The sequence below is a fragment of the Scyliorhinus torazame genome, chromosome 24 (assembly GCF_047496885.1).
Source record: "Scyliorhinus torazame isolate Kashiwa2021f chromosome 24, sScyTor2.1, whole genome shotgun sequence".
Taxonomy (NCBI): Eukaryota; Metazoa; Chordata; class Chondrichthyes; order Carcharhiniformes; family Scyliorhinidae; genus Scyliorhinus; species Scyliorhinus torazame.
The window spans coordinates 25,885,330-25,957,418 of record NC_092730.1 but is presented as its reverse complement, the minus strand read 5'-3'; the positions used below and the strand labels follow the sequence as shown (position 1 = coordinate 25,957,418).

General features: G+C 51.1%; 2 protein-coding genes across 2 annotated transcripts; one reads left to right on the top strand and one right to left on the bottom strand.

Moving 5' to 3' along the window:
* Window positions 1-14,449: 14,449 nt before the first annotated feature.
* LOC140399979 (RNA-binding protein 4) lies at window positions 14,450-17,980 on the bottom strand. The gene has a single exon (XM_072489479.1). The coding sequence runs from the start codon at window positions 17,808-17,810 to the stop codon at window positions 16,917-16,919; it is 894 nt and encodes a 297-aa protein (XP_072345580.1). The 5' UTR covers window positions 17,811-17,980; the 3' UTR covers window positions 14,450-16,916.
* A 35,195-nt stretch (window positions 17,981-53,175) lies between these two features.
* LOC140399978 (RNA-binding protein 4-like) lies at window positions 53,176-55,855 on the top strand. Its single transcript, XM_072489478.1, has one exon. It carries the CDS (start codon window positions 53,531-53,533, stop codon window positions 54,305-54,307), a length of 777 nt encoding a protein of 258 aa, XP_072345579.1. The 5' UTR covers window positions 53,176-53,530; the 3' UTR covers window positions 54,308-55,855.
* Window positions 55,856-72,089: the final 16,234 nt, after the last annotated feature.

Genomic DNA, 72,089 nt, shown 5'->3' with positions numbered 1-72,089 from the left:
AGATGTCTCTTGGGTACAATTATCTGCAGGCTCCCCTGTTGGCGAACTACGGCCCAGGCCTACGTTGAGCGACATAATAGAATTTCATAGAATTTTCAGTGCAGAAAGGAGGCCATTCGGCCCCTCGAGTCTGCACGGGCTCTTGGAAAAAGCACCCTACCCAAGGTCCACATCGCCACCCTATCCCCATAACCCAGTAACCCCACCCAACACTAAGGGCAATTCTGGACACTAAGGGCAATTTATCACGGCCAACCCACCTAACCCGCACATCTTTGGACTGTGGGAGGAAACCGGAGCACCCGGAGGAAACCCACGCAGACACGGGGAGGACGTGCAGACTCCGCACAGACAGTGACCCAAGCCGGAATCGAACCTGGGACCCTGGAGCTGTGAAGCAATTGTGCTATCCACAATGCTACCGTGCTGCCTGTCCTGGGAATCATTTACTGCTTCTGACATCAAGATGTTTGCACAAGCGGGGGTCGTCAACGTACAGGTTGGGAACAGGAATAAGGCCACTCGGCCCCTCAAGCCTACCCCCGCCGTTCAATAAGATCACGCCTGATCTGATTGTAGTCTCCACCCCATATTCCTGCCGCCCCCACCCCCCCCTTTGTTAATCAAGAATCTATCCACTTCTGTCTGAAAAATATTCAGAGTTTGTGCCTCCACCTGCCTTTTGAGGAGTTCCAGAGATTCAAAAACTAGGATAACTGGAGCAAAATGACAAAACGTTATGTTAAATTAGAAGGGGGTGTAATAATAATCTTTGTTAGTGTCACAAGTAGGCTTACATCAACGCTGCAATGAAGTCACTGTGAAAATCCCCTCGTCGCCACATTCCGGCGCCTGTTCGGGGTCATGGAGGGAGAATTCAGAATGTCCAAATCATCCAAGGTCTTTTGGGACTTCAGGGAGGAAACCGGAGCACCGGAGGAAACCCACGCAGACACGGGGAGAACGTGCAGACTCCGCACAGACAGTGATCCAAGGCCGGGAATCGAACCCGGGTCCCTGGAGCTGTGGAGAAATGGTGCACACCACTGTGCTAAACGTGCGCATCAATTGTGCATTTTCTAACAACCTGAGGAGGTGAAGGGGACAAGAGGAGGTGGAATAAGATTGGGTCCCCACAGGCAAGGATCTCTCTGTAGGTACTGGACGTAAGGGTGGGGGGAGGATTCAGAGTGAAAGAGATCTCGAACTCTGATGGCTGCCCCCGAGAATGCCAAAATCCGGAACTTCCTCCGATACTGATTGAGGCAGTCTTCTCGTCTGAAAACCCCTCACCATGAAGGGTGATCAACCCATTGACGACACAGGAAGCCAGTCCAGCATCAGTCTGCGTAAACACTCTGGAGAACGGAACAGGGTAAAACAGAGGCGCACGGCTGATTGCGAGCTTGCCAATTGAAACATCCAACATCAAAGGTACCGACAGGAATCCATACTTCCTGGCACCAGCCATCACTTCGAGCACGACTGATGGTGTCTGGACTTCCGCACGGAGGGACAATGGTGACCGTTTTAGGCTGAATTGGGTCCGAGGCGAACAAAGTGGCTTCAGGTCACGGCGGCTAATGAGCTGGTTCACAAGGGCTGGATGAAACTTAACACTCTCTCAGGACAGGTTAGATACAGAGGAAAGCTCCCTCTACACTGTCCCCATCAAACACTCCCAGGACAGGTACAGCACGGGGTTAGATACAGAGTAAAGCTCCCTCTACACTGTCCCCATTTAATACTCCCCGGACAGGTACAGCACGGGGTTAGATACAGAGTAAAGCTCCCTCTACACTGTCCTAATCAAACACTCCCAGAACAGGTACAGCACGGGGTTAGATACAGAGTAATGCTCCCCTACACTGTCCCCATCAAACACTCCGAGGACAGGTGCAGCACGGGGTTAGATACGGAGTAAAGCTCATCTACACTGTCCCCATCAAAACACTCCGACAGGTACAGCACAGGGTTAGATACAGAGTAAAGCTCCCTCTACACTGATCCCATTAAACACTCCCAGGACAGGTATAGCACGGGGTTAGATACAGATTAAAGCTCCCTCTACACTGTCCCCATCAAACACTCCCAGGACAGGTATAGCACGGGGTTAGACACAGATTAAAGCTCCCTCTACACTGTCCCCATCAAACACTCCCAGGACAGGTACAGCACGGGGCTAGATACAGAGTAAAGCTCCCTCTACCCTGTCCTAATCAAACACTCCCAGGAAAGGTACAGCACGGGGTTAGATACAGAGTAAAGCTCCCTCTACACTGTCCCCATCAACACTCCCAGGACAGGTACAGCACGGGGTTAGATACAGAGTAAAGCTCCCTCTCCACTGTCCCCGTGAAACACGCCCAGGACAGGTACAGCACGGGGTTAGACACAGAGTAAAGCTCCCTCTACAGTGTCCCCATCAAACACTCCCAGGACAGGAACAGCACGGGTTAGATACAGAGTAAAGCTCCCTCTGCACTGTCCCCATCAAACACTCCCAGGACAGGTACAGCACGGGGTTAGATACAGAGTAAAGCTCCCTCTACACTGTCCCATCAAACACTCCAGGTCAGCTACAACACGGGGTTAGGTACAGAGTAAAGCTCCCTCTACACTGTCCTAATCAAACACTCCCAGGACAGGTACAGCACAGGGTTAGATACAGAGTAAAGCTCCTCTACACTGTCCCCATCAAACACTCCTAGGACAGGTATAGCACAGGGTTAGATACAGATTAAAGCTCCCTCTACACTGTCCCCATCAAACACTCCCAGGACAGGTACAGCACGGGGTTAGGTACAGAGTAAAGCTCCCTCTACACTGTCCCCATCAAACACTCCCAAGACAGCTACAACACGGGGTTAGATACAGAGTAAAGCTCCCTCTACACTGTCCTAATCAAACACTCCCAGGACAGGTACAGCACGGGGTTAGATACAACGTAAAGCTCCCTCTACACTGTCCTCATCAAACACTCCCAGGACAGGTACAGCACGGGGTTAGATACAACGTAAAGCTCCCTCCACACTGTCCCCATCGAACACTCCCAGGACAGGTACAGCACGGGGTTAGATACAGAGTAAAGCTCCCTCTATACTGTCCCCATCAAACACTCCCGGGACAGGTACAGCACGGGGTTAGATACGGAGTAAAGCTGCCTCTACACTGTCCCCATCAAACACTCCCAGGACAGGTACAGCACAGGGTTAGATACAGAGTAACGCTCCCTCTACACAGGCGGCAGGGTGATTAGCACTGCTCCCTGACTGCAGCAGGGGCCCAGGTTCAGTCCCAGCCTCGGGTGACTGTCTGTGTGGAGTCTGCACGTTCTCCCCGTGTGTGCGTGGGTTTCCTCCGGGTGCTCCGCTTTCCTCCCACAGTCCAAAGATGTGCAGGTTAGGTGGATTGGACGTGCAAAATTGCCTCTTAGTTTCCAGGGGTTTGCAGGTTAGTTGGGGGTTACGGGAAGTGGGGGTCTGGGGGGAGACGGGACCTAGGTAGGATGCTCTTTCAGAGGGTCAGTGCAGACTTGCAGGGAAGATGGCCTCCTTCTGCACTGTAGGGATTCTATGGATGTGAAAAATATACGTCAGGCCTGTAAAAAGAGCCAAGTCAAGCTCAGAACTTTAAAGCTGGCAGCACGAAGGTGTAAAGCTGCATGGAGATTAAATTAGATTCGCCCGCTGTGAGCTAATGTCCACTCCCAGGCAGCAAGGGACAAAGAGACCGAGTTAAAGGAGGAACATTGGATCTGAATAACAGCAGAGGCGGTCCGATTATCAAACCTGGGCCACCAATATTGAGCAGCTTGATGAAAGGCCCAAAACCTCCCTGGGCCGGCGAATTGGGCGGTATAGAGCGCCGAGCTAGCCCCATCAGGAATGTTGAGGCAAACAAAACGCACAATCACATTTAAAACGGGCGTTGGAACAAGAATAATAAGGTCGAGGACGGGCGTTGGGATAATAGAGCTCGAGCACCAATCAAACCATCTCAATCCTGTCCCCTGCCCCAATGTGTTTCTGCGATTTACTTTAACAGACCCTGTATGCTCTTTAATCGCAATTCTATTCGCTGGCGGAGGCCCTTCTGTTATTTGTAATGGGTCGCTCTCAAATACTTTGCCGGCTTTACGAATCACAATTGGGTTGGCTGTCGTGTCACGCTCTCGTGATTCCCAATCTCCCTCTTTGCATCCTTAAAGGTAATGGCTGACGAAATGTGAAGGGTTCTTTTTCAAGGGAGTGAAATCTTCAACGCCCACGGCATCACAGCAGAGAGAGAGTGGCAGGCCGTGAACCGCTGATCAAATCTCACGAGTGAGCCTCCACCCCGACCACTGCAGCTGTTCGGGGGGGGGGGGGGGGGGGGGGGGCAAACGTAGAATGATGGATCGTGAGGAAATCGCACTCAATTTCCCCCCCCCCCCCCCCCCGAGGCAAAGTACCTTGCACCCTCAAACATCAATCGAAAAGGTGGTCAGCACTGGAGCCTCACCGCGCCGAGGACCTGGGTTTGATCCCGTGTGGAGTTTGCACATTCTCCCCGTCTCCTTTTCTTCAAAATAAATTCAGAGCATCCAATTCTTTTCTTTTTTTTCCCCCCCCAATTGAGGGGCAATTCAGTGTGGCCAATTCACCTACCCCGAACCTCTTTTGGGTTTGTCGGGGCGAGACTCTCACAGACACGGGATGTGCGAACTCCGCACAGGCAGTGAGGCGGGCCAGCACCGGGTCCTCGGTGCCGTGAGGCAGCAGTGCTAACCACTGCACCACCGTGCTGCCCAGTCTCCCAGTGTCTGCGTGGGTCTCGCCCCCCACAGCCCAAGGATGTGGTTAGGTGGATTGGCCACACTAAATTGCCCCTTAATTGGGGGAAAAAAGAATTGGGTACTGTAAATTTTAAAAATAAATAAATAAACATCAATCGAACACGAAGACGAGGGGCTCCGTCACCTTTTTAAAAATAAATTTAGTGTACCCAATTCATGTTTCCCAATTAAGGGGCAATTTAGCGCAGCCAATCCACCTACCCTGCAGAACTTTGTGTTGTGGGGGCGAGACCCACGCAGACACGGGGAGAATGTGTAAACTCCACACGGACAGTGACCCAGGGCCGGGATCGAACCTGGGACCTTGGCGCCGTGAGGCAGCAGTGCTAACCCACTGCGCCACCGTGCCGCCCGAGCTCCATTATCTTCGATTCGCAAGTTTTCAACGGCGGTCACCCCTCAAGATTTGATCTATGCAACGGGACTGGAATGCCGGACCCCGCGCAGGTTCGTTGGCCGAGGCCCCCCCTCCCGTGGGGAGGGAGTTGGAAAGGCCAAAGGGCAGGTGGGAATACCGCACTAGTTCTGAACAGAGGCAGAGAAAATGGGTTTTCATTAACATTTAAAACAACATTTGCCCCATCTTATGCCCAAAATAAAAATCTTTATCAGTGTCACAGGTAGGTTTACATTAACACCGCAATGAAGTTACTGTGAAAATCCCCTCGTCGCCACATTCCGGCGCCTGTTTGGGTACACTGAGGGAGAATTCAGAATGTCCAATTCACCCAACAAGCACGTCTTTCGGGACTTGTGGGAGGAAACCCACGCAGACACGGGGGAGAACGTGCAGACTCCGCACAGAGTCACCCAATTCAGGAATCGAACAAGGGACCCTGACGCTGTGAAGCAACGGCGCTAACCACTGTGCTACCTGACGATTGCGGGTAGAGGGGGGGGAAGGGAGGGGATATCAATGCTGGAGGGCTCGAAAATGAAGTCATTGGAAAATGAAAAAAACGGACAAAGGACAGTCATGGTGAAGACTACGAGCGAAGGACTTGCCGTTGGGCAAAGCGGACCATGCTGGCAAAATATTATTTTCAATATTCCTTCACACATCTTCAAGCACTAATCCTAAATATTTGCCCATGTTACTAAAGCAGCATTTACACTCCATTTAAATCAGAACCTATTAAATCCCCCCACTGCATTTACTCGAGTAAATAGAGCCTTCGTCCTAATCTGGGGGCCTGGGTTCGAATCTAGCCACAGCTGATGGTGAAATTGGAATTTGCTAAATTCCCGGGTCTGCATGGGGTTTCCTCCCAGTCCACAGATGTGCAGGATGGGTGAACTGTCCGTGCTAAATTGCCCCTTAAGTGTACAAAAGGGGAGGTGGGGTTCCCGGGATCGGGTGGAGGCGTGGGCTTAAGTCGGGTGCTCTTTCCAAGGGGCGGTGCAGACTCGGTGGGCCGAAGGGCCTCCTTCTGCACCGTAGGGACTTCTCGTTAAAAATGGGCCGAGCGAGACACTCGGTTCGAGGGCAATTAGTGATGGGCAAAAGAAGCTGGGTCTGGCCCAGTGGCGCTCCACATCCCATTAAGGAATTTTTTTTAAAAACGAGCCATTGCCCGAAAGTACAAATATCATGTTGCTCCTGATTCGACTCTTGGATATTTTGTTTAAAACCCTATCTCCTTTAACGTGCTTCGAGAGAGAGTGTGTTTCTTTGCCATCAGGCAAGATACACTTTCACTCATTTTTTTCAGCTGTATTTGCCACCTGCCTGCCACTCTCTCATCTGTCAGGTTCCTTCCCATTGGGTTTATCACCTAGCTTGGCAGTCCCTCTCTACCCTTGTGCAAAATTGAGTTATGAAGTGAGCCCAGATTCCTGGGGGACACCAACACAGGACGTACCTTGGCACCGCGAGACCAGAGGCACCAACTACCACCGAAGCCAGCTCCATGCCTTCAAACATCAAGGACAAGAGCAGGGGGAGCGGTCGGAGGCATTTAGCAGTTCCCTGCGAGTAGGGATGGGAGCGGCTGAAACGTCCGCACAGTCGGTCACCTGGGGGGCCCCCTGAGCGCTTCAGATCATGGGAACTGCAACACGGTAGGAAACCGGAGCACCCGGAGGAAACCCACGCAGACACTGGGGGAACGTGCAGACTCCACACAGACAGTAACCCAAGACCGGAATCGAACACTGGTCCCTGGCACTGCGAGGCAGCGGTGCTAACCACTATACCACACTGTCCGCCCCTCCCTCTTGACAATCTCTCTTCCAATTGGTTCTCCCTTCCACCAGGCTGGAGCTCAAATAGTTTGGAAGTTGTTCAAATGGATTTAAAGTTTTTTTTTTAAAAAGGCAGACACATTCCCTTGCCAGCATCAATGATTCCCCCAAAAAGCGGCGGAACAGCATTCGCTTCCCACAAGTGTTCCCGCATTGGGGGGCCAAGGCTACCCAGGAGTCGTTCCTGCCACTGTACGGCAGACAACAACCAGCCTCCCTCTCTCTCTCTGTCCTGTCACGAGGGAGGAGTCTGCCGTGGTGGTGGGACTGTGCACAGAAGCACAAGGCAGACTCACGGGTGTCTGGGTAATCGCCAGTGACTGGCACAACTTCAAACGAGTAGCATCCCGATTTGAATTCTTGCACCCAGCACACAAACCCCCTCCCCACTCCCCCCCCCCCCCCCCCCCACCCCCCGAGGACGGGCAAGTTTAAAACCTCCAGCGCTTTGCCAAATGTCCTGCAGTGCTCTGATCTGCGACTACACTCATGACACGGGTGGTTTGGAATCTTTGAGGCAAGAGAACGGGGGCCAGGTAGTCGTGACACGCTTGGCGCAAGAGGTTTCTTCTATCCTCTCATTGGGGGGGTGGGGGGCCCACTGGGCAAGGCCAGAGTTTGCCCATCCCCAATTGCCCTTGAACCGGGTGTCTCGCTCAGCCATTTCAGAGGGGCGCAGTTAAGAGTCGACCACATTGCTGTGTGTGTTGGGGGGGGGGGGGGGGGGGGGGGTTCTGGAGTCACATGTAGGCCAGACCGGGGTAAGGACGGCAGATTTCCTCCTTTCCCTAAAGGGGACATTAGTGAACCAGATGTTTTTTTTAAATTGACAATCGATAATCGCTGCCACGGTCACCGTTACGGAGACGAGCTTTAGAATGACAGATTTTGTTAATTTAATTTAAATTCCATCAGTTGCCGTGGTGGGATCTGAACCCGTCCCCAGACCTTGGGCCTCGATTATTAGCCCAGTGACATTAACATTGCTCCATTGGGTTACCAAGAAACTGAAGACTTTCCACCTTCAATTATTTGGCTGTTTAGCACAGGGCTAAATCGCTGGCTTTGAAAGCAGACCAAGGCAGGCCAGCAGCACGGTTCGATTCCCGTACCAGCCTCCCCGAACAGGCGCCGGAATGTGGCGACTAGGGGCTTTCCACAGTAACTTCATTTGAAGCCTACTTGTGACAATAAGCGATTTAATTTCATTTTCATTAAGGTGGCGCCCTTCTTGGCTTCGACACCCCCCCCCGCCCTCCTGTCCACATCTTTTGTCAATCGCCACCTATCGCTAGCCCTCTATCCAGCCCCACTGCTCCACTCACCCCACCCTCTACAACTGTACAAATCTGACCATTTCCAGTTCTCTCTAGCTTTGACAGTCACCCAGACATGAAACGTCAGCTCCCCTCTCTCTCTCCACAGATGCGGTCAGACCTGTCGATAGTCCAGTATTTTACTGTATCTGTTGGAAATTATTTCCCTCCCGTTTCCCTTTTAACTAACATCTAAGCGGACTTGTCCCTCACTATCAAGGCTTTTACTTGGAGTTCCAAGAGTGGGGTGATCATAAACGGCAGGTAGGTTAAAAGTGGCTTAATTTGGTGGATTGAGCATTGAGCCAACTGGACACGTATCTGGGGATGGGTGGGAATTAGAATCCAGCGACAGTAGTCAGCCGGCCCAAGATAGTTCGGGCAGGAAGCTACCAGCTCAGGATTCATAATTCCCAGTTGTAGCTACTCAGCCCCCTTCTGCTGTTTCAATAGCTCATTTGTACCAGATTGACCAACGTGGGCCCCTGAACAGGCGGGCTCTTAATTTTAAGGGCCTTTGTTCGGGATCCTCCCGATCAGCGGGAACCCGAGGATAAACTTGTGGGAGTCGGAACGGATATCAAGGTCATCCAGCAGAGAAAATTGCATCCATTGGTAACAACGCGGGCGCCCCCAGCACGCATGGGGCATCTGGACACTCGCCCGTGTTATGGAAAGCAATATTACTGGCCAACCAGCTTGTTAATCTTCCGTCTCCCTCCCAGTACACAAGGGCAGGTTTAGCTGCAATACTCAAGGGTGGCCAATTAAAAGGTGTGCCGCCTGCTGGGGAGATCCAGCATTGACACCCCCCCCCCCCCCCCCCCCCCCCCACATTCTTCAAAACACCCAGAAAACAAAAGAACACACTATTGCAGTCTTGTGGCGCAGTGAGGGTTAGCTTCCCTATCCCTGAATCAGCTCAGAGTTTGGGTGTGGTCAGGTCACCTGTACCCGATTTGCGGGCCCCTTCCACGTTCTCGCGCTGCCAGGAGAGCGCGCGGCGACATGGTACGCGCCATGCTCGACGGTACACCCATGGGCCTAGAGGGCAGGTTCGGCTCACATGGTGGCGCGATGGATAGGGGTCGAGCGGTTACCATTCTGTCAAATCAAGCACTGGTCCTTCTTCACCAGTCACGGCCTAGTAACTTGAAATACCCCATCTTCGCTTCCCCTCCGTTAATCGGTCCCCCAGCCATGCTCATATATAACCCCCAACTCCTTTGAAGTGGAGGGTGGAGCCACTCGAGTGCCATTTTGGAAATTCTGGATGGATGAAGGCTTTATACCTGCTGGTTCCTTTATCTACCCTCACAGAATTAAACTGGCCAAACAGGATTGCTTTTTCGTAAAACCATGTTTCCTCCGACTAAATCACGGTCTGTGCGGAGTCTGCACATTCTCCCTGTGTCGGCGCGGGTTTCCTCCAGGTGCTCCGGTTTCCTACCGCGGCTGCCCTTTTCAAGGATCGGTGCAGGTTCAACGGGCCGAATGGCCTCCGAGCACTATTGCTCGGTGACAGGAAAAAAGACAGGGCGGAGAAAGATAAACCGTTTCCATTAGAACTGACAGTGCAGAAGGAGGCCATACAGCCCATCGAGTCTGCACCGACCCACTTAAGCCTTCACTTCCACCCTATCCCCGTAGCCAAATAACCGCTCCTGACTCTTTTGGACGCTATGGGGTAATTTCGCGCGGCCAATCCACCTAACCTGCACGTCTTTGGACTGTGGGAGGAAACCGGAGTACCCGGAGGAAACCCACACACACACACACGGGGAGAACGTACAGACTCCGCACAGACAGTGACCCAAGCCGGGAATCGAACCTGGGACCCTGGAACTGTGAAGCCACAGTGCTGACCACTGTGCTACCCTGCTGTCCATTGGTCAGAGCTTCTAGAACTAGGGGGCATCGTGTAAAGATTTGGGCCAGACCATTCAGGAGACACGTTAGGACGGACTGCTACCCATAAAGGGTGGTAGGGGTTTGGGACTCTCTCCCCCAACTCATCATAGATTATCATAGAATTTACAGTGCAGAAGGAGGCCATTCGGCCGATCGAGTCTGCACCGGCTCTTGGAACGAGCACCCTACCCAAGTTCAACACTGCCACCCTATCCCCATAACCCAGTAACCCCACCCAACACTAGGGCAATTTTGGACACTCAGGGCAATTTAGCACGGCCAATCTACCTAACTTGCACAACTTTGGACTGTGGGAGGAAACCGGAGCACCCGGAGGAAACCCACGCACACACGGGGGTTTCTGATGCCAGATTTGGTGTTAATTTAAATCGGAGATAGATAAAGCAAAGATATTAAGGGATATGGGCGGAGTTAGGCCATGACGGCACAGGCTCGAGGGGCTGAATGGCCTACGACTGGCCCTACAAGACCCGCTGCCGAAATCCAACAGCTTGTTCCGTTTGTCTTGCAGCCGTATTCAAAGAAATGTACAGCACAGGAACAGGCCCTTCGGCCCTCCAAGCCCGTGCCAACCATACTGCCCGACTAAACTACAATCTTCTACACTTCCTGGGTCCGTATCCTTCTATTCCCATCCTATTCATATATTTGTCAAGATGCCCCTTAAATGTCCCTATCGTCCCTGCCTCCACTACCTCCTCCGGTAGTGAGTTCCAGGCACCCACTACCCTCTGCGTAAAAAACTTGCCTCGTACATCTACTCTAAACTTTGCCCCTCTCACCTTAAACCTATGCCCCCTAGTAATTGACCCCTCTACCCTGGGGAAAAGCCTCTGACTATCCACTCTGTCTATGCCCCTCATAATTTTGTATACCTCTATCAGGTCGCCCCTCAACCTCCTTCGTTCCAGTGAGAACAAACCGAGTTTATTCAATCGCTCCTCATAGCTTATGCCCTCCATACCAGGCAACATTCTGGTAAATCTCTTCTGCACCCTCTCTAAAGCCTCCACATCCTTCTGGTAGCGTGGCGACCAGAATTGAACACTATACTCCAAGTGTGGCCTAACTAAGGTTCTATACAGCTGCAACATGACTTGCCAATTCTTATACTCAATGCCCCGGCCAATGAAGGCAAGCATGCCGTATGCCTTCTTGACTACCTTCTCCACCTGTGTAGCCCCTTTCAGTGATCTGTGGACCTGTACTCCTAGATCTCTTTGACTTTCAATACTCTTGAGGGTTCTACCATTCACTGTATATTCCCTACCTGCGTTAGCCCTTCCAAAATGCATTACCTCACATTTGTCCAGGTTAAACTCCATCTGCCATCTCTCCGCCCAAGTCTCCAGACAATCTAAATCCTGCTGTATCCTCAGACAGTCCTCATCGCTATCCGCAATTCCACCAACCTTTGTGTCGTCTGCAAACTTACTAATCAGACCAGTTACATTTTCCTCCAAATCATTTATATATACTACAAAGAGCAAAGGTCCCAGCACTGATCCCTGTGGAACACCACTGGTCACAGCCCTCCAATTAGAAAAGCATCCTTCCATTGCTACCCTCTGCCTTCTATGGCCTAGCCAGTTCTGTATCCACCTTGCCAGTTCACCCCTGATCCCGTGTGACTTCACCTTTTGTACTAGTCTACCATGAGGGACCTTGTCAAAGGCCTTACTGAAGTCCATATAGACAACATCTACTGCCCTCCCTGCATCAATCATCTTAGTGACCTCCTCGAAAAACTCTATCAAGTTAGTGAGACACGACCTCCCCTTCACAAAACCGTGCTGCCTCTCACTAATACGTCCATTTGCTTCCAAATGGGAGTAGATCCTGTCTCGAAGAATTCTCTCCAGTAATTTCCCTACCACTGAAGTAAGGCTCACCGGCCTGTAGTTCCCGGGATTATCCCTGCCACCCTTCTTAAACAGAGGAACAACATTGGCTATTCTCCAGTCCTCCGGGACATCCCCTGAAGACAGCGAGGATCCAAAGATTTCTGTCAAGGCCTCAGCAATTTCCTCTCCAGCCTCCTTCAGTATTCTGGGGTAGATCCCATCCGGCCCTGGGGACTTATCTACCTTAATATTTTTTAAGACACCCAACACCTCGTCTTTTTGGATCACAATGTGACCCAGGCTATCTACACCCCCTTCTCCAGACTCAACATCTACCAATTCCTTCTCTTTGGTGAATACTGATGCAAAGTATTCATTTAGTACCTCGCCCATTTCCTCTGGCTCCACACATAGATTCCCTTGCCTATCCTTCAGTGGGCCAACCCTTTCCCTGGCTACCCTCTTGCTTTTTATGTAAGTGTAAAAAGCCTTGGGATTTTCCTTAACCCTATTTGCCAATGACTTTTCATGACCCCTTCTAGCCCTCCTGACTCCTTGCTTAAGTTCCTTCCTACTTTCCTTATATGCCACACAGGCTTCGTCTGTTCCCAGCCTTTTAGCCCTGACAAATGCCTCCTTTTTCTTTTTGACGAGGCCTACAATATCACTCGTCATCCAAGGTTCCCGAAAATTGCCGTATTTATCTTTCTTCCTCACAGGAACATGCCTGTCCTGTATTCCTTTCAACTGACACTTGAAAGCCTCCCACATGTCAGATGTTGATTTGCCCTCAAACATCCGCCCCCAATCTCTGTTCTTCAGTTCCCGCCTAATATTGTTATAATTAGCCTTCCCCCAATTTAGCACATTCATCCTCGGACCACTCTTATCCTTGTCCACCAGTACTTTAAAACTTACTGAATTGTGGTCACTGTTACCGAAATGCTCCCCTACTGAAACATCTACCACCTGGCCGGGCTCATTCCCCAATACCAGGTCCAGTACCGCCCCTTCCCTAGTTGGACTGTTTACATATTGTTTTAAGAAGCCCTCCTGGATGCTCCTTACAAACTCTGCCCCGTCTAAGCCCCTGGCACTAAGTGAGTCCCAGTCAATATTGGGGAAGTTGAAGTCTCCCATCACCACAACCCTGTTGTTTTTACTCCTTTCCAAAATCTGTCTACCTATCTGCTCCTCTATCTCCCGCTGGCTGTTGGGAGGCCTGTAGTATACCCCCAACATTGTGACTGCACCCTTCTGATTCCTGATCTCGACCCATATAGCCTCACTGCCCTCTCGCTGTATAGCTGTGATACTCTCCTGAACAAGTAGCGCAACTCCGCCTCCCCTTTTACATCCCCCTCTATCCCGCCTGAAACATCTAAATCCTGGAACGTTTAGCTGCCAATCCTGCCCTTCCCTCAACCAGGTCTCTGTAATGGCAACAACATCATAGTTCCAAGTAGTAATCCAAGCTCTAAGTTCATCTGCCTTACCCGTAATGCTCCTTGCATTAAAACATATGCACTTCAGGCCACCAGACCCGCTGTGTTCAGCAACTTCTCCCCGTCTGCTCTGCCTCAGAGCCACACTGTCCCTATTCCCTAGTTCTCCCTCAATGCTCTCACCTTCTGACCTATTGCTCCCGTGCCCACCCCCCTGCCATACTAGTTTAAACCCTCCCGTGTGACACTAGCAAATCTCGCGGCCAGGATATTTATGCCTCTCCGGTTTAGATGCAACCCGTCCATCTTATACAGGTCACACCTGCCCCGGAAGAGCTCCCAGTGGTCCAGATAACAGAAACCCTCCCTCCTACACCAGCTGTTTAGCCACGTGTTTGTCTGCTCTATCTTCCTATTTCTAGCCTCACTGGCACGTGGCACAGGGAGTAATCCCGAGATTACAACCCTCGAGGTCCTGTCTTTTAACTTTCTGCCATGGGGTGAGAGTCTTGGGTCTGTTCCCGCCACTGGCAACCCAGCGGCTGATGAATCTGGCCCCGGCAAAGGAAAGAACCTCTCGAGCAGCGAAGCATGCACGCCCCTAGTAGCCCTCGAGCCAAATAAAGAATAGACGGCACTTACCGGGTCCGCGACTGGCTGTTTCCCCCAACACTTTCAGCAGAACCATGGGTGGGATATTGCACCGCAGAGAACGTGGGGACGGTCGCCAGACAGCTCCCCCCCCCCCCCCCCCCCCACCCAGGAAGCGTTTGTTTTTAAAATCGAGAAGGACACGAGGAACCCACTCCAGATAGAGCCGAAAACGAGGGGACTGGTACCCGACAGCCGTCACAAGTTTTATTCACACATGGTCAAGTAGCAAACGACACGTACAGAGGTGGATACATTTGACTTGTCGCCCGCCAGCCGATTTGTGGGGGGGGGGTTTTAATATAAAAAGCGACGATCGAACGAATGAAAGCGGCGGCGATGACATCTCGTCGGCATTTTACAAAACGGTCCATTCTCCGGCAGGTTTACACGCACATTGAACGCCCTTCACACACCCCCACCCTAACCCTCCCCGCCATCTCCCCCCCCCGCCAACGAGATAAAACGAAGGAACTAGTTCCAGTTCACAAAATAACGGATAAAGCAAACGTAGAGCGGAAGTCCATTTAAAGAAATAACGGTTCGTTCAACAGCCACCCATGGCTTGGTACCAGCCCCGCCGATGCCAGTCCGACCGGATACTTTACACGGATACAGCTCCAGTTACTAATCCCGACCCACGTACAAATTGGTCAACGCCAGCTAGCCGGAGAGGTTGCGGAAGGGAAGGGGGTTCCGCGGAGGGTAGGAAGGGACAGAGCTCGCCGAAACGCGTGACACCGGCCGGATTGGTGCCGCTAAGCTCCCGGCCACCCCAGCGACGGTCGGAATTGCGGCCTCCCCACCACCGCCATCGCCCACCCGTAATCTGCCGCCGGTAACCGACAGGACATGCTGTCGTTGAGGGGGCTGCGATGAAAAGTCCAAGTTTCGGTGGCTCAGGTAGTCTGTCATCCCGCAGCGTCGACACCTGCAGCACATCTTAAAACAAACACACAGAGAGGATTAAACTTCAGCCCCGGTTGGTTTTGCTCGTCCAACGGTCCTCCATCCTGCAGTGGTCGGGTGCCACGGTCTGTAGTGTCTACAAGGATCCTTTCCTATAGAAACACTGGGGCTGGGCTCCACCCGATGGCACACTGAAAGCAGACATAATTTGGGCCGGGGAGAAAGAGGTGCATCATTAGTATTGCTTAAAAGAGACAAGTTGCCAGAGCTTTCCATTTTGCAATCAGGGTAAACTGAAGAAAACCAAATTTCAAAGCATCACAATATATACTACCGGAGGAAAAGGGTACCATTGCACCATTTGGTGCTTGACACCAAAGCACGGCCATTAAAAAAACCGGGAGGGGGAGGTTATTAAAAAAAAACTCAAGACTTGAAGAGATTCCGTTTGTTTGAAGGGAAGAGGCCACACAGGCGTAAATGAGCCGCATGATGAGTTTAAGTGGGCTGCCTAACCACTGGCACACTCAGGATTTTACAGTCAGTGCTGCCCACCCACCGAATTCCATCAACAGTAGACATTTTGCAAGCTGGGTGGACGGCGATCGTCTGAAATTTGGTATTCCTGCGTTTACCCTGACGAGTGCCAAGGCCAAAAGCTTCGGCAATATGTTCCCCTTTCAGCAATATTAAAGTTCTGCACGATCTTGTGAACCATCTATCACTCTAGCCCCAGTGAATATACCCCCCCCCTCATGCCCTACCTTGGGTTAAGGTGGTAAACCCTCTACCCAAGGGGTATATCCCCCCTCGGACCCCATCTTCAGTACGGCATACTCTGGATTAGTGGGAATAGTCTACTCAACCGCAAGTACCCGACCGAGGGTTAGTGCCAAACCCTTTGCCCAGGGGGAAGAGGTTACTTGGGTTACAGCGGGAAACAATCTATCCAGCTTTGGGCCTTAGGTTGTGCTGCTGTGGTTTTCCCTGCGCAGCACGCGTGGGGAAAACAGTGTTGCCCAGGAAACTCTCTCCACCCTCCTGGAGGGGTTTCAATAGTCTCCCTCCCAGTGCAGAAGGGGCCCAATGGCACGGCCAATCCACCTAACCTGCACATCTTTGGACACTAAGGGACAACTTAGCATGGCCAATCAACCTAACCTGCACATCTGTGGACACTAAGGGACAGTTTAGCGCGGCCAATCCACCTAACCGGCACATCTTTGAAATGAAATGAATGAATGAAAATCGCTTATTGTCACAAGTAGGCTTCAAATGAAGTTACTGTGAAAAGCCCCTAGTCGCCACATTCCGGCGCCTGTTCGGGGAGGCTGTTACGGGAATTGAACCGTGCTGCTGGCTTGCATTGGTCTGCTTTCAAAGCCAGCGATTTAGCCCTGTGCGAAACAGCCCCTTTGGACACTAACGGACAATTTAGCACAGCCAGTCCACCTAACCTGCACATCTTTTGGCACTAAGGGACAATTTAGCACGGCCAATCCACCTAACCTGCACATCTTTGGACACTAAGGGACAATTTAGCACGGCCAATCCATCTAACTTGCACATCTTTGGACGCTAAGGGACAATTTAGCACAGCCAGTCCACCTAACCTGCACATCTTTGGGCACTAAGGGACAATTTCAGCACGGCCAATCCATCTAACCCGGAAGTCTTTGGAAGAGGCGATTCAGCATCTCCGAACCCGCCCTCCTCCACCCCCCCCCCCCCAAAACCCTCAGTAGCCCCAAAGCTTCCCCCCGTAGCCGTTGCTGAGGCCGCTGCGGACGGCTGCGCCTCGGAGGTAAGAGGAAGGGTGGGGAGGTGGAGGGGGCAGGGCGCGGCGGTCCCGGGCGTAGGCGGAGGGCGGGAGAGGAGGAGGGGGAGGAGGGGGGAGGGGGAGAGGGGGCAGCGGAGGAGGAGGGGGCAGCAGGCGGCGGCCGTAGGGGTCGTAGCGTTGGTAGCGGGCGGCCAGGGGGTGGTGAGGAGGGGGCGGCAGCGGGGGGAGGGCCAGGCGGCGGGGCAGGTAGCCCGGTGGGGGGGGTGGGAGAGGAGGAGGGGGCAGGAGGTGGGGGGGGAGATGGTGGTGGGGGGGGAGCTGGTGGGGGAGGGGGAGATGGTGGGGGAGGGGAGGGTGGTGGGGAGGAGGGGGAGGGGCCGCCCCAGCCCCGCCCCCTCGCCCCGGATTGGACTTGGAGAGCTGCACGTAGACGCGCTGGCCGGCCAGCTCGGTGCCGCTCAGGCCGCGCGCGGCCTCCTGCGCCTGACGCTCCTTCTCCATGTGCACGAAGGCGTAGTTCTTGACGATGTCGCACTCGAGCACGCGCCCGTAGACCTGGAAGAGGCGCTGGAGGTCGCGCGTGCGCGCCCCCGCCGCCACGTTGCCCACGTAGAGCTTGGTGGCGTTGCGCAGGCGCGCCGTGGCCAGCTCCACCGTCAGCGGCGAGGCGCGCAGCGCGCGCCGGTGCAGCTCGCTGATCGCCCGCTTGGCCTCCGCCTCCTTCTCCATGTGCACGAAGGCGTAGCTGCTCAGCACGTCGCACTCGTTCACCTCGCCGTACTTCTCGAAGAGCGGGCGCAGCTCCGAGGCCTCGCAGCCCCGCGGCAGGTTGCCCACGAAAATCTTCACCATTTTCGGCGGTGGGTGGGAGGAATACCGTCAGCGGGCGTGTATTTTTTTTTTATAAATGTTCCGCTCCGGCCGCCGACACCCCACCCCTTAGCTTCCGTCCGGCGACTGCGTCGGACTAAGTAGGGGCGCGCCGAATGGCCGCTTTGTATAGGCGGCGACACCCGCTGTCATCACGCACATCCGTGACATCACGCGCACTGCCCGTGCGTCACCACGCACTTAGCTGACATCACGCCCACTGCCCAGAACGTCCCCACGTACTGCCCTATCATCCCCGCCCACTGCCCAAACGTCACCACGCACAGCCCCAACGTCATCACACGCTGCTCTAAAAGCCCGGCCCACTCCCCATAACGTCGCCACGCACTGCTCCAACACCCCCGCCCACTGCCCTTAACGTCACCACGCATTACCTAACATCCCTGCCCATTGATTAGGCGTCACCACGCATTTCTAACATCTCCGCCCACTGCCTAAACGTCATCACGCACTGCTCTAACAGCCCCCGCCCACTGCCCAAAACGTCACCAAACCTCACATCCCCGCCCATTGATTAGGCGTCACCACGCATTCCCCCAACCCCGCCCACTACCCATAATGACACCACGCACTGCCCTCACACCCCCGCCCACTGCCCAAAACGTCACCACGCACTGCCCGAGCATCCCCCCCCCCCCAAAACGACAGCACTCACCTCCCTCCCCCACACCGTGCACAGAACGCGCGCGCTCGTCGCCATGGGGACGGTGCATCCGGCCCCGCCCCCACTGTTGAAGACAACCTGGGCATCTTGTCAGCTTGGGCCCAGTCAGACCACAAGCCTGAGCCTCATTCAGTTAGACCGCCACACACTGGCCCATATCCCTCTATACCCACCCTGCCCATGTAACTTGTCTAACTGCTTATTAAAGGACAAATCGTACCCGCCTCCACCTGGACCTAGTAAATCTTTACTGCACTCTTTGTAATTTAACAATATCCTTCCTATAATAGGGTGACCAGAACTGATCACAGTCCTCCATGTGTGGTCTTCCCAATGTCTTGCACAACTTCAACAAGACGTCCCAACTCCTGTATTCAATATTCTGACCAATGAAACCGAGCGATCAAACCCTCTTCACCACCCTGTCCACCTGCGGCTCCACCTTCAAGGAGCTCCGAACCTGTACCCCTAGCTCTCTTTGTTCTGTAACTCTCCCCAACTCCCTACCATCAAGTGAGTAGGTCAATCCCTGATTTATGCATCACCTCACATTTATCCAAATTAAACTCCATCGGCCCACTGGCCCAATTGGTGAAGATCCTATTGCAATCTAAAACCTTCTTCACTGTCCACTATTCCGCCAATCTTGGTGTCATCTGCAAACTTACCATGATCAGGGGATTGGATAGGGTGGACAGTGAGAGCCTTTTTCCTCGGATGGTGATGTCTAGCACGAGGGAACATAGCTTTAAATTGAGGGGAGATAGATATCAGACAGATGTCAGAGGTAGGTTCATAGAACATAGAACATACAAAATACAGCACAGAACAGGCCCTTCGGCCCACGATGTTGTGCCGAACCTTTGTCCTAGATTAATCATAGATTATCATTGAATTTACAGTGCAGAAGGAGGCCATTCGGCCCTTTGAGTCTGCACCAGCTCTTGGAAAGAGCACCCTACCCAAACTCAACACCTTCACCCAACACCAAGGGCAATTTGGACATTAAGGGCAATTTATCATTGGCCAATTCACCTAACCCGCACATCTTTGGATTGTGGGAGGAAACCGGAGCACCCGGAGGAAACCCACGCAGACACAGGGAGGACGTGCAGACTCCGCACAGTCAGTGACCCAAGCCGGAATCGAACCTGGGACCCTGGAGCTGTGAAGCAATTGTGCTATCCACAATGCTACCGTGCTGCCCTTGAGAACAAATAAATCTACACTATATCATTTAACCGTAATCCATGCTGCTTGAAGGTCCCTAATGTTTCCGACTCAACTACTTCCACAGGCAGTGCATTCCATGCCCCCACTACTCTCTGGGTAAAGAACCTACCTCTGATATCCCTCCTATATCTTCCACCTTTCACCTTAAATTTATGTCCCCTTGTAATGGTTTGTTCCACCCGGGGAAAAAGTCTCTGACTGTCTTGAGTTCTTTACTCAAGAGAGTAGTAAGGGTGTGGAATGCCCTGCCTGCAACAGTAGTGGACTCGACAACACTAAGGGCATTCAAATGGTCATTGGATAGACATATGGACGATAAGGGAATAGTGTAGATGGGCTTCAGAGTGGTTTCACAGGTCGGCGCAACATCGAGGGCCAAAGGGCCTGTACTGCGCTGTAATGTTCTATGTTCCTACATTATATGAAACAAATAACAGTGGACCCAGCACCGATCTGTGAGGCACACTGCTGGTCACAGGCCTCCAGTTTGAAAAACAACCCTCCGCAACCACCTTTTGGCTTTGGTCACCAAGCCAATTTTGTATCCAATTGGCTACCTCACTCTGGATTCCGTGAGATTTCACAGTCCTTATTGGCCTTGTCCTGCTATATGTATGCATTCCATTAAAGCAAGCATGCTCTGGGGAATATTTGCACCTGAAGCGCATGGCAATGGGTTTACTGCAAGAGGCTGTCACAAATTACTTTAATTCCAAGTCATTTCCTTCTTCTGATTTGCGGTCTACTGGCTTTGGAAGAACTACTGGCCATTTGGTCGAGATTAGTTAGCGACGAGTCTAATCAGTAACAGTTCGAAGGTCAGCATCTCCTCGTCCCGCACATTTGTCAGGCCCCATGAAATGAAAATGAAAATCGCTTATTGTCACAAGTAGGCTTCAAATGAAGTTACTGTGAAAAGGTCCTCGTCGCCACATTCCGGCGCCTGTTCGGGGAGGCCATTACAGGAATTGAACCGTGCTGCTGGCCTGCCTTGGTCTGCATTCAAAGCCAGCGATTTGGCCCAGTGTGCTAAACAGCCCCTGCCCACAGAGAGACAAGTCAGGAAGGAGGTATAATTCTGCTTCTCAGCCGAGGGAGAGGTCCCAAACCCGGCAGAGAGGACAGGGAGAAGTCTAAAAACGGAGCTCCGCCTCATGGAAGAAGACAAGGGCAAGAAACAGGAATCAATGAAGTTAGGAAAGGGACAAACAAGGGCTGCGGAGAATAGATCAGGAGTGAAGCAGACCCCGGGGGGGGGGGGGGGGGTGGAAGACCAAGTAGAGAGCCCGAAAAGAAACCCCAAAGCTCCGGGAAAGCGATCAAAGATTGGTAATTCGCAGAATCCCATTTGCCAGCACTTGGCACATGAATGTTATGACGTGCCAAGTGTTCATCCAGGTATTTTTTAAAGGACGCGAGGCAACCTGCCTCTACCACCTTCCCAGGCAGTGCGTTCCAGACCATCGCCACCCTCTGGGTAAAAAAGATGTTCCTCAAATCTCCATTAAACCTCCCCCCCCTCACCTTGAACTTCTGTCCCCACGTAACTGACCCCTCAACTGAGGAAAACAGCGGCTCCTTATCCACCTGTCCACACCCCTCATAATCTTGTCCACCTCGATCAAGTCGCCCCTCAGTCTTCTCTGCTCCAGCGAAAAGAGCCCAAGCCTATCCAACCTCTCCTCATAACTGAAATGTTCCATCCCAGACAACATCCTGGTGGCGCAGTGGTGAGCACTGCTGCCTCACGGCGCCGAGGACCCGGGTTCAATCCGGGTCACTGTCCTTGTGGAGTTTGCACATTCTCCCTGTGTCTGCGTGGGTCCCCCACCCCCACAACCCAAAGCTGTGCAGTATAGGTAGATTAGCCACGCTAAATTGCCTCTGGTAAATCGTGGTGAATCTCCTCTGCACCCCCTCCAGTGCAATCACACCCTTCCTATAATGTGGCGACCAGAACTGCACACAGTACTCCAGCTGTGGCCTCACCAAAGTTCTATACAACTCCAACATAGAGTTGTGGAGTTGTGTAGAACATAGAACGGTACAGCACAGTACAGGCCCTTCGGCCCACGATGTTGTGCCGACCATTTATCCTAATCTAAGATCAACCTAACCTACACCCCTTCAATTTACTGCTGTCCATGTGCCTGTCCAAGAGTCGCTTAAATGTCCCGAATGACTCTGACTCCACCCCCTCTGCTGGCAGTGATTCCACGTACCCACCACTCTCTGTGTAACGAACCTCTGACATCTCCCCTCTACCTTCCTCCAATCACCTTAAAATGATCTCCCCTCGTGACAGCCATTTCCACCCTGGGGAAAAGTCTCTGGCTGTCCACTCTATCCATGCCTCTCATCACCTTGTCCACCTCTATCAAGTCACCTCTCTGCCTTCTTCGCTCCAGTGAGAAAAGCCCTCGCTCCCTCAACCTTTCTTCATAAGACATGCCCTCCAGTCCAGGCAGCATCCTGGTAAATCTCCTCTGTACCCTCTCCAAAGCATCCACATCCTTCCTATAATGAGGCGACCAGAACTGGACACAATATTCCAAGTGTGGTCTAACTAGATTTTTATAAAGCTGCAGCAAAACCTTGCGGCTCTTAAACTCAATCATCCTATTAATGAAAGCAAACACACCATACGCCTCCTTAACAACCCTATCAACCTGGGTGGCAACTTTGAGGGATCTATGTACGTGGACCCCAAGATCCCTCTGTCCCTCCACACTTCCAAGAATCCTGCCTTTAACCCTGTATTCAGCATTCAAATCCGACCTTCCAAAATGAATCACTTCACAGTTATCAAGGTTGAACTCCCATCTGCCACTTCTCAGCCCAGCTCTGCTTCCTGTCAATGTCCTGTTGTAACCTGCAACAACCCTCAACGCTATCTACAACTCCCCCAACCTTGGTGTCATCGGCAAACATGCCTCGGTTGATAACGGCAAGTGTCCCGTGTGCCTTTTTCACCACCCTATTGACCTGCCCTCCCGCCTTCAGAGATCTATGGACAGACACGCCAAGGTCCCTTTGTTCCTCGGAACCTCCCAATGCCAGGCCATTAATTGAATACTTCCCTGTCACGTTACTCCTTCCAAAGTGTATCCCCTCGCACTTTTCAGGGTTAAATTCCATCAGCCACATTTCTGCCCATTTGACCATCCAGTCTTTACCGTCCTGTAACCCAAGACACTCAAACTCACTGTTGACCACCCGGCCAATCATAAGACCATAAGAAATAGGAGCAGAAATAGGCCATTCAATCATGGCTGATATTTTTCTCATTCCCCTTCTCCTGTCTTCTCCCCGTTGTTATGATATTCAGGTAAACATCATGGTGCAAACACACACACACTGATGGACAGATCAACGGACCAATCAACACACACGCAACATCACAGCCAATCACAAGCAAGAGCACACGCACCATAAAACGGGGAACACCACAGTTCCCGCTCATTCCAGCAGGAGACAGCTCAGGGCACAGAGCTCACAGCGTGCCACTCAGACATACACCATGTAGAGAGTGCCTCTCTAAGATAGTGTTAGGGCTAGGTCCACAGGTTAACGGGTAAAGTACGAACCACAGTCATAAGTTTATAGATGTTGTTATTGATAGTAATAAAACAGAGTTGTACCATCTGCAACCGCGTTGGTTCGTCTGTGTAGCGGAGCACCCAACACGACATAGTACCAGGATTGGAACCCAGCAACTGTGAGACCTACCTACACATCTTCAGGAATCCGCCATCCTGCGCCATGGACACCATCTGCCCGCCGCAGCCGCTCCAAACCGCTGGAAACCTCGGCGTCAACTGGAAGTTGTTTAAACAGCACTTCCAGTTCTTCCTAGAAGCCACAGAAAGGGAGAATGCTTCGGACACCAGAGAAATCGCCCTCCTCCTCTCCACTGCAGGGTAACACGCCATCCACGTCTACAACTCCCTGGTGTTCGCGGAAGGCGAGGACAAGACCAAGTACAAGACAGTCCTTCTCAAACTCGAGCGGCGTCGAGGTGAACGAGAGCTTCGAGAGGAACCTCTTCCAGCAGCGCCTGTAAGGTAAGGATGAGCCCTTTCAATCTTTCCTAACCCACCTCCGTATCCTCGCGCAGTCCTGCGGTTATGAGGCCATCTCCGATTCCATGATTCGGGACCAGATAGTTTTTGGGGGCACCTCGGGCACCCTATGACAGCAGCTCCTCAAAATTAAGAGCCTCACCTTAGCCACCACCATCAAAGCCTGCGTCCTTCACGAAAACGCGACCAGCCGCTCCTCCCAATTCCAGGCGGCCGAATTGGCACGGCAGGGGTCCTACGAGGCCGAGCGGGTCCAGTCGATTGAGTTCCTCCCAGCCCGTGGCCCAGACGAGGGCGGCCATTTCGTGCGCTTTCCGCGGCCTCCCACGCTTGTCCGCGCCAAAAGAGACGTTGACGCAGAGGGACACGACGCAGGCGCGCTCTACGCAGGACCGAACTGCGCATGCGCCATGGCGCAACGAACGGCATGACATCACGACGTGCGGACATTTAAAGCGGCAATGCCAACAAAGAATCGACAATGCCTCCGCTGTGGCAAGATGGGCCACTACGCTGCCTGCTGACGAGCAGCTCAACCTGCCAACGCTCCCCAATTCCGCCAGCCTCGCAGGGACATGCGGGCCATTCAGCCTCCATACACCGAGTCGTACCCTGACAATGTACAGACCGTTGATACCGACGACCGGGAAGCCTTCCGCGTCGCGGTCATTGACGGAACCGGATGTCCCCAAGCCGGACCCACCAGCCGATGCCAGTGAACAGTGTCAATCCGGGTGATGAATGGTGTGCCACCCTAACGGTCAACCGATCACCAATCACATTCCGTTTCGACACTGGTGCCTCCGCCAACCTCATAGCATGGTCAGCCTTCTACGCCTTGAAGGTCAGACCACCAATTCGGCCATCCCGCTGTCAGATGGTCGATTACAGCGGGAATGTTATCCCGGCCATGGGATCCTGCCAGCTCGAGGTCACACACAATGCATACACGGCCACACTGTCCTTCGAGATAGTTGGATCATTGAAGGACTCCCTGCTGGGCGCACAGGCGTGCAAGGTTCTCCACCTCGTTCAGCGGGTACACACTCTGTCTCCAGAAGTCATGTCCGACTTCCCGGATGCAGACTTTAGGGCGCAGCTCCACTCGCTCCTCGCCCACAACCAGGAGGCTTTCAAGGGCATGGGCACACTGCCCTACACTTTCAGAATACGGCTCAAACCGGACGCCACCCCGGTCATTCACGCACCTCGTAGAGTCCCAGCACCACTCAAAGACCGCCTCTAGCAGCAGCTGCAGGATCTCCAGGACCAACGAGTGCTATCCCGGGTCACGGAGCCCACGCCATGGGTCAGCTCCATGGTGTGCGTTAAGAAGCCCTCCAGCGAGCTCCGGATCTGCATCGACCCGAAAGACCTGAACAACAACATCATGAGGGAACACTACCCCATACCCAAACGGGAAGAGATCACGAGCGAAATGGCCCGGGCTAAAATTTTTACAAAGCTCGATGCCTCAAAGGGTTTTTAGCAGATTCAACTGGATCAGTCCAGCAGGAAGCTGTGCACCTTCAACACTCCCTTTGGCCGATACTGCTACAACAGAATGCCGTTTGGCATCATCTCGGCATCCGAGGTATTTCATAGAATCATGGAACAGGTGATGGAGGGCATCATCATGACGACGTTATCATCTGGTCCACCACACCACAGGAGCACATCAGTCGTCTCCAGCGCGTCTTTGCTCGGATACGAGAACACGGCCTGCGCCTCAACAGAGCCAAGTGTTCTTTCGGCCAAACTGAGCTAAAGTTTCTGGGGGAACCACATTTCCCGGTCAGGAGTGTGTCCAGATGCAGACAAGGTGAGCGCCATTACAGCCATGCCGCAGCCGGCAGACAAGAAGGCAGTGCTACACTTTCTCGGGATGGTCAACTTCCTGGGGAAGTTCATTCCCAACCTTGCCTCCCACACAACGGCTCTTCGCCACCTAGTGAAGATGACCACAGAGTTCCAGTGGTTGCCCGCACACCAGAAGGAATGGGAGGAGCTCAAGATTAAGCTCACCACAGCCCCGGTATTGGCGTTCTTCGACACCACTCGAGATACGAAGATCTCGACTGATGCCAGCCAGTCCGGCATTGAGGCGGTACTCCTGCAACGGGACGACACTGCATCATGAGCCCCGGTCGGCTCTGCCTCATGGGCCATGACCCCCACAGGACAGCGCTACGCGCAGATCAAGAAGGAGCGCCTGGGTTTGTTAACCGACATAGATAAGTTCCACGACTACGCGTATGGTCTCCCTTAGTTCACCGTGGAAACCGATCATCGCCCCCTGGTCAGCATCATACAAAAGGACCTGAACGAGGTGACCCCTCGCCTCCAGCGCATTCTGCTCAAGTTCCGGACGTACGACTTCCAACTGGTCTACACCCTGGGAAAGGACCTCATCATCGCGGATGCCCTGTCCAGAGCAGTGAGCACACCGCCCGATTCGGAGGGGTTCGTCTGTCAGGTCGAAGCGCAGGTGTCCTTCACATCGGCCAATCTGCCGGCCGATGATTCAAGTCTGGCCCGTATTCGCCGGGAGACTGCGGCTGACCCCCTTCTACAACGTGTGATGCGCCACATGACGGGAGGGTGGCTCAAAGGACAGCGCCCACAATGCTACAATGTCCGGGACGACTTGGCCGTCATTGACGGTGTCCTCCTAAAGTTGGACCGGATTGTGATTCCGCACAGCATGCACAGGCTGGTCCTTGACCAACTACACGAAGGCCATCTCGGGGTTGAGAAGTGCAGACGGAGGGCCCGAGAAGCTGTGTACTGGCCGGGCATCAGCGACGACATCGCCAACATGGTGCTCAACTGCCCCACCTGCCAAAGGTTTCAGCCGGCACAACCCCCTGAGACGCTTCTGCCCCATGAGCTGGTGACGTCCCCCTGGGCGAAGGTGGGTGTGGACCTTTTGCATGCGCTCGGCAGGGACGATGTAATCGTCATAGATTACTTATCGAATTATCCAGAGGTCATACGCCTGCACGATTTGACATTGTCCGCTGTCATCAGGGCCTGCAAAGACACCTTCGCTCGCCACGGCATTCCGATTACTGTCACGTCGGACAATGGGCCCTGTTTTGCCAGCCAAGAATGGTCTTCTTTTGCTGCTCCGTATGGCTTCACACACGTGACGTCCAGCCCTCTGCATCCCCAGTCAAATGGCAAGGCGGAAAAGGGCATCCATATCGTCAAGCAGCTCCTCTGCAAGGCTGCTGCTGCCGGATCGGATTTCTGCCTCGCCCTGCTGGCCTATCGCTCGGCCCCACTATCCACTGGCCTCTCACCAGCCCAGCTGTTGATGGGTCGCGCCCTCAGGACCACTGTGCCTTCCATTCTGGCACCCACACCCGACCATGCTCCAGTACTGCAAAGGACGTGACAGCAGCGTGCTCAGCAGAAGGTGGCACATGTCACTCGGGCAACTGATCTTCCTGCCCTGGCGCCTGGAGACAACGTCTGCATCCACCTACCAGGGGGTGGCTGGTCGGCAACTGCCGAAGTTCTCCGACGCGTGGCTCCCCGCTCGTTCCTGGTTCACATGCCTGATGGCTCCATTCGCCGGCGTAATCGCCAGGCTCTTCGCCTGCTTCCGCGCTCGCTACGTGATCATACACCGGTGCCACGCCCTCCTGTTGTTCCTGATGTCGACTTCGTGGAGCTTCCTGCCACCATGCCCATTCCTCTGTCGCCTGTGGCCAGGCCCATTCCTCAGCCGGTGGATCCTGACCCACCCTTGAGGCGGTCAACCTGAATTCGTCGCCCACCTACTAGGCTGGACTTATGAGCCTGTTTGCACATTGGACTCACTAAAGTGTTATGCCACAATGTTAATATGTTTCTCTTTTTGTCGTTACAGGAGTTTGTTTTTGATGTTTGATGATTACACTTGTTTTGTTTATGGTACAACCTCGTTGCTCTGTTGCACCTGACACCTTCCTATGTATATAGTTTAGCCTCATGTACATGTTGTAGATATTGCACACACACACATTCAGCTGCACTCAGTACACATCTATATTTATTACCACATAGGCACATATTCTTGTAAAAAAGGGGGGATGTCATGATATTCAGATAAACATCATGGGGAAAACACACATGCACACTGATGGACAGATCAATGGACCAATCAACACACACGCAACATCACAACCAATCACAAGCAAGAGCACACGCACCATAAAGCGGGGAACATCACAGTTCCCACTCATTCCAGCAGGAGACAGCTCAGGGCACAGAGCTCACAGCAAGCCACTCCGACATACACCATGTGCTGAGTGCCTCTCTAAGATAGTGTTAGGGCTGGGTCCACAGGTTAAAGGGTAAAGAACGAACCACAGTCATATGTTTACAGATGTTGTTATTGATAGTAATAAAACAGAGTTGTACCATCTGCAACTGTGTTGGTTCGTCTGTGTAGCGGGGCACCCAACACGACACCCATAACCCCTGTTCCCCTTATTAATCAAGAACGTATCTATCTCTGTTTTAAGACATTCAGTGATTTGGTGTCCACAGCCTTGTTTTAGGTGAAAATATTCACACGAAGGCCTGACTACAAGTAAAAAAAGCAGTTTATTATGTCAGAACTCTGATGTGGAGATGCCGGCGTTGTACTGGGGTGAGCACAGTACGAAGTCTTACAACACCAGGTTAAAGTCCAACAGGTTTGTTTCGATGTCACTAGCTTTCGGAGCGCTGCTCCTTCCTCAGGTGAATGAAGAGGTCTGTTCCAGAAACATATATATATATAGACAGATTCAAAGATGCCAGACAATGCTTGGAATGCGAGCATTAGCAGGTGATTAAATCTTTACAGATCCAGAGATGGGGTAACCCCAGGTTAAAGAGGTTAGAAACATGAGTGCGGCCTCAACCGGGACCTGGGATTCATGTCGCATTACATTCATCCCCCACCATCTGGCCTGCGAAATCCTACCAACTGTCCTGGCTTGACACAATTCACACCTCTTTAACCTGGGGTTACCCCATCTCTGGATCTGTAAAGATTTAATCACCTGCTAATGCTCGCATTCCAAGCATTGTCTGGCATCTTTGAATTTGTCTATGTGTGTGTTTCTGGAACAGACCTCTTCATTCACCTGAGGAAGGAGCAGCGCTCCGAAAGCTAGTGACGTCAGAACTCTGGGAGAGAAGGCCTGAGAGACTCCGCAGCCTACAACAGCACTTTTTCTCACTTGAGCTAAGGCTCACATGGGTTAATATACGGATTCAAGGGGCGGAATTAGTTGTATTCTCATTTACTATATTCGCGTCACACTTATTACATACAGTCAATCAATTTTCCTAGCATCCCAGTTATCACATATATGGTTAAAGTGGGTGTTGTCTTACCAGCCCCTAACTTCATACAGAAGTCATTCTAAACGAACATAATGATGTGTCCTGTGTACAGCTGTAGACCTTGAGTTTTATCAAGGATACATTGCATGTCTTGTTCTGTGAAGCTGTTATCAGCGGCTGTTGGGATACTCCCTATACATACCCATGGTTGGGTCTCACGAGACAGTTTACAGGGAATGTGGCTAGTTCAGCCATTTTGTGTCTTTAATATCACAAAATAGCTAGCAGCCATTTTGTGTCTTTTCTGATATTAACAGCATTGGGTACGCACTATCTATTACTACAAATTGCCCCTTCTAAACAGGCATCTAAGCCAATGAGTACCTTTTGTTTCATCAGAACTATTCAAAAGTACTATAGGAGCACAAATGTAGTTACAGGACCACCTATAATTTATATCATAGTCCAGTATCACAAAATGCCCTCCAACAGCCTTCTGCGGCAAAGAGATCCACAGATTCACACCCTCTAGCTGAAGAAATTCCTCCTCATCTCTGTTTTAAAGGATCGTCCCTTTAGTCTGAGATTGTGTTCTCTGCTCCTAGTTTTTCCTACAAGTGGAAACATCCTCTCCACGTCCACTCTATCCAGGCCTCGCAGTATCCTGTAAGTTTCAATAAGATCCCCGCTCATCCTTCTAAACTCCAACGAGTACAGACCCAGAGTCCTCAACCGTTCCTCACACGACGAGCTCTTCATTCCAGGGATCATTCTTGTGAACCTCCTCTGGACCCTTACCGAGGCTGGCACATCCTTCCTTAGATACGGGGCCCAAAACTGCTCACTATACTCCAAATGGGGGTCTGAGCAGGGCCTTATACAGCCTCGATCTTTGTGTCATCCACAAACTTACTGATCCTACCCCCCCAACACATAGTCATCTGTGTTGTTTATCTAAATGACGACCAAGAGAGGACACAGCGCAGATCCTTCTGGCCCGCCACTGGTCATCGGCTTCCAGTCACTAGAACAGCCCGTCTATCATCAGGACACTCGTGTTTTGCTTGTTACGGCCGAAGAACTGAAATTGTGTAGATGCTGGAGGGCATGTGTTGCGTCGGGTGGTGCGTTCGACCATGGTTTGGGCCTTGAAGGGAAGTGAAGAACCCCACCCTGATTCCATTGTGGCCGACACAACAGAACCCCAGGCGGGTTTCAAAAAGGCGAGGTTCGCGCACAGGCGTTACAGTCTGGCCTGGCCTTTGGAATTCAGTGGACAGACGATGCTTCTCGCTGTGTCCCAGCCCACCTGATTGGCAGGGTGAAGCTCTGAAAAGCTGCAGTGGTGCCCCGTCAGTCGAAGCGACATTTGAATAGAAAATGCCAATCGCTCTCCTGCAGGAAGTGCGTCACTAAACCTGCGGGCGTGCAAAGGCGTTGTGTTGGATTGGATTGGATTTGTTTATTGTCACGTGTACCGAGGTACAGTGAAAAGTATTTTTCTGCGAGCAGCTCAAACAGATCATTAAGTACATGGGAAGAAAAGGAAATAAAAGAAAATGCATAATAGGGCAGCACAAGATACACAATGTAACTACATAAACACCGGCATCGGATGAAGCATACAGGGTGTAGCGTTAATGAGGTCAGTCCATAAGAGGGTCATTTAGGAGTCTGGTGACAGTGGGGAAGAAGCTGTTTTTGAGTCTGTTCGTGCGTGTTCTCAGACTTTTGTATCTCCTGCCCGATGGAAGAAGTTGGAAGAGTGAGTAAGCCGGGTGGGAGGGGTCTTTGATTACGCTGCCCGCTTTCCCCAGGCAGCGGGAGGTGTAGATGGAGTCAATGGATGGGAGGCGGGTTCGTGTGATGGACTGGGCGGTGTTCACGACTCTCTGTAGTTTCTTGCGGTCCTGGGCCGAGCAGTTGCCATACCAGGCTGTGATGCAGCCCGATAGGATGCTTTCTATGGTGCATCTGTAAAAGTTGGTAAGGGTTAATGTGGACATGCCAAATTAGTTTCCTGAGGAAGTATAGGCGCTGTTGTGCTTTGGGAGTAACATTGGGAGTTGCTGCCCCCATGGAAGTCAAGGAGGTTCCTCTTTCTTTTTTTTTTTAGAAAATATATTGTTAGGGCATTTATAATTTTAACATTTTAGGGGCGCTGGAGGGGAGGTTAGTGGCGCTGTTAAGTGTATACGGCCCCAATTGGGACGATGTGCGATTCGCAAAGAAGGTGTTTGGAGCCATCCCCGACTTGGACACACACAAACTGATAGTGGGGAGGGGGACTGGAACTTGGTGCAGGAGCCAAGGTTGGACAGGTCACGGCCGCGCTCGCTGGTCCCATCAGGGGGGGGCGAAGGCGCTGGCTGGGCTAATGGTGGAAATGGGAGGGGTGGACCCTTGGAGGTTTCTGCACCCGAGGGAACGGGAGGACTCGTTTTTCTCAGCAGTCCGTAAGGTATACTCGCGAATCGACGTTTTCGTGGTGGGGAAGGCTTTGCTGGCTGGGGTTTGTTTTGTTATGCTCTTGTCGTAGCATAAGCTGCTTCCTTGATGTGCCCTCTGACAAAGGAAGGTTCAAAGAACAAACAAAGAACAAAGAAATGTACAGCACAGGAACAGGCCCTTCGGCCCTCCAAGCCCATGCCGACCATGCTGCCCGACTAAACTACAATCTTCTACACTTCCTGGGTCCGTATCCCTCTATTCCCATCCTATTCATGTATTTGTCAAGATGCCCCTTAAATGTCTCTATCGTCCCTGCTTCCACCACCTCCTCCGGTAGAGAGTTCCAGGCACCCACTACCCTCTGTGTAAAAAACTTGCCTCGTACATCTACTCAAACCTTGCCCCTCTCACCGTAAACCTATGCCCCCTAGTAATTGACCCCTCTACCCTGGGGAAAAGCCTCTGACTATCCACTCTGTCTATGCCCCTTATAATTTTGTAGACCTCTATCAGGTCGCCCCTCAACCTCCGTCATTCCAGTGAGAACAAACCGAGTTTATTCAACCGCTCCTCATAGCTAATGCCCTCCATACCAGGCAACATTCTGGTAAATCTCTTCTGCACCCTCTCTAAAGCCTCCACATCCTTCTGGTAGTGTGGCGACCAGAATTGAACACTATACTCCAAGTGTGGCCTAACTAAGGTTCTATACAGCTGCAACATGACTTGCCAATTCTTATACTCAAAGCCCCGGCCAATGAAGGCAAGCATGCCGTATGCCTTCTTGACTACCTTCTCCACCTGTGTTGCCCCTTTCAGTTACCTGTGGACCTGTACACCTAGATCTCTCTGACTTTCAATACTCTTGAGGGTTCTACCATTCACTGTATATTCCCTACCTGCATTAGACCTTCCAAAATGCAATACCTCACATTTGTCCGGATTAAACTCCATCTGCCATCTCTCCGCCCAAGTCTCCAAACGATCTAAATCCTGCTGTATCATCTGACAGTCCTCATCGCTATCCGCAATTCCACTAACCTTTATGTCGTCTGCAAACTTACTAATCATATACTACGAACAGCAAAGGTCCCAGCACTGATCCCTGTGGAACACCACTGGTCACAGTCCTCCAATTAGAAATGCATCCTTCCATTGCTACTCTCTACCTTCTATGACCTAGCCAGTTCTGTATCCACCTTGCCAGTTCACCCCTGATCCCGTGTGACTTCACCTTTTGTACTAGTCTACCATGAGGGACCTTGTCAAAGGCCTTACTGAAGTCCATATAGACAACATCCATTGCCCTACCTGCATCAATCATCTTTGTGACCCCGAAAAACTCTATCAAGTTAGTGAGACACGACCTGCCCTTCACAAAACCATGCTGCCTCTCACTAATACGTCCATTTGCTTCCAAATGGGAGTAGATCCTGTCTCGAAGAATTCTCTCCAGTAATTTCCCTACCACTGAAGTAAGGCTCACCGGCCTGTAGTTTCCTGGATTATCCTTGCTACCCTTCTTAAACAGAGGAACAACATTGGCTATTCTCCAGTCCTCCGGGACATCACCTGAAGACAGTGAGGATATAAAGATTTCTGTCAAGGCCTCATCAATTTCCTCTTCAGCCTCCTTCAGTATTCTGGGGTAGATCCCATCAGGCCCTGGGGACTTATCTACCTTAATATTTTTAAAGACGCCCAACACCTCGTCTTTTTGGATCTCAATGTGATCCAGGCTATCTACACACCCTTCTCCAGACTCAACATCTACCAATTCCTTCTCTTTGGTGAATACTGATGCAAAGTATTCATTTAGTACCTCACCCATTTCCTCTGGCTCCACACATAGATTCCCTTGCCTATCCTTCAGTGGGCCAACCCTTTCCCTGGCTACCCTCTTGCTTTTTATGTACGTGTAAAAAGCCTTGGGATTTTCCTTAACCCTATTTTCCAATGACTTTTCGTGACCCCTTCTAGCCCTCCTGACTCCTTGCTTAAGTTCCTTCCTACTTTCCTTGTATTCCACACAGGCTTCGTCTGTTCCCAGCCTTTTAGCCCTGACAAATGCCTCCTTTTTCTTTTTGACGAGGCCTACAATATCTCTCGTTATCCAAGGTTCCCGAAAATTGCCGTATTTATCCTTCTTCCTCACAGGAACATGCCGGTCCTGAATTCCTTTCAACTGACACTTGAAAGCCTCCCACATGTAAGATGTTGATTTGCCCTCAAACATCCGCCCCCAATCTAGGTTCTTCAGTTCCCGCCTAATATTGTTATAATTAGCCTTCCCCCAATTTAGCACATTCACCATAGGACCACTCTTATCCTTGTCCACCAGCACTTTAAAACTTACTGAATTGTGGTCACTGTTCCCAAAATGCTCCCCTACTGAAACTTCTACCACCTGGCCGGGCTCATTCCCCAATACCAGGTCCAGTACCGCCCCTTCCCTAGTTGGACTGTCTACATATTGTTTTAAGAAGCCCTCCTGGATGCTCCTTACAAACTCTGCCCCGTCTAAGCCCCTGGCACTAAGTGAGTCCCAGTCAATATTGGGGAAGTTGAAGTCTCCCATCACCACAACCCTGTTGTTTTTACTCTTTTCCAAAATCTGTCTACCTATCTGCTCCTCTATCTCCCGCTGGCTGTTGGGAGGCCTGTAGTAAACCCCCAACATTGTGACTGCACCCTTCTTATTCCTGATCTCTACCCATATAGCCTCACTGCCCTCTCAGGTGTCCTCCCGTAGTACAGCTGTGATATCCTCCCTAACCAGTAGCGCAACTCCGCCACCCCTTTTACATCCCCCTCTATCCCGCCTGAAACATCTATATCCTGGAACGTTTAGCTGCCAATCCTGCCCTCACCTCAACCAGGTCTCTGTAATGGCAACAATATCATAGTTCCAAGTACTAATCCAAGCTCTAAGTTCATCTGCCTTACCCGTAATACTTCTTGCATTAAAACATATGCACTTCAGGCCACCAGACCCACTGTGTTCAGCAACTTCTCCGTCTGCTCTGCCTCAGAGCCCCACTGTCCCTATTCCCTAGTTCTCCCTCAATGCTCTCACCTTCTGACCTATTGCTCCCGTGCCCACCCCCCCTGCCATACCAGTTTAAACCCTCCCGTGTGACACTAGCAAACCTCGCGGCCAGGATATTTATGCCTCTCCAGTTTAGATGCAACCCATCCTTATATAGGTCACACCTGCCCGGAAGAGCTCCCAGTGGTCCAGATAACGGAAACCCTCCCTCCTACACCAGCTGTTTAGCCACGTGTTTAGCTGCTCTGTCTTCCTATTTCTAGCCTCACTGGCACGTGGCACAGGGAGTAATCCCGAGATTACAACCCTCGAGGTCCTGTCTTTTAACTTTCTGCCTAGCTCCCTGAACTCCTGCTGCAGGACCTCATGCCCCTTCCTGCCCATGTCGTTAGTACCAATATGTACAACGACCTCTGCCTGTTTGCCCTCCCCCTTCAGGATGCCCTCTACCCATTCGGAGACATCCTGGACCCTGGCACAAGGGAGGCAACGTACCATCCTGGAGTCTCTTTCACGTCCACGGAAGCGCCTATCTGTGCCCCTGAATATAGAGTCCCCTATTACTATTGCTCTTAAGAACATAAGAACTAGCAGCAGGAGTAGGCCATCTGGCCCCTCGAGCCTGCTCCACCATTCAATGAGATCATGGCTGATCTTTTGTGGACTCAGCTCCACTTTCCGGCCCGAACACCATATCCCCGAATCCCTTTATTCTTCAAAAAACTATCTATCTTTATCTTAAAAACATTTAATGAAGGAGCCTCCACTGCTTCACTGGGCAAGGAATTCCATAGATTCACAACCCTTTGGGTGAAGAAGTTCCTCCACAGCTCAGTCTGAAATCTACTTCCCCTTATTTTGAGGCTATGCCCCCTAGTTCTGCTTTCACCCGCCAGTGGAAACAACCTGCCCGCATCTATCCTATCTATTCCCTTCATAATCTTATATGTTTCTATAAGATCCCCCCTCATCCTTCTAAATTCCAACGAGTACAGTCCCAGTCTACTCAACCTCTCCTCGTAATCCAACCCCTTCAGCTCTGGGATTAACCTAGTGAATCTCCTCTGCACACCCTCCAGTGCCAGTACGTCCTTTCTCAAGTAAGGAGACCAAAACTGAACACAATACTCCAGGTGTGGCCTCACTAACACCTTATACAATTGCAGCAGAACCTCCCTAGTCTTAAACTCCATCCCTCTAGCAATGAAGGACAAAATTCCATTTGCCTTCTTAATCACCTGTTGCACCTGAAAACCAACTTTCTGCGACTCATGCACTAGCACACCCAGATCTCTCTGCACAGCAGCATGTTTTAATATTTTATCATTTAAATAATACTCCCTTTTGCTGTTATTCCTACCAAAATGGATAACCTCAGATTTGTCAACATTGTATTCCATCTGCCAGACCCTAGCCCATTCACTTAGCCAATCCAAATCCCTCTGCAGACTTCCAGTATCCTCTGCACTTTTTGCTTTACCACTTATCTTAGTGTCGTCTGCAAACTTGGACACATTGCTCTTGGTCCCCAACTCCAAATCATCTATGTAAATTGTGAACAGTTGTGGGCCCAACACTGATCCCTGAGGGACACCACTAGCTACTGATTGCCAACCAGAGAAACACCCATTAATCCCCACTCTTTGCTTTCTATTAATTAACCAATCCTCTATCCATGCTACTACTTTCCCCTTAATGCCATACATCTTTATCTTATGCAACAACCTTTTGTGTGGCACCTTGTCAAAGGCTTTCTGGAAATCCAGATATACCACATCCATTGGCTCCCCGTTATCTACCGCACTGTTAATGTCCTCAAAAAATTCCACTAAATTAGTTAGGCACGAACTGCCCTTTATGAACCCATGCTGCGTCTGTCCAATGGGACAATTTCCATCCAGATGCCTCGCTATTTCTTCCTTGATGATAGATTCCAGCATCTTCCCTACTACCGAAGTTAAGCTCACTGGCCTATAATTACCCACTTTCTGCCTACCTCCTTTTTTAAACTGTGGTGTCACGTTTGCTAATTTCCAATCCACCGGGACCACCCCAGCGTCTAGTGAATTTTGGTAAATTATCACTAGTGCATTTGCAATTTCCCTAGCCATCTCTTTTAGCACTCTGGGATGCATTCCATCAGGTCCAGGAGACTTGTCTACCTTTAGCCCCATTAGCTTGCCCATCACTACCTCCTTGGTGATAACAATCCTCTCAAGGTCCTCACCTGTCATAGCCTCATTTCCATCAGTCACTGGCATGTTATTAGTGTCTTCCACTGTGAAGACCGACCCAAAAAACCTGTTCAGTTCCTCAGCCATTTCCTCATCTCCCATTACTAAATCTCCCTTCTCATCCTCTAAAGGACCAATATTTACCTTAGCCACTCTTTTTTGTTTTATGTATTTGTAGAAACTTTTACTGTCTGTTTTTATATTCTGAGCAAGTTTACTCTCATAATCTATCTTACTCTTCTTTATAGCTTTTTTAGTAGCTTTCTGTTGCCCCCTAAAGATTTCCCAGTCTTCTAGTCTCCCACTGATCTTTGCTACTTTGTATGTTTTTTCCTTCAATTTGATACTCTCCCTTATTTCCTTAGATATCCACGGTCGATTTTCCCTCTTTTTACCGCCCTTCCTTTTCATAGAATCATAGAATTTACAGTGCAGAAGGAGGCCATTCGGCCCATCGAGTCTGCACCGGCTCTTGGAAAGAGCACCCCACCCAAGGTCAACACCTCCACCCTATCCCCACAACACAGTAACCCCACCCAACACTAAGGGCAATTTTGGACACTAAGGGCAATTTATCATCGCCAATCCACCTAACCTGCACATCTTTGGACTGTGGGAGGAAACCGGAGCACCCGGAGGAAACCCACGCACACACGGGGAGGACGTGCAGACTCCGCACAGACAGTGACCCAAGCCGGAATCGAACCTGGGACCTTGGAGCTGTGAAGCAATTGTGCTATTCACAATGCTACCGTGCTGCCCCTTTTTGTTGGTATAAACCTTTGCTGAGCACTGTGAAAAATCACTTGGAAGGTTCTCCACTGTTTCTCAACTGTTTCACTATAAAGTCTTTGCTCCCAGTCTACCTTAGCTAGTTCTTCTCTCATCCCATTGTAATCTCCTTTGTTTAAGCACAAAACTCTAGTGCTAGATTTTACCTTCTCACCCTCCATCTGTATTTTAAATTCCACCATATTGTGATCGCTCCTTCCGAGAGGATACCTAACTATGAGATCCTGAATCAATCCTGTCTCATTACACAGGACCAGATCTAGGACCGCTTGTTCCCTCATAGGTTCCATTACATACTGTTCTAGGAAACTATCGCGGATACATTCTATAAACTCCTCCTCAAGGCTGCCTTGACCGACCTGGTTAAACCAATCGACATGTAGATTAAAATCCCCCATGATAACTGCTGTACCATTTCTACATGCATCTGTTATTTCTTTGTTTATTGCCTGCCCCACCATAATGTTACTATTTGGTGGCCTATAGATTACTCCGATCAGTGACTTTTTCGCCTTACTATTCCTGATTTCCACCCAAATGGATTCAACCTTATCCTCCATAGCACCGATGTCATCCCTTACTGTTGCCCGGATGTCATCCTTAAATAACAGAGCTACACCACCTCCCTTACCATCCACTCTGTCCTTCCGAAAGGTTTGATACCCTCGGATATTTAACTCCCAGTCGTGACCATCCTTTAACCATGTTTCAGTAATGGCCACTAAATCATAGTCATTCACGATGATTTGCGCCATCAACTCGTTTACCTTATTCCGAATACTACGAGCATTCAGGTAAAGTACACTTATGTTGGTTTTTTTAACCTCTGTTCTGAATTTTAACACCTCAATCAGTAACCTCTCCGAAGTTATATTTCCTCTTAACCTTTCTCCTAATTTTCCTTGTCGTCGAACCCATATCTTCCTGTAACAACCTGCCACGTCGCTTACCATTAATGTTTTCACTTCCCGTTTTATTTCTTTTAGTATTCCTGGTCCTATTCACTGAGCTCCCCTCAGTCACTGTACCTTGTACTGTCGCCCTTTTTGATTTTTGACTATGGCTTCTCTGCCTTACACTTTCCCCCTTACTGCCTTTTATTTCTGTCCCTGTTTTACTACCTTCCAACTTCCTGCATCGGTTCCCATCCCCCTGCCACATTAGTTCTGCGCTTTGACCCTGCCTTCTGAACATCAGAGCCAGCCGTGGTGCCACTGCTCTGGCTGCTGCTGTTGTTTTCCCCTGATAGGCTATCCCCCCCGACAGTATCAAAAGGGGTATACCTGTTCGAGAGGGGGACAATGACAGGGGATTCCTGCACTGACTGTCTGCCCTTTCTGGTGGTCACCCATTTCTCTACCTGCACCTTGGGTGTGACCACATTTATATAACTGCTATCTATGACGCTTTCCGCCACCTGCATGCTCCTAAGTGCATCCAATTGCTGCTCCAACTGAACGATGTGGTCTGTGAGGAGCTCCAGTTGGGTGCACTTTCTGCAGATGAAGCCATCCGGGACCTGGAAGCCTCCCGGACCTGCCACATCTCACAGTCAGAGCACTGCACCCCTATAACGGACATTGCATCAATTAATTAGTAAATTAAAGTTAAAAGTTTTTTAAAAAAATTTAAGTTACTGTTAACTATCTGTTTCCTAGCACTAGATTTCTACTGTAAATGTGAAAGCTAAATATAGTACTCTCCCATCTCTGGCTTAGATACCCCTCTTAATTATAATTAAGTAATTATGTTTAATTAGTTACCAATGCTTAATTTTTTTAATTTAGTGTAGATTCCCAACCAGCCACTCAGGTCACAGCTTTTCTGAGCTGTCACTTCAGTCCCCCCCCCCCCCCCACACACACACACACACAATTTGAAAAGGTAATACAAGTAAAAATGAGTAAAAATCACTTACTTATCTTCTGAGGGTCTCAGATGTTCTCAGGTTCTCTCCCTGCTGATTAAAAGTTACAGGCCAGAAGAAAGAGAGAGAACAAAACAGTAGGGAAAAAGCACCTTCTCCCACTCTGCACCGAATTACCTCACTGCACCAAATTACCAAGTTTCAAATTCTTACTCTGTCTGTGTCTCACTCACTCAGGCTGTCTCTCTTTGCCCTGCGCAATGCTTACTAAGTGCGCTTTCTGTCTGTCTTTTATACAGACTTTAGGATGACTCACTACTTAAACTTCAAAGAGAAGAATACAGTGTGTACCTTTGTGCCCCTAAACAGGCCTCAGGTGACTGCCAGATAACTGCCTCTCAGCAATTAGGGTGGGGGTTCAGACTTGCAGATAGCTTTAACACGTTTATTAAACTATTAACAATTCTTCTACTTGGATTGGACTCTACTTTAATCCTGCTATAGCTACTCAGACTGACAAACCAGTCTGCTACAATCCACGTGGTGGGTGTGATGTTCAATCAACCCTGTGTCTGTACTCACTGAGTGTCTCCACTGGAAAGAGGAAGATCATGTGTATTGTGTCCTTTTTATATGGGTTGGTGTAATGCCCTCCTGTGGCAGTGTCACCTCTCTGTGTGTCGTGACTGCCCATTGGTCGTGTCCTATCTTACTGACCTATTGGTTGACTGCCTGTGTGTCATGTCTCTGGTGTTCCCTCTAGTGTCTAGCTAGGTGTACTGTATGTACATTAACCCTTTGTGTACTTACAGTGATGTATATCACAGCAGCAGCCAGAGCAGTGGCACCATGGCTGGCTCTGATGTTCAGAAGGGAGGGTCAAAGCGCAGAAGAGTAATAGTAATAGGGGACTCTATAGTCAGGGGCACAGATAGGCGCATCTATGGACGTGAAAGAGATTCCAGGATGGTATGTTGCCTCCCTGGTGCCAGGGTCCAGGATGTCTCCGAACGGGTAGAGGGAATCCTGAAGGGGGAGGGCAAACAGGCAGAGGTCGTTGTACATATTGGTACTAACGACATAGGCAGGAAGGGGCATGAGGTCCTGCAGCAGGAGTTCAGGGAGCTAGGCAGAAAGTTAAAAGACAGGACCTCGAGGGTTGTAATCTCGGGATTACTCCCTGTGCCACGTGCCAGTGAGGCTAGAAATAGGAAGATAGAGCAGCTAAACACGTGGCTAAACAGCTGGTGTAGGAGGGAGGGTTTCCGTTATCTGGACCACTGGGAGCTCTTCCGGGGCAGGTGTGACTAGTATGGCAGGGGGGTGGGCACGGGAGCAATAGGTCAGAAGGTGAGAGCATTGAGGGAGAACTAGGGAATAGGGACAGTGGGGCTCTGAGGCAGAGCAGGCAGGGAGAAGTTGCTGAACACAGCGGGTCTGGTGGCCTGAAGTGCATATGTTTTAATGCAAGATGTATTACGGGTAAGGCAGATGAACTTAGAGCTTGGATTAGTACTTGGAACTATGATGTTGTTGCCATTACAGAGTCCTGGTTGAGGGAAGGGCAGGATTGGTAGCTAAACGTTCCAGGATTTAGATGTTTCAGGCGGGATAGAGGGGGATGTAAAAGGGGAGGCGGAGTTGCGCTATTGGTTCGGGAGAATATCGCAGCTGTACTGCGGGAGGACACCTCAGAGGGCAGTGAGGCTATATGGGTAGAGATCAGGAATAAGAAGGGTGCAGTCACAACGTTGGGTGTTTACTACAGGCCTCCCAACAGCCAGCGGGATATAGAGGAGCAGATAGGTAGACAGATTTTGGAAAAGGGGAAAAACAACAGGGTTGTGGTGATGGGAGACTTCAACTTCCCCAATATTGACTGGGACTCACTTAGTGCCAGGGGCTTAGACGGGACGGAGTTTGTAAGGAGCATCCAGGAGGGCTTCTTAAAACAATATGTAGACAGTCCAACTAGGGAAGGGGCGGTACTGGACCTGGTATTGGGGAATGAGCCCAGCCAGGTGGTAGATGTTTCAGTAGGGGAGCATTTCGGTAACAGTGACCACAATTCAGTAAGTTTTAAAGTACTGGTGGACAAGGATAAGAGTGGTCCTAGGATGAATGTGCTAAATTGGGGGAAGGCTAATTATAACAATATTAGGCGGGAACTGAAGAACATAGATTGGGGGCGGATGTTTGAGGGCAAATCAACATCTGACATGTGGGAGGCTTTCAAGTGTCAGTTGAAAGGAATTCAGGACCGGCAAGTTCCTGTGAGGAAGGATAAATACGGCAATTTTCGGGAACCTTGGATAACGAGGGATATTGTAGGCCTCGTCAAAAAGAAAAAGGAGGCATTTGTCAGGGCTAAAAGGCTGGCAACAGACGAAGCCTGCGTGGAATATAAGGAAAGTAGGAAGGAACTTAAGCAAGGATTCAGGAGGACTAGAAGGGGTCACGAAAAGTCATTGGCAAATAGGGTTAAGGAAAATCCCAAGGCTTTTTATACGAACATAAAAAGCAAGAGGGTAGCCAGGGAAAGGGTTGGCCCACTGAAGGATAGGCAAGGGAATCTATGTGTGGAGCCAGAGGAAATGGGCGAGGTACTAAATGAATACTTTGCATCAGTATTCACCAAAGAGAAGAAATTGGTAGATGTTGAGTCTGGAGAAGGGTGTGTAGATAGCCTGGGTCACATTGAGATCCAAAAAGATGAGTTGTCGGGTGTCTTAAAAAACATAAAGGTAGATAAGTCCCCAGGGCCTGATGAGATCTACCCCAGAATACTGAAGGAGGCTGGAGAGGAAATTGCTGAGGTCTTGACAGAAATTTTTGGATCCTCACTGTCTTCAGGTGATGTCCCGGAGGACTGGAGAATAGCCAATGTTGTTCCTCTGTTTAAGAAGGGTAGCAAGGATAATCCCGGGAACTACAGGCCGGTGAGCCTTACTTCAGTGGTAGGGAAATTACTGGAGAGAATTCTTCGAGACAGGATCTACTCCCATTTGGAAGCAAATGGACGTATTAGTGAGAGGCAGCACGGTTTTGTGAAGGGAAGGTCGTGTCTCACTAACTTGATAGAGTTTTTCGAGGAGGTCACTAAGATGATTGATGCAGGTAGGGCAGTGGTGTTGTCTATATGGACTTCAGTAACGCCTTTGACAAGGTCCCTCATGGTAGACTAGTACAAAAGGTGAAGTCACACGGGATCAGGTGTGAGCTGGCAAGGTGGCTACAGAACTGGCTAGGTCACAGAAGGCAGAGAGTAGCAATGGAAGGATGCTTTTCTAATTGGAGGGCTGTGACCAGTGGTGTTCCACAGGGATCAGTGCTGGGACCTTTGCTCCTTGTAGTATATATAAATGATTTGGAGGAAAATGTAACTGGTCTGATTAGTAAGTTTGCAGACGACACAAAGGTTGGTGGAATTGCGGATAGTGATGAGGACTGTCAGAGGATACAGCAGGATTTAGATTGTTTGGAGACTTGGGCGGAGAGATGGCAGATGGAGTTTAATCCGGACAAATGTGAGGTAATGCATTTTGGAAGGTCTAATGCAGGGAGGAAATATACAGTGAATGGTAGAACCCTCAAGAGTATTGAAAGTCAAAGAGATCTAGGTGTACAGGTCCACAGGTCATTGAAAGGGGCAACACAGGTGGAGAAGGTAGTCAAGAAGGCATACGGCATGCTTGCCTTCATTGGCCGGGGCATTGAGTATAAGAATTGGCAAGTCATGTTGCAGCTGTATAGAACCTTAGTTAGGCCACACTTGGAGTATCGTGTTCAATTCTGGTCGCCACACTACCAGAAGGATGTGGAGGCTTTAGAGAGGGTGCAGAAGAGATTTACCAGAATGTTGCCTGGTATGGAGGGCATTAGCTATGAGGAGCGGTTGAATAAACTCGGTTTGTTCTCACTGGAACGAAGGAGGTTGAGGGGAGACCTGATAGAGGTCTACAAAATTATGAGGGGCATAGACAGATTGGATAGTCAGAGGCTTTTCCCCAGGGTAGAGGGGTCAATTACTAGGGGGCATAGGTTTAAGGTGAGAGGGGCAAGGTTTAGAGTAGATGTACGTGGCAAGTTTTTTTCCGCAGAGGGTAGTGGGTGCCTGGAACTCGCTACCGGAGGAGGTGGTGGAAGCAGGGACGATAGTGACATTTAAGGGGCATCTTGACAAATACATGAATAGGATGGGAATAGAGGGATACGGACCCAGGAAGTGTAGAAGATTGTAGTTTAGTCGGGCAGCATGGTCGGCACGGGCTTGGAGGGCCGAAGGGCCTGTTCCTGTGCTGTACATTTCTTTGTTCTATATCACCACAGGGTTAAGGGGTCGGAATACTCGGCTATTGCAGTGTCAGATCATGCTCCGCATTGGGTGGATATGGTGCTGGAGAAGGGGGTAGCGCAGAGGCCGGGGTGGAAATTAGATGCAGGACTTTTGGGGGACCAAGTGTTCTGTGAGAAAATTGAAAAGGTAATTAAGGAATATGTAGGTTCCAACTGAACGGGTGAGGTGTCGAAGGCAGTTGTCTGGGAGGCTCTAAAGGCGGTGGTGAGGGGGAAGGTGATTTCGTTTAAGGCCAGGGTGGACAAAGAGGAGAAGTTGGAGCGGCAGAGGGTAATAGATGAGATGTTGGAGGTAGATAGGAGTTATGCAGAGGATGGGGACCCAGCGATGCTGGAAAAGAGGAACTACAGGCTTGCTTTGACCGACTATCTACCAGGAAGGCGGTGCGCCAACTGAGACGAGCAAGGGGGGCAGTTTACGAACATGGAGATATGGCAGGGCGTATGTTAGCAGGTCAGCTCCGGAGGGAAGCAGCAGCAAGGGAAATTTTGCAGGTGAGGGATAAGGCAGGGAAGTTGGCGGTGGCTCCGGATCTGATTAACAAGGTCTTTGAGAAATTTTATGAGAGGTTGTACAGGTCAGAGCCACCCGGGGGAGACCGTGAGATGCAGGAATTTCTAGATGGGTTGGAGTACCCGAGGCTAGGGGAGGGGGACAGGGCTACATTAGAAGGAGCGATAGTGGAGCAGGAACTAAAGGATGCGATTGGGAGGATGCAGTCGGGGAAGGTGGCAGGGCCGGATGGGTTTCAGGTGGAATATTATAAAAAATTCAAGGCTAAGCTGGCACCCCTGATGGTGGGGATGTTTGAGGAGGCGATAGGGAAGGGGGTGTTGCCGCAAACCTTGGGGCAGGCATCGATTTCCCTGTTGCTAAAAAAAGATAAGGTTCCGAGTGTGGGTCGTATAGGCCCATCTCACTTCTGAATGTGGACGCAAAAGTGTTGGCGAAGGTACTGGCGGGTAGGCTGGAGGAGTGCCTCCCGAAGGTGATAGGTGAAGATCAGACGGGGTTCGTGAGAGGGAGCCAGCTCTTTTCAAACGTTAGAAGGATATTGAACGGCGTTATGGCACCGGCAGAGGGGAAGGCAACAGAGGTGGTTGTGGCATTGGACGCTGAGAAGGCGTTTGACCGGGTAGAATGGGGGTACTTGATGGCAGTTCTAGAGCAGTTTGGGATTGGACCAAGATTTGTGAACTGGGTAAAGCTACTATATAAGGAGCCGAGGGCGAGTGTCCACACAAAAAACATCAACTCGAGATACTTTTTTCTCCACCGTGGGACTAGGCAGGGATGTCCTATGTCCCCCCTGCTGTTTGCACTCGCGATTGAGCCGTTGGCCATCGCATTAAGAAGTTTGGGGGTATGGAAAGGAACAGTGCGGGGGGGGGGGGGATAGGGCATAGGGTGTCCTTATATGCCGATGACTTGCTGTTATACGTGTCGGAACCGAGTGTGTCGATAGGGGGACTATTGGAGCTGCTTTGAGTGTTTGGGTCTTTCTTGGGGTACTCACAAGAGTGAGTATTTTGTGGTGTCTCGGCCGGGGGGGGGGGGGGGCTGCCATTCCGTAGGGCAGGGATTCCTGCTGGGCCATTTCCTGGGGTCCAGACGTCTGTGAAGGAGGTCGTTTCTCACGAACTTGATAAGAGTTTTTCGAGGAAGTCACAAAGATGATTGATGCAGGTAGGGCAGTAGATGTTGTCTATATGGACTTCAGTAAGGCCTTTGACAAGGTCCCTCATGGTAGACTAGTACAAAAGGTGAAGTCACACGGGATCAGGGGTGAGCTGGCAAGGTGGCTACAGAACTGGTTAGGTCATGGAAGGCAGAGAGTAGCAATGAAAGGGTGCTTTTCTAATTGGAGGACTGTGACCAGTGGTGTTCCGCAGGGATCAGTGCTGGGACCTTTGCTGTTTGTAGTATATATAAATGATTTGGAGGAAAATGTCTGATTAGTAAGTTTGCGGACGACACTAAGCTTGGTGGAATTGTGGATAGCAATGAGGACTGTGAGAGGATACATTAGATTGTTTGGAGACTTGGGCGGAGAGATGGCAGTTGGAGTTTAATCCGGACAAATGTGAGGTAATGCATTTTGGAAGGTCTAATGCAGGTAGGGAATATACAGTGAATGGTAGAACCCTCAAGTGTATTGAAAGTCAGAGAGATCTAGCTGTACAGGTCCACAGGTCACTGAAAGGGGCAACACAGGTGGAGAAGGTAGTCAAGAAGGCATACGGCATGCTTGCCTTCATTGGCTTAGGCATTGAGTATAAAAATTGGCAAGTCATGTTGCAGCTGTATAGGACCTTAGTTAGGCCACACTTGGAGTATAGTGTTCAATTCTGGTCGCCACACTACCAGAAGGATTTGGAGGCGTTAGAGAGGGTGCAGAAGAGATTTACCAGAATGTTGCCCGGTATGGAGGGCATTAGCTATGAGGAGCGGTTGAATAAACTCGGTTTGTTCTCACTGGAACGACGGAGGTTGAGGGGCGACCTGATAGAGGTCTACAAAATTATGAAGGGCATAGACAGGGTGGATAGTCAGAGGCTTTTCCCTGGGGTATAGGGGTCAATTACTAGGGGCATTGGTTTAAGGTGCGAGGGGCGAGGTTTAGAGGAGATGTACGAGGCAGGTTTTTTTACACAGAGGGTAGTGGGTGCCTGGAACTCGCTACCGGAGGTGGTGGAAGCAGGGACGATAGTGACGTTTAAGGGGCATCTTGACAAATACATGAATAGGATGGGAATAGAGGGATATGGACCCCGGAAGTGTAGAAGATTGTAGTTTAGACGGGCAGCATGGTCAGCGCAGGCTTGAAGGGCCGAAGGGCCTGTTCCTGTGCTGTAGTTTTCTTTGTCCTTTGTCTGGTCGGGGCTCCCTCAGAGAATCTTGGAGCATGCTTCCTGGCGTCAGCCATGTCCTGAGGAGCTCCCCAGAGACTGTCGCGATGAAACTACTCCGGGGCGAGTGAATCAGCAGCAGGCCACCAATCGTGAACACAAAATTTTGCTTGAGAGGCTCAGAATTCTGAGTTATTCTACCGACGCGGTCCACCGGGTTCCCACCATTTTACTCACCGAACCTGGCACATTTGCCATTTTTTTGGGGGGGACGATTTTGCCCCAGGGGGGCAATCTTCCCAAACACTGGCAGAATGCTGGACCAGACGAGGAAGCCGAAGTGAACCTCACAGATAGCAAACAGCACTCAAACCATTCAATTTCAAATGGTTGCCGCGATTCACACAGCCAGCTGGAGGGCTGGGGTCTGAAGAAGAGGGCGGGATGCCCCGATCTCAAAGTTTACTTGACAAACCCTCCCCTGCCCCCCAATGGAATCAGGATTCCTCCCCCGCCACCCCCCCTGGCAGATAAGGGGAACGTCCCACTCACGCAAAAGGGGACCCACTCCCCTCACCACCCAAATGCCAGGGGCCACTGCGAGGATGCTGGGGGGCAATGCTCGGGCATGTCCCTTAGCCCCCGGGGGCTACAGGCACATCTCCGCCGGCAGCATGGTGGTCACGTAACGTCACGCCACTGGGGGGGGGTAAGATCATGGGTGAGAACAATGGGGGAGGGGATACAGTGGGTGAGAACAATGGGGGGGGAGGGGATACTGTGGGTGTGAACAATGGGGGAGGGGATACAGTGGGTGTGAACAATGGGGGAGGGGATACAGTGGGTGAGAACAATGGGGGGGAGAGGATAAAGTGGGTGAGAACAATGGGGGAGGGGATACAGTGGGTGTGAACAATGGGGGAGGGGATACAGTGGGTGAGAACAATGGGGGGGAGAGGATACAGTGTGAGAACAATGGGGGAGGGGATACAATGGGTGTGAACAATGGGGGAGGGGATACAGTGGGTGAGAACAATGGGGGGAGAGGATACAGTGGGTGAGAACAATGGGGGAGGGGATACAGTGGGTGAGAACAATGGGGGAGGGGATACAGTGGGTGTGAACAATGGGGGAGGGGATACAGTGGGTGAGAACAATGGGGGAGGGGATACAGTGGGTGAGAACAATGGGGGAGGGGATACAGTGGGTGAGAACAATGGGGGAGGGGATACAGTGGGTGAGAACAATGGGGGAGGGGATACAGTGGATGAGAACAATGGGGGGGGGAGGAGATACAGTGGGTGAGAACAATGGGGGAGGGGGTACAGTGGGTGAGAACAATGGGGCGAGGGGATACAGTGGGTGAGAACAATGGGGGGGAGGGGATGCAGTGGGTGAGAACAATGGGGGGGAGAGAATACAGTGGGTGAGAACAATGGGGGGAGGGGATACAGTGGGTGAGAACAATGGGGGGGAGGGGATGCAGTGGGTGAGAACAATGGGGGGGAAGAGGATACAGTGGGTGAGAACAATGGGGGGAGGGGATACAGTGGGTGAGAACAATGGGGGGGAGGGGATACAGTGGGTGAGAACAATGGGGGAGGGGATACAGTGGGTGAGAACAATGGGGGGGAGGGGATGCAGTGGGTGAGAACAATGGGGGGGAGAGAATACAGTGGGTGAGAACAATGGGGGGAGGGGATACAGTGGGTGAGAACAATGGGGGGGAGGGGATACAGTGGGTGAGAACAATGGGGGAGGGGATACAGTGGGTGAGAACAATGGGGGAGGGGATACAGTGGGTGAGAACAATGGGGGAGGGGATACAGTGGGTGAGAACAATGGGGGAGGGGATACAGTGGGTGAGAACAATGGGGGGATACAGTGGGTGAGAACAATGTGGGGAGGGGACACAGTGGGTGAGAACAATGGGGGGGGAGGGGATGCAGTGGGTGAGAACAATGGGGGGGGAAGAGGATACAGTGGGTGAGAACAATGGGGGAGGGGGTACAGTGGGTGAGAACAATGGGGCGAGGGGATACAGTGGGTGAGAACAATGGGGGGGAGGGGATGCAGTGGGTGAGAACAATGGGGGGGCGAGAATACAGTGGGTGAGAACAATGGGGGGAGGGGATACAGTGGGTGAGAACAATGGGGGGGAGGGGATGCAGTGGGTGAGAACAATGGGGGGGAAGAGGATACAGTGGGTGAGAACAATGGGGGAGGGGATACAGTGGGTGAGAACAATGGGGGAGGGGATACAGTGGGTGAGAACAATGGGGGAGGGGATACAGTGGGTGAGAACAATGGGGGGATACAGTGGGTGAGAACAATGTGGGGAGGGGACACAGTGGGTGAGAACAATGGGGGGGGGAGGGGATGCAGTGGGTGAGAACAATGGGGGGGGAAGAGGATACAGTGGGTGAGAACAATGGGGGAGGGGATACAGTGGGTGAGAACAATGGGGGAGGGGATACAGTGGGTGAGAACAATGGGGGAGGGATACAGTGGGTGAGAACAATGGGGGGGATACAATGGGTGAGAACAATGTGGGGGAGGGGATACAGTGGGTGAGAACAATGGGGGGAGGGGATGCAGTGGGTGAGAACAATGGGGGGGATACAGTGTGTGTGAACAATGGGGGAGGGGATACAGTGGGTGAGAACATTGGGGGAGGGGATACAGTGGGTGAGAACAATGGGGGGTACAGTGGGTGTGAACAATGGGGGAGGGGATACAGTGGGTGTGAACAATGGGGGAGGGGATACAGTGGGTGAGAACAATGGGGGGGGAGAGGATACAGTGGGTGAGAACAATGGGGGAGGGGATACAATGGGTGTGAACAATGGGGGAGGGGATACAGTGGGTGAGAACAATGGGGGGGGAGGGGATACTGTGGGTGTGAACAATGGGGGAGGGGATACAGTGGGTGTGAACAATGGGGGAGGGGATACAGTGGGTGAGAACAATGGGGGGGAGAGGATAAAGTGGGTGAGAACAATGGGGGAGGGGATACAGTGGGTGTGAACAATGGGGGAGGGGATACAGTGGGTGAGAACAATGGGGGGGAGAGGATACAGTGTGAGAACAATGGGGGAGGGGATACAATGGGTGTGAACAATGGGGGAGGGGATACAGTGGGTGAGAACAATGGGGGGAGAGGATACAGTGGGTGAGAACAATGGGGGAGGGGATACAGTGGGTGAGAACAATGGGGGAGGGGATACAGTGGGTGTGAACAATGGGGGAGGGGATACAGTGGGTGAGAACAATGGGGGAGGGGATACAGTGGGTGAGAACAATGGGGGAGGGGATACAGTGGGTGAGAACAATGGGGGAGGGGATACAGTGGGTGAGAACAATGGGGGAGGGGATACAGTGGATGAGAACAATGGGGGGGGGAGGAGATACAGTGGGTGAGAACAATGGGGGAGGGGGTACAGTGGGTGAGAACAATGGGGCGAGGGGATACAGTGGGTGAGAACAATGGGGGGGAGGGGATGCAGTGGGTGAGAACAATGGGGGGGAGAGAATACAGTGGGTGAGAACAATGGGGGGAGGGGATACAGTGGGTGAGAACAATGGGGGGGAGGGGATGCAGTGGGTGAGAACAATGGGGGGGAAGAGGATACAGTGGGTGAGAACAATGGGGGAGGGGATACAGTGGGTGAGAACAATGGGGGAGGGGATACAGTGGGTGAGAACAATGGGGGAGGGGATACAGTGGGTGAGAACAATGGGGGGATACAGTGGGTGAGAACAATGTGGGGAGGGGACACAGTGGGTGAGAACAATGGGGGGGGAGGGGATGCAGTGGGTGAGAACAATGGGGGGGGAAGAGGATACAGTGGGTGAGAACAATGGGGGAGGGGGTACAGTGGGTGAGAACAATGGGGCGAGGGGATACAGTGGGTGAGAACAATGGGGGGGAGGGGATGCAGTGGGTGAGAACAATGGGGGGGCGAGAATACAGTGGGTGAGAACAATGGGGGGAGGGGATACAGTGGGTGAGAACAATGGGGGGGAGGGGATGCAGTGGGTGAGAACAATGGGGGGGAAGAGGATACAGTGGGTGAGAACAATGGGGGAGGGGATACAGTGGGTGAGAACAATGGGGGAGGGGATACAGTGGGTGAGAACAATGGGGGAGGGGATACAGTGGGTGAGAACAATGGGGGGATACAGTGGGTGAGAACAATGTGGGGAGGGGACACAGTGGGTGAGAACAATGGGGGGGGAGGGGATGCAGTGGGTGAGAACAATGGGGGGGGAAGAGGATACAGTGGGTGAGAACAATGGGGGAGGGGATACAGTGGGTGAGAACAATGGGGGAGGGGATACAGTGGGTGAGAACAATGGGGGAGGGATACAGTGGGTGAGAACAATGGGGGGGATACAATGGGTGAGAACAATGTGGGGGAGGGGATACAGTGGGTGAGAACAATGGGGGGAGGGGATGCAGTGGGTGAGAACAATGGGGGGGATACAGTGTGTGTGAACAATGGGGGAGGGGATACAGTGGGTGAGAACATTGGGGGAGGGGATACAGTGGGTGAGAACAATGGGGGGTACAGTGGGTGTGAACAATGGGGGAGGGGATACAGTGGGTGTGAACAATGGGGGAGGGGATACAGTGGGTGAGAACAATGGGGGGGGAGAGGATACAGTGGGTGAGAACAATGGGGGAGGGGATACAATGGGTGTGAACAATGGGGGAGGGGATACAGTGGGTGAGAACAATGGGGGGGGAGGGGATACAGTGGGTGAGAACAATGGGGGGAGGGGATACAGTGGGTGAGAACAATGGGGGGAGGGCATACAGTGGGTGAGAACAATGGGGGAGGGGATACAGTGGGTGAGAACAATGGGGGGGAGGGGATGCAGTGGGTGAGAACAATGGGGGGGAGGGGATGCAGTGGGTGAGAACAATGGGGGAGGGGATACAGTGGGTGAGAACAATGGGGGAGGGGGTGCAGTGGGTGAGAACAATGGGGGGGGAGGGGATACAGTGGGTGAGAACAATGGGGGAGGGGATACAGTGGGTGAGAACAATGGGGGGGAGGGGATGCAGTGGGTGAGAACAATGGGGGAGGGGATACAGTGGGTGAGAACAATGGGGGAGGGGATACAGTGGGTGTGAACAATGGGGGAGGGGACACAGTGGGTGGGAACAATGGGGGAGGGGATGCAGTGGGTGGGAACAATGGGGGAGGGGATACAGTGGGTGAGAACAATGGGGGAGGGGATACAGTGGGTGAGAACAATGGGGGGGAGGGGATGCAGTGGGTGAGAACAATGGGGGAGGGGATACAGTGGGTGCGAACAATGGGGGAGGGGATACAGTGGGTGAGAACAATGGGGGAGGGGATACAGTGGGTGAGAACAATGGGGGAGGGGATACAGTGGGTGAGAACAATGGGGGAGGGGATACAGTGGGTGAGAACAATGGGGGGGAGGGGATGCAGTGGGTGGGAACAATGGGGGAGGGGATACAGTGGGTGAGAACAATGGGGGAGGGGATACAGTGGGTGAGAACAATGGGGGAGGGGATGCAGTGGGTGAGAACAATGGGGGGGATACAGTGGGTGAGAACAATGGGGGAGGGGATGCAGTGGGTGAGAACAATGGGGGAGGGGATACATTGGGTGAGAACAATGGGGGGAGGGGAGGCAGTGGTTGAGCAGAGGGCTGAATGGGCCGAAGGGCCGCTGGTGGACGGTTGCCAGGGGCAACCAGCGCCCCCAGCGGCTGCGGGAGGACATTGCAGCGCCGGGGACGGACCTGACTCCGGGGAGTGAGTGGAAAAGCCCCAATGAACCCCGGGAGACCCCGGACAAAGATTCAAAACGTCGTCTGGTTGCGCCGCGGCTAATTTTAAAACAAGTTGAAATCGGTGGATTTTGTTTTAAGGACGGAGGAAAATGTTAAATTATTTGTCATTAATTTTAAAAATAAATTTTTGTTTGAAAAAAGTCCGTTGGGGGCGGCCTTTTTCAAAGCGGCGTCATGACGCATAGGGTGCACGCACGGTGGCCGGGCTGCGGCAAGGCGACGTCATGACGTTCAGGCCGCAAGCCGGGCTCTGGCCAGACGACGTGACGTCGTAAAGAGGCGCACGCCGGCCTCCAGCAAGGTGACGTCAGGTCGTAGGCGAGCAGGCGCGCGCGCACTCGCCTCTTCCCCGGTGACGTGCGGGATGGAGGTCGAGAGCGCGCACGGCCTGCTGAGGCGGCTGGATGCTGAAAGTTAAGAAATAGGAAAGGCTGGGATTTTAAAAACTCAGCGTGTCCGGCGTCGGCGGCCATTGTGGAAAACACGTGATGCGGTCGCCGGATCCGCTGAGCTTTTTAAAGCGGCCCGGGCGGGCACGTTGGGCGTTCTGAGGCGACGTCCTGACGAATCAGGTTTCACGCAGGGCCTTGATGGTACGTCATGACGTGAGAGGGAGGGCTTTCTGAAGCGACGGCATGACGTCTGTCAATGGCCTTGAGTCGACGTCATGACGTGAGGGCGGGCACGCAGAGGCGACGGCACGGTGTTTTGGCAACTGGCAGGGCCTTTCGAGACGACGTCATGACGTACAACGGGGCGGGCAGGCATTCGAAAAGGACGTCGTGACATAGGAGGAACGCGTCATGAAGTCAGCGGGCGCGCCCTCATAAATAGGCGGCCATTTTAGCCAGACGGGTTCAGTCCGGCGCCGGCTGCCGCCCGGGGAGGAGGTGCGCCCGATCGAGAGACAAAACAAACAAACAAGCAAAACAAAACAAAGGACAAAATGGTGAAGATCTTCGTGGGCAACCTGTCGCGCTACTGCAGCCCCACCGAGCTGCGCAGCATGTTCGAGAAGTACGGCGAGGTGAGCGAGTGCGAGGTGGTGCGCAACTACGCCTTCGTGCACATGGAGAAGCTGAGCCAGGCCACGCGCGCCATCAAGGCGCTGCACCGCAGCAACGTGCACGGCGCCCACGTCACGGTGGGCGTGGCCAACGCGCGCACGCGCAACACCACCAAGGTCTTCGTGGGCAACCTGGCCGAGCCGGTGTCGGGCGCGGCGGTGAAGGAGCTCTTCCAGCGCTTCGGCCGGGTGGTGGACCTGGACGTGGCGCGCACCTTCGCCTTCGTCTACATGGAGCAGGAGCGCCAGGCGCTGGCCGCCATCCAGGCGCTGGACGGCACCACGCTGCAGGGCCAGAACATGTTCGTGCAGCTCTCCCGCTCCAACCCCAGCCAGGAGACGTGGGGGGCCGGCCAGGAGGGCGGGGGGCGGGGCATGGCCTACGGCCAGGAGGGCGGGGGGCGGGGCATGGCCTACCACCCTCACTACCGCCCCGGGCCGCCCCACTTCGCCGCCTACTACGACCAGCCGCCCGCCTACGATGCCTACCGCCCGATGCCCCGGGGCCGCCCCTTCGGGGGGCAGCCGCCCGCCTACATGATGGAGCAGCAGCACCGCCGCCCCGCTCCGCCGGGCATGATGAGGCCCGGACCGCAGCAGTATCTCCGGGCACCGCCTTTCGTCAACGGCTACGGTTCCAGGCTCCGAGGCTACTGAACGTACAGAGAGAAGGAGAAAGAGAGTGTTTGTCACCTTTTTCCCCCACCCAGGGTTGGGTGGTGCATGGCAGCCTCTTCGTCGCCGTCGTCACCGCCATCTTTTTTGTTTCAAACCCCCCCCAGAGTCTTGGCGTCCCATCCGTCCGTCGACCCCCAAGACCGGCTCGACAACCCACCCCCCTTCTCTCTCCCTCCTTATCCAACCCCCATCCTCCTCACCATGAAAAGCTCATTCTACACACAGCGAACATTTCCAATTGACGGGCTACTCACCGCCGTCGCCCAATGCTGCAGAGGGTTGCATTCCAGGCGGGGTGGCTGCCCTGGCAGGGAGAAGTCCTTGGGTGGGTTTTGGGGAGGTGGGGTAAGAGATCCGCTGACAGGAAGAACTGCTTGGGTGGTTATTTGTGGGGGGTGGGAGAACCATGGGCAGGAAGAAGTTCTTGGGTGCACTGAAGAGGTGATTGGTGAGGGGGGGGGAGAATGGGGCAGCTCCATTGTCACCAGTGCTCCCCTGAGAGCCAAGGAGTACCGCTCCCCCTCCCCCTTAGCCTCCATCTTCCTACATGAGCAGTAATGTTTTTTCCCTTTCCCCGACACCTACTTCTGCCAAGGTATATGCATCGCTGTTTTTGTTTCTTAAACTGCAGTGACAGTAGATTCATTGGCGGGACAAGTTGAGAGAGATTCACTTTAACGTTAATTAGGACTGCAGGTCTGGCCCCTTAGCTCTGGAATCGCCGCCGCTCGCTTTTTCTCTGGGTGGGGGGGGGGGGAGCTGCTATCCGATTCCGTCGACTTTGCATTCTCTTTTTGAAGGGGGGCAGGGCTTGGAACTGGGCTTCGTTCACCTTTCTGCTGTAGCCGGGGTATCTGTTAACTACAGCTCTGCATCTATAGCTGACGTCTGGGGGGGGGGGGGCTTGTAATACGGAAGCCTTTGAACTCCGTTTGACTGTCTATTTTTTTTTGAGCTGGTGGGAAGGGATCTGGTAATCAATCAAGCACTTGTAATGGGCATGCTTCACAGTTCATTATTTACTTTGCTCACCTGGGTTGGGGGGGGTGGGGTGGAATAATTCTGTAAATGGGACTCATTCAAGGTCCTGTGATGGGAATGAATTTCATTGCAATCTTTATGTAACTTGCATGTTTTCTGGGGGGTCTGAAATGGGGCTTGTTCGAACTCGTAATGGGCGAACCATTGCAATTTGGTTCTTTAATGGTGTTTTATTGCTGGAAAGGGGTGTATTGACTTGTAACGGGGAGTTATGACTTGAATGTATAATTCCTGGTTATTTGCTTACCCTGTGGGGGGGGGGGGTGGGATTCATTGTCTTGATGTTTTGCGTAGTTTGGGGATGGGCAATAGTATCTCTGTAAAATGTTTCTTGGGGCCGTTTGTATCAAAGTAGTTAACTTGCTTTGGGTTTTTTTTCCCTGATCTTTAAACATTGCTGTCTTTTTGAAGAAAACTAAAGCCTGGCTCTAGCCTGCCGTTCTGTCAAAAAGTATAAAACGAGTGTAAAGGTTTTTTTTGTTTCTGCGTTTGTGTGGCTTTTTATTCAAACCTGCTTCAGTGAACTTTCAGGAGAATACCTCCTCGGGAGTTGGGTGTATGGAGGAGCAACCTTTGGTTGGGCTTTCGCCTAGTCGGGGTCTGGGTTACACGGTGTGCTGGGACGGCGGTGCTACGGGTGGGTGTCTGGGACACTGATGCTAAGGGGGGGGTGGGTCTGGGACACTGGTGCTACGGGTGGGTGTCTGGGACGACGGTGCTACGGGTGGGTGTCTGCGACGACCGTGCTACGGGTGGGTGTCTGGGACGACGGTGCTACGGGTGGGTGTCTGGGACGACGGTGCTACGGGTGGGCTTCTGGGACGTCGGTGCTACGGGTGGGCTTCTGGGACGTCGGTGCCACGGGGGGGGGGGCTTCTGGGACAACGGTGTCACGGGTGGGCTTCTGGGATAACAATGCCACGGGTAGATAGTTCACTAAGAGGAGTGTATAGGAGCAACTGGAACCATTCTGGTAAGTGCATTTTCTTCATATCTGGACACTTGATGGTCATTCCGACGTGGAGAGCAACGTTCCTGATGTCAAGTAGACCCATAGAAAAGTTACGGCACTTTATGAAAGGCTAATTCAACCAACATGCCGCCATCTCTAATCCATCCTTCCAGTGCCCCCGGCCTGTCGCCGTGCAGGTTGCAGCAGTCTGTCAAGGTGCAGATGCGGGTATCATTTCAATGAGTTGAGGGTTTCTGCCTCAGCCGCCAATCCAGGCCTCGTATTCCAAATGCTCAGCACCCTCTGGCTTTTCCTCATGTTCGCTCTAATCTTTCAACTGATCACCTTCAATCTGTGCCCCTGATAATTGACCCCTCGGCTAGAGGGAAAAACAGGGCCCCTCATAAGCTTGTCCAACTAAATTGGGTCACCCCGTAGCTGCCTCTATTCTGAGGTACAACACTAGCCTGTCCCGACTTTTCCTCATCGAGAACTGTGCACAAAACCCGCCCTGTGGACCAGCCAACGTTTTATTCCGTTCCGGCATTGCACCCAGAGAAAATAGGAGTAGGTCATTCTAGCCTGCTACACCATTCATCATGATCATGGCTGATCACCCAACTCAGTACCTATATCTAATTCCTTGAAGACACACAATGTTTTGACCTCAACTGCTTTCTGTGGTAGCACAGTCCACAGGCTTGCCACATGGTTCAAGAAATTTCTCTTCATCTCCGACCTAAATGGTCTACCCCCATTTCCTTACACTCCCCCTGCCATAAGGAACATCCTTCCTGCATCTACCCTATCTTGTCCTGTCAGAATTCTACAGGTTGCTATGAGTTCCCCTCCCCACCCCATATTCTTCGAAACTCCAGTGAATACGATCCGAACCAACGCAATTTACTCCTCCTGCATCAGTCCCTCCATTACAGGAATCTGTGGTAAACCTTTGTTGCGCTCCGGTGGCGAGAGTAGGGAGACCAAAACTGCACACACTATTCCAGGTGTGGTCTCACCAAGGCCTTGTATAATTGCAGCAAGACATCCCCAGCGCCTGTTCTCTAATCCTCTTGCTATGAAGGCCAACATACCATTTGAAAAATGAAAACCGCTTATTGTCACAAGTAGGCTTCAAATGAAGTTACTGTGAAAAGCCCCTAGTCGCCACATTCCGGCACCTGTTCGGGGAGGCTGGTACGGGAATTGAACCGTGCTGCTGGCCTGCCTTGGTCTGCTTTCAAAGCCAGCGATTTAGCCCAGTGTGCTAAACCAGCCCTGAGTCTTCATCACCTGTTGCGCCTTCATGCTTGCTTTCAGCGGCTGTTGTACAAGGACACCCACTTCATGTTGCAGATTCCCATCTCAATCTATAGCCTTTCCGGCAATCTGCCTTCCTGTTTTTGCTACCAAGTGGATAACCACATTTATCCATATTATATGGCATCTGCCCATTCACTCAACTTGTCCAAATCACATGGGAGCATCTCTACGTCCTCACAGCTCACCCTCCCACCCAGTTTTGTGTCATCTGCAAATTTGATATTTAGTTCTAAATGATTAATATATATTGTGATTAGCTGGGGTCTAAGCATTGATCCCTGCGGGTACCCCACTGGTCACTGTCTGCCATTTGGGAAAAGACCTGTTTATTCCTTTTCTTTGTCTGCCAACCAGTTTTCTATCCATCTCCATAAACTACCCAATCCCAAACACTTTATTTTTACACACTAATTATCCTATGTGGAACTTTGTCAAAAGCCTTCCGAAAGTCCAAATATACCACATCCACTTGCTCCCCCCTCATCAACTCTACTAGTTACGTCCTTGAAGAGTTCTAGTAGATTTGTCAATGATTTCTCTTTTGTAAATCTGGTCCTGTCTCTGTGATCCTGCCACTGTTTTCTAAGTGCTCTGCTATGAAATCTTTAATAATGGGTTCTAGAATTTCCCCCACTCTGCCTTCTGGGCTACTGATCTATAATTCCCTGTTTTCTCTCTGCCTCCCTTTATATATAGTGGAGTTACAATAGCTATGCTCCAATTTGTAGGAACTGTTCCAGAGTGTCTCGAATCCTGGAAGGTGACCACCACTTCTACCACTATTTCTAGGGCTACTTCCTTAAGTACTCTGGGATGTAGATTATTAGGGCCTGGGGATTTATCAGCCTTCAATTTTACCCAAACCATTTCCCTATCAATAATGATTTCCTTCAGTTCCTCCCCACTAAACCCAGTGTTCCCCAACATTTCTGGTATGTTATTTGTGTCCTCCTTTGTGAAGACAGAACCAAAGTATGTGTTTAGTTGCTCAGCCATTTCTTCGTTGCCAATAATACACCCCGTTTCTGACTGTAAGGGACCTACATTTGTCTTCACCAATCTTTTTCTCTTCAAGTACCTACAGAAAAGTTTACAGCCAGTTTTTATGTTCCCTGCAGGTTCCCTTGGTGCTCCTTTGTCGAATTCTAAGCTACACCCAATCTTCTGGGCTGCTGTTTTTTCTGGCCAATTTGTATGCCTCTTCCTTAGATCTAATACTGTCTCTAATTCCCCTTGTAAGCCATGGTTTGGCCATCTTTCCTGTTTTACTTTTGCGTAAGACCGGAATGAACAATTGCAGGTCCCCCATGTGCTCTTTGAATGTTTGTAGTTGCCTATCCACTATGGTCCCTTGAAGTAATGTTCCCCAATCCGTCATAGCCAACTCAAGCCTCAGACCATCGTAATTTCCTTTTGTTTAGGCTCAGGATCAACTACATGACTCCATCTTGATTCTGTCATTAATGGTCGCCACCCACAAGGGGTCTCACACTAGATTGCCAATGTTCCTTTCTCATTACACAATACCCAGTCTAGGATGGCCTGGTTTCTAATTGATTCCTCAACATAATAGTCCAGAAAACCATTCTGCATACACTACAGGAATTCCTCTCCTATGGTATTGTGACTAATTTCATTTGACCAATCTATATGCAGAATAAAGTCACCCATAATTGGCAATGCATATGTCTCTATTTCCGGCTTAATGTCATTCCCAATATCACTGCTGCAATTCTCCTTTTTGGCTTTTGTTTTTGTCCTGTGATTCTGACTGTACGACCCTGTTCCCAGACGGCATCATTCCAATGCTGACTGTATGACTCTGTTCCCAGACTGCTCCACTCCAGTGCTGACTGTACGACCCTGTTCCCAGACTGCATCATTCCAATGCTGACTATACGACCCTGTTCCCAGACTGCATCATTCCAATGCTGACTTTACGACCCTGTTCTCAGACTGCATCATTCCAATGCTGACTATACGGCCCTGTTCCCAGACTGCATCATTCCAATGCTGACTATACGACCCTGTTCCCAGACTGCATCATTCCAATGCTGACTTTACGACCCTGTTCTCAGACTGCATCATTCCAATGCTGACTATACGACCCTGTTCTCAGACTGCTTCACTTCAATGCTGACTATACGACCCTGTTCCCAGACTGCATCATTCCTGCTGACTGACCCTATTCCCAGACTGCTTCACTCCAATGCTGACTCTGATGCTGTTCCCAGACTGCTTCACTCTGTTGATTGCAGGACACCGTTCCCAGGCTGCTTCACTGTGATGCTGACTGCAGGACACCGTTCCCAGACTGCTTCACTGCGGTGCTGACTGCAGGACACTGTTCCCAGGCTGCTTCACTGTGATGCTGACTGCAGGACACCGTTCCCAGACTGCTTCACTGCGGTGCTGACTGCAGGACACTGTTCCCAGGCTGCTTCACTGTGATGCTGACTGCAGGACACACTTCACTGCTTTTTGGAGTCAATAATTTGTGCAATGAGGGAAAGCATTTGCTATGCTTTGCTTGCCACCATCAGAGACCAGTGGATATGCACTCCAAAGGTCTCTCTCATCCCCTGCCCCTCCCATCTGCATATAGGGCTTTGTGTTACCCAGGCAGACTTTGAATCAGCCCTGGGGTGACGTCTCAATCCGAGTCCCTTCATGTTGGTCTAGTTTGCCAATGAGAAAAGAGGAAAACTAACCGAGATGGTAGATTCCAAGGCTGAAGAGGATATGCCACAGGCGGAGTTGGATATTTAGGAATTTGGTGGACTAAATTTGATATAGTGGGACTCAAAACCCAGGGCAGTACTGTTACTGAAACAAGACGAGATCTGAGGCTCCCGACAGGGTTTTAAACCGGCACAACCGTGCTCCGATGATTGAAGCAAGTGTATGCTGGCAAGTATTGTTAAAATAAATCCATACTGGGTTCAAGCAGGAGGATAATCCTGCACGTAAACAATCGTAGGGAGGACCAGTCCTGGGATATTGTGCCAGTTCTGCTTGCCGCTGCACAGAAATATTTCATCGACTCCAAGGGAGGTAGTCAGCCTGAACAGCAGGGACTGGATTGCGTGGAGTGATGTGCATGGAAATTGGGCGTTCTCTCGCTGGAGAAGAGATGGTGGGTGTAGGGAACACCCTTGAATTTATGCAGCACCCATTCACAACCTCTGCGTGCACCCAGAGTTTTACAATTAATGAAGTACTTATTAAACAAGGGCACCATTGTGGGGAGGCGTCTATAGGGTTCTAAAAGGATTAAATAATTAATTGCTGTTTGGGGTCATAGACGTGCACTTTCACGGGGGGGGGGGGGTTATTGGTGGTGTGCAGGAGTTCTCAGCAAGCTCATTCAACGTCACACCTGAAGATTAGCCCACGTGCAAGAGCTGATCTGCTTAAACCATGGAGCATCCTGACATTGAAGAGGCCTGTTTGGTCGCATTAAGCTCCTCTGGCAACACAGGCATAGACTACTACAGGGCGGGGGAGATCCAATAGAGACTGCATTGCGAGCCTCTTGCTGGAAGCGTAACCTAGAAAATGGGAATCCCTGCAGTAGGAAGGTTAATCACCAGTTGAGCTTGCCCGCGACGCAAAGGGTTGTGCGGGCTGGGGAGAAGCCAGTGCTCAAGTTGTCATTAGCGCGCAGGTCACACCCCCATAGCGGTGCCTCCCTGCAAATCTGCAAGCAAGAAGAGAAATATCCCGACAGCTTTCGGACAGTGGTACGCATCGATGGAACTGTAGTCAGGTCATGAATTGAAGCCAGAAGGAAAACGGAACAAAACAAAATTGGGGGAGGGTGGGTGGAAGTTGAAATTGACCGTGGCAAAGTCAAATTCCTGTTTTTACTGCTTCATAATTTTAAACTGCCCTGTGGGACAAGCACTGGGTGACTATTTAAACTGGGTTGGGGAGCGGGTGGAGAGAGTCCATCTCCAGTGGCTTTTGAGTTGCTAAATGTGATGGTGCATTCCAGGAGCATGTACTCCATTGAGTCTGTTCCACCATTCATGCAATCGTACCTGCTTTTATTCATCCATGGGGTTGTCGCTGGGCCGGGCCCACCATTTGTAGCCCGTCCCTAATTGCCCCCTTGAACTGAGTTTCTCGCTCGGCCCATTTCTGAGTAGGGGCTCTTAAGAGTCGACCACATTGCTGTGTGTGGAGGGGGGTCTGGAGACGTAGGGAGGCCAGACCAGGCCAAGGGCGGCAGATTTCCTCTTTCCCTCCCTTTATGGACTTAGCGCAGTGGTTAGCACTGTTGCTTCACAGCACCAGGTTTGATTCCCGGCTTGGGTCACTGTCTGTGCGGAGTCTGCACGTTCTCCCCCGTGTCTGCGCGGGTTTCCTCCGGGTGCTCCGGTTTCCTCCCACAAAATCCCAAAAGATGTGCTTCTTAGGTGAATTGGACATTCTAAAATCTCCCTCTGTGTACCCGAACAAGCGCCGGAATGTGGCGACTAGGGGATTTTCACAGTAACTTCATTGCACTGTTACTGTAAGCCTACTTGTGACAATAATAACGTTTATTAAAGGGGACATTAGTGAACCAGATGTTTTTTTTTTAATGACAATCCATGATCGTTGTCACGGTCGCCATTGCTGAGACTGAGCTTTAGAATTCCAGATTTTATTCATTGAAATTAAATTCCCATCAACTGCCGCCTTCAACCCCCCCCCCCCCCCCCCCCCCCCCCCAGCATTAGCCTGCGTTCTCTCTGGATTAATAGCCCAGTGACATTCCCACCTTTGAGTGAAGGTATTTACTAAATTTCACTCTGGCAATGACTGGCTCTAATTTTCAGGCTATGCCCCCAAGTCCCATAATTGTGCCTGAGCATCCAGTGTGCTTGTGGCTTTCCCCATTCCGAGACTTCTGTTCACTCCATTGAAGGTGACTGTTCGCCGACATTGAAACCCGCTTGCTGCAATTTTGCCCATTCACTCAATCTGCCAATGTCTTTTTCACGTTTTCTCCCAAATTTACACCCACCAACAATAATCAGTAACAGATATGTCAATCCCCATATCAATAACAACAATCCCATCCTCCCACCAAACCCCAAACATTAGCCTGCATGTTCACACAAACAAATGACAAAAAGGAATTGGGGATCACCCATAGTTGCCATTAACACACGCCCCCCCCCCCCCCCCCAACCCACCCGCCCCAACTAATGTTCGATGTCATCCAGTTCCTGAAAGTGCATAATGAATAATGCCCACGAATTGTAGAACCCCTCCGTCCTTCCCCTCAGTTCAAACTTAACCTTCTCAAGAGTCAAGCATTCCAACAATTCCCCCCCCCCCCCCGCCATGCCAGGGCACAGGGTGGAGAGGTTGCTCTCCAACCTATCAGGATCCACCTTCGGGCGATCAACGATGCGAAGGCTACAGCATCTGCCTCCGCACCTGTTTCCAACCCTGGCTGGTCTGACACCCCGAATATGGCCTCCCGGGGGCCCGGGTCCAGTTTCACGTGCACCACTTTAGAAATTACTCTAAAAACCTCCTTCCAGTAATCCCCTAGCTTTGGACAGGACCAAAACATATGAACGTGTTTAGCGGCCCCCCCCGCAACATTCACACACATCTTCTACTCCTTCAAAGAGTTGGCACATCCTTGCCCTTGTGAGGTGTGCTATGTATACCACCTTCAGCTGTATCAGCCCCAACCTCACGCACGAGGTGGAGGCATTCACTCTCCGGAGCACCTCACCAGAACCCCTCTTTCATATCCTCTCCCAACTCTTCCTCCCACTTTGCTTTGATCCCTTCCAGTGGTGCCTTCTCTTCCAAAATAGCTCCGTAAACCGCCGACACTACCCCCTTCTCCAGTCCCCCTGTCGTCAGCAATGTGGAGGCCGGCTCCACCGGGAAGCTCTGTATCTCCTTTCTGGCAAAATCTCGAACCTGCATGGATCTAAACATTTCCCCCTGCTCCACCCCATACTTCGCTTCCAGCTCCTTCAATCCTGCAAACCGACCCCTAAGAAACAAATCTTATAGTGTCTTAATCCCCTTCTCCCATTTCCGAAAATTTCCATCCCACTTCCCTGGCTCAAATCTGTGGTTCCCCCGAATCGGCATTTCCCTTGACCCTGCTCCTAACCCAAAGTGTTGGCGAAACTGCCTCCAAATTCTCAATGAAGCTATTATGACCGGACTCCCTGAGTATTTCCCCAGGGCTATCGGGAGTGGCGCTGTTGCTAGTGCTTTCAATCCTGACCCCCTGCACAAACTCTCCTCCATTATGATCCACTGGGAATCAACCCCTCTGACCCAGCTCCGCACCTTCTCCACATTCGCTGGCCGTAATACTTCAGATTCGGAAGACCCAAACCCCTGGCCTGCCTTCCCCTCTATAAGAACAAAGAAATGTACAGCACAGGAACAGGCCCTTCGGCCCTCCAAGCCCGTGCCGACCATGCTGCCCGACTAAACTACAATCTTTTACACTTCCTGGGTCCGTATCCCTCTATTCCCATCCTATTCATGTATTTGTCAAGATGCCCCTTAAATGTCACTATCGTCCCTGCTTCCACCACCTCCTCCGGTAGTGAGTTCCAGGCACCCACTACCCTCTGTGTAAAAAAACTTGCCTCATACATCTACTCTAAACCTTGCCCCTCTCAACTTAAACCTATGCCCCCTAGTAATTGACCCCTCTACCCTGGGGAAAAGCCTCTGACTATCCACTCTGTCTATGCCCCTCATAATTTTGTAGACCTCTATCAGGTCTCCCCTCAACCTCCTTCGTTCCAGTGAGAACAAACCGAGTTTATTCAACCGCTCCTCATAGCTAATGCCCTCCATACCAGGCAACATTCTGGTAAATCTCTTCTGCACCCTCTCTAAAGCCTCCACATCCTTCTGGTAGTGTGGCGACCAGAATTGAACACTATACTCCAAGTGTGGCCTAAGTAAGGTTCTATACAGCTGCAACGTGACTTGCCAATTCTTATACTCAGTGCCCCGGCCAATGAAGGCAAGCATGCCGTATGCCTTCTTGACTACCTTCTCCACCTGTGTTGCCCCTTTCAGTGACCTGTGGACCTGTACTCCTAGATCTCTTTGACTTTCAATACTCTTGAGGGTTCTACCATTCACTGTATATTCCCTACCTGCATTAGACCTTTCAAAATGCATTACCTCACATTTGTCCGGATTAAACTCCATCTGCCATCTCTCCGCCCAAGTCTCCAAACAATCTAAATCCTGCTGTATCCTCTGACAGTCCTCATCCGCAATTCCACCAACCTTTGAGTCGTCTGCAAACTTACTAATCAGACCAGTTACATTTTCCTCCAAATCATTTATATATACAAAGAGCAAAGGTCCCAGCACTGATCCCTGTGGAACACCACTGGTCACAGCCCTCCAATTAGAAAAGCATCCTTCCATTGCTACTCTCTGCCTTCTATGACCTAGCCAGTTCTGTATCCACCTTGCCAGCTCACCCCTGATCCCGTGTGACTTCACCTTTTGTATAAGCCTACCATGAGGGACCTTGTCAAAGGCCTTACTGAAGTCCATATAGACAACATCCACTGCCCTACCTGCATCAATCATCTTTGTGACCTCCTCAAAAAACTCTTATCAAGTTAGTGAGACACGACCTCCCCTTCACAAAACCATGCTGCCTCTCACTAATACGTCCATTTGCTTCCAAATGGGAGTAGATCCTGTCTCGAAGAATTCTCTCCAGTAATTTCCCTACCACTGAAGTAAGGCTCACCGGCCTGTAGTTCCCTGGATTATCCTTGCTACCCTTCTTAAACAGAGGAACAACATTGGCTATTCTCCAGTCCTCGGGGACATCCCCTGAAGACAGTTCGGATCCAAAGATTTCTGTCAAGGCCTCAGCCATTTCCTCTCCAGCCTCCTTCAGTATTCTGGGGTAGATCCCATCAGGCCCTGGGGACTTATCTACCTTAATATTTTTTAAGACACCCAACACCTCGTCTTTTTGGATCTCAATGTGACCCAGGCTATCTACACTCCCTTCTCCAGACTCAACATCTACCAATTTCTTCTCTTTGGTGAATACTGATGCAAAGTATTCATTTATTATCTCGCCCATTTCCTCTGGCTCCACACATAGATTCCCTTGCCTATCCTTCAGTGGGCCAACCCTTTCCCTGGCTACCCTCTTGCTTTTTATGTACGTGTAAAAAGCCTTGGGATTTTCCTTAACCCTATTTGCCAATGACTTTTCGTGACCCCTTCTAGCCCTCCTGACTCCATGCTTAAGTTCCTTCCTACTTTCCTTATATTCCACGCAGACTTCGTCTGTTCCCAGCCTTTTAGCCCTGACAAATGCCTCCTTTTTCTTTTTGACAAGGCCTACAATATCTCTCGTTATCCAAGGTTCCCGAAAATTGCCGTATTTATCCTTCCTCACAGGAACATGCCGGTCCTGTATTCCTTTCAACTATCACTTGAAAGCCTCCCACATGTCAGATGTTGATTTGCCCTCAAACATCCGCCCCCAGTCTATGTTCTTCAGTTCCTGCCTAATATTGTTATAATTAGCCTTCCCCCAATTTAGCACATTCATCCTAGGACCACTCTTATCCTTGTCCACCAGTACTTTAAAACGTACTGAATTGTGGTCACTGTTACCGAAATGCTCCCCTACTGAAACATCTACCACCTGGCCGGGCTCATTCCCCAATACCAGGTCCAGTACCGCCCCTTCCCTAGTTGGACTGTCTACATATTGTTTTAAGAAGCCCTCCTGGATGCTCCTTAGAAACTCCGCCCTGTCTAAGCCCCTGGCACTAAGTGAGTCCCAGTCAATATTGGGGAAGCTGAAGTCTCCCATCACCACAACCCTGTTGTTTTTACTCTTTTCCAAAATCTGTCTACCTATCTGCTCCTCTATCTCCCGCTGGCTGTTGGGAGGCCTGTAGTAAACCCCCAACGTTGTGACTGCACCCTTCTTATTCTTGATCTCTACCCATATCGCCTCACTGCCCTCTGAGGTGTCCTCCTGCAGTACAGCTGTGATATTCGCCCGAACCAGTAGCGAAACTCCGCCTCCCCTTTTACATCCCCCTCTATCCCGCCTGAAACATCTAAATCCTGGAACGTTTAGCTGCCAATCCTGCCCTTCCCTCAACCAGGTCTCTGTAATGGCAACATCATAGTTCCAAGTACTAATCCAAACTCTTAAGTTCATCTGCCTTCCCCGTAATACTTCTTGCATTAAAACATATGCACTTCAGGCCACCAGACCCGCTGTGTTCAGCAACTTCTCCCCGTCTGCTCTGCCTCAGAGCCCCACTGTCCCTATTCCCTAGTTCTCCCTCAATGCTCTCACCTTTCTAACCCTGGCCACCTTCTCTCCCCATATGAACAAAGTAATTGTTCCCTCAATGTCTCCGAAAAAAGCCTTTGGCAGGAAAATCGGCAGGCATTGAAAAATAAACAGAAATCGCGGCAACACGTTCATTTTAACCACCTGTACCCGACCCGCCAGTGACAGAGGGAGACCATCCCACCTTGCCAGATCAGCTTTCACTCTCCCCACCAAACTAAGATGTTGTACCTGCGGAGCCCCCCCACTCCCGGGCAGCCTGCACCCCCAGATACCTAAAGTGAGTCCCTGCCCTATGGAATGGCAGCCCCTCCACCCCCGGCCGAGACACCAGAAAATACTCTTGTCTAGATTTAGTTTATACCCCTAGAAGGACCCAAACACTCGAAGCAGCTCCAATATTCCCCCTAGCGACACACTCGGTTCCAACACGTATAACAGCAAGTCATGGGCATATAAGGACTGCCAATATCTGTTTAATGGTTTGTTTTATTCATTGGTGGGCTGTAGGTGTCACAAGGCCCAGCATTTACTGCCCACTCTGCCACCGCTTTGCCGCAGTCCCCTGTGGTGTAGGTACACGCTCAGTGCTGTTAGGGAGTTCCAGGATTGTGACCCCAGCGACAGTGAAGGAGCGGCTGATATATTTCCGAGTCTGGGTGGATGGAGGGGAAGCTTGCTGGTGGTGGTGCTCCCATGCCCCTGCAGCCCTCGTCCTGGGTGGTCGAGGTTGCGGGATTGGACAGTGCTGTCGAAGGATGTCATGGGGGTTTGGAAGGTGCTATTTCCATCTTTTTGCCTACAATGTGACCTTGCTTGGTTATCAGGAACTTGTATAAGCTTTCACTCCCATCACCTAAGTCATGAATTATATATGATGTGGAGATGCCGGCGTTGGACTGGGGTGAGCACAGTACGAAGTCTTACAACACCAGGTTAAAGTCCAACAGGTTTGTTTCGAATCACTAGCTTTCGGAGCGCTGCTCCTTCCTCAGGTGAATGAAGAGGTCTGTTCCAGAAACACATATATAGACAAATTCAAAGATGCCAGACAATGCTAGGAATGCGAGCATTAGCAGGTGATTAAATCTTTACAGATCCAGAGATGGGGTAACCCCAGGTTAAAGAGGTGTGAAACATGAGTGCGGCCTCAACCGGGACCTGGGATTCATGTCGCATTACATTCATCCCCCACCATCTGGCCTGCGAAATCCTACCAACTGTCCTGGCTTGGTACAATTTACACCTCTTTAACCTGGGGTTACCCCATCTCTGGATCTGTAAAGATTTAATCACCTGCTAATGCTCGCATTCCAAGCATTGTCTGGCATCTTTGAATTTGTCTATATATGTGTTTCTGGAACATGCCTCTTCATTCACCTGAGGAAGGAGCAGTGCTCCGAAAGCTAGTGACATCGAAACAAACCTGTTGGACTTTAACCTGGTGTTGTAAGACTTCGTAATGAATTATATAGTGAAGGGCTGAGGCCCCAACACAGGCCCTAAAAGACCATTTAATTCGAACTGCTCATTATCCTGACTCTCCCTCTGCCCAGCTTGTCTTTTATTTTCAGTTCCAAATTTAGCCAGCAGGCTCTTTATGGGGAACCTTCATGATTTCTGCAAATCCATACAAATAACACCCACAGACGTTCCTTTTCACTACTGTAGTCAGCTGCTCAAAAAGTTCCATTGGTTGGGCATGTCTACCATAGAATCCCAAGAGTGCAGAAGGTGCACCCTACCGAGGCCCACTCCCCCACCCTACCCCCGTAACCCCACTAACCTGCACATCTTTGGACACTAAGGGACAATTTAGCACGGCCAATCCACCTAACCTGCACATCTTTGGACACTAAGGGACAATTTAGCACGGCCAATCCACCTAACCTGCACATCTTTGGACACTAAGGGGCAATTTAGCACGGCCAATCCACCCAACCTGCACATCTTTGGACACTAAGGACAATTTAGCACGGCCAATCCACCTAACCTGCACATCTTTGGACACTAAGGGACAATTTAGCATGGCCAATCCACCTAAACTGCACATCTTTGGACACTAGGGCAATTTTAGCACGGCCAATCCACTGCCCAACATCTAGACAGTGGGAGGGAACTGACTCAGGCACAGGGAGAATGTGCATACAGTCACCCAAGGCTGGAGTTGAACCTGGGTCCCTGGCGCTGTAGGGCAGCAGTGCTAATCACTGTGCCTCAAGTCTACAAATGTTTAGTGGCTGCACAGCTGAAAATTTAATGTGTTCAGTCACCCTAACTTTAATTTACAGAGTCTAATTTTAAGAAATTTTAAAAATATATAAATTTAGAATACCCAATTAATTTTTTCCAATTTAGCGTGGACAACTTTGGGTTGTTTAAAAAAATCCTAGGTGGCCAATCCACCGAGCCTGCACATCTTGGGGTTGTTTGAAAAAATCCAATGATGTGCAGTTTAGGCGGATTGGCCCCACTAAATTGCCCCTTAAGTGGAGGAAAAAGTAATTGGGTACTCTAAATTTATTATTTTTTCAATTAAGGGGCAATTTAGCGCTGCCAATCCACCTACTCTGCGCATCTTTTTGGGGATATGGGGGTGAGATCCACGCAGACACGGGGACAATGCAAACTCCACACGGACAGTAACCAGGGGGCTGGGATCAAACCCGGATCCTCGACGCTGTGAGGCAGCAGTGCTAACCACTGCCCCACCGTGCCGCCTCTGTCGACAATGTTCTTGCCTGCCTCCTGTAAACCCTGGGGTTGGTACCTGTCTGACCCTGGGGATTTGTCTCACTTTTCGTGCCAATGGCACGTTTAGTAACTATCTGTTTCCAATATCCAAGTCTTTTCTGTTATTACAATCCTGGACCACACCCTGACAATGGCTAGGATGCTGGTCAGAAACTTCAATATTTAATTTTGTAAGACTGGGGAAAGGAGACTTTGCTCCAGGACTAATTTCACACTAAGCAAGGGATGTGGTAAATTAAAACAAACTTTATTGGTTTTATCAGTATTAAAATATCTTTTACACCACACTAAATAACTTCCAATTACCCCGTAAACAATGGTAATCAATACAGTGACACCATAATGCTTAACTGCTATCTTTGCTTCCACTAAAATAGCAAACCCATCTCGGGTCCCAATCCAGTTTTTTTTTTTTTTTTTTTTTTTTTTTCTCCCCCCCCCCCCCTTTTTAAAATTTAGAGTACCCAATTCATTTTTTCCAATTAAGGGGCAATTTAGCGTGGCCCATCCACCTACCCTGCACATCTTTGGGTTGTGGGGGCAAAACACGGGGAGAATGTGCAAACTCCACACTGACAGTGACCCAGAGCCGGGATTGAACCTGGGACCTCGGCGCCGCGTGGCAGCAGGGCGAACCCACTGCGCCACCGTGCTGCCTGGGTCCCAATCCACTTTTAAATACAGTTGGCAGACTACGGAGTCCTTTCTGTATCGAGAAGTCTTTGGATACTCCACTTTGAGAAAGAGGGATCTTTTGAGAGTGCTTAAAAAAAAGAAGAGAGACCTGACATCCTGTCAGAATAATGCAGCACCTCCGACCTGTGTTTCTTCCGAAATCGCCCCTCACCTTCCAGCCAAAGAACTAAAACTCTGCAAAGGCCTTAACGCCTGACAGCTTCAACCCTGGCTTCTGGTGTTAACTACATCATCTTACTTGGCTGAACACAATGTCTCTAATTATCTACTCCCCAGGGACCCCTCGTCATAAAAACAAAAGTCCATCAGCCACAAGCTTTTACAGTGCTTTAATTGCACCTCTGACTCCAAAAGGCCGAGCTCTCTTCCAAACTGGGATTTAAAAAAACATGGCGGCAGCAGTCATACGCACTCTAACCCAGGCTTGTAAACCGTGTGGCACCAAATACATATAATACAATATATATATATGTAAAATTCCTATATTCAGAACACCACTGTACATCCAAGTACTGATTTGGGAAGCAGCATTGTCTACGAACCCCCAGTCTGAAAAACAACTATGTACCAAGCCCGGCTGTTTTCCTAATGCCAGTTTCTAAAAATGAATTCCAAGTTGACATAGGCCCTCCTATTCCTGAGCCGAGGTGTTTTCTTTTTAAAATGTATTTTATTACAAACATGTATCAAAACAGGGCACAGCACACAAATATCCCAGGAAACATACTCCCCAACAATCAACTATACAGTTTGTACAACCTCCCCCCCCCCCGGCGACGAACAGCTCCTCAAACACGGTAACAAATATTCCCCACCTTCCCTCGAACCCCTCTGTTGTGCCCCTTAACTCATACTTTTATCTTCTCTAACCGCAGGAAGTGGTACAGGTCACCCAACCGAGCCGCTACCCCCCGGTGGCGATGCCGACCGCCACTCCAGTAAAATTCGCCGCCGTGCAACCAGAGAGGCGAAGGCCACAACATCGGCCTTCCTCCTCTCCATGAGCTCCGGCTTCTCTGAAACCCCAAATATCGCCACCAAAGGGTCCGGGTCCACTCCCTCCTCCACTATCCTGGCCAAGACCGTGAACACTCCCGCCCCGAATCTTCCCAATTTTTTGCGACCCCAAAATATGTGCGCGTGATTCGCTGGCCCCCGTCCACACCGCCCACACTCATCTGCCACCCCCTGGAAGAACCCCGTGAGCCGCATTGCTGTTCACTAACCTTGCCTGGGGCACTTCGTCGGAGACCACCTTAAAATCCGGCAACGGGCACAATTCTCCAGCCCTTCTCGCCATGACCTTCCTGTCACGGGTGAGGAATGCAGATTGACTGCCTTCTGGGACCAGAAGGCACAGCTGATGGCGAGCCACTGCAGTTAATCCCGTCGCGGGGGCGGCATGGTGGCGCAGTGGTTAGCCCTGCTGCCTAGGGTGCCGAGGACCCGGGTTCGATCCCGGCCCTGGGTCGCTGTCCGTGTGGAGTTTGCCCATTCTCCCCGTGTCTGCGTGGGTTTCGCCCCCACAACCCAAAGATGTGCAGGGGAGGTGGATTGGCCAGGCTGAATTGCCCCTTGGAAAAAAATTATTGGGTACTCTAAATTAAAAAACTGCCAAGGAAGGCTGAATTCCACCCCAACATTCATTGCAT

Coding starts and splice junctions, on each gene's coding strand:
- LOC140399979 (XM_072489479.1), bottom strand. CDS start 17,810: ATGGTGAAGATTTTCGTGGGCAACCTGCCGCGGGGCTGCGAGGCCTCG.
- LOC140399978 (XM_072489478.1), top strand. CDS start 53,531: ATGGTGAAGATCTTCGTGGGCAACCTGTCGCGCTACTGCAGCCCCACC.